Source organism: Elgaria multicarinata, chromosome 5 (assembly GCF_023053635.1).
Source record: "Elgaria multicarinata webbii isolate HBS135686 ecotype San Diego chromosome 5, rElgMul1.1.pri, whole genome shotgun sequence".
NCBI lineage: Eukaryota > Metazoa > Chordata > Lepidosauria > Squamata > Anguidae > Elgaria > Elgaria multicarinata.
This window is the reverse complement of record NC_086175.1, coordinates 14,667,373-14,739,461: the sequence shown is the minus strand read 5'-3', so window position 1 is coordinate 14,739,461 and position 72,089 is coordinate 14,667,373.

Here is a 72,089-nt window from a genome sequence, read left to right as displayed (position 1 = left end):
ACAAAATATTAATATGCCTAGTGCCAAAAAAATTAGGCCTCTTTTGGGAGGGTGTTCCATCGCTGGGGTGCCACCACTAAATAGGTCCTCTCTCTTGTCATTGATTACCATAGTTCTCATAAGGGAAGGACCTGGAAGAGAGCGTTGGCAAAATTTTCAGCACAGTATTACTAAATACTATTGCGTGCCAGCTATTGAATTTGATCAAAACTGAAAACAGCTATAATCGGATGTTAAATATCACTTTTGAATGCTGAGTGACTATTTGGTGAATATGTGGATATTTGAAGAATATCTAGTGAATATTTGAAATCAATATTTGCAGAGGATAATGTTGAATTGAATTTTTGAGAGCAAATTCACCTCTGCGCTACTTTCTAACTTTTTTAAGTTAGCTATTATGAGAGCCCACCTGTTCTTTTCCCTTTGATCAATGGCTAATCACTTCTGCTGATATGTGCTCAAAATATTGAAGTCCCATTAAAAAAATACACAAGCGATGGTCTTCCTGTACAGCCCTTTATAAGAACAGTCTGTCACTCATTCCCCAAACCACACTGATATATTGCAGATCATTAAGATAATCACTTTTCCTTCCAGTAGGGTTGCCGTGCCAACAAACCTGGAAAGAGATGGCTTGTCTGGGTTTTCTGTTTTGTACCTGTTAACAAACAAGGCTTCTCCCTATAACCCTGCTTTTTAATAGGCAGTACAGTGGGGTAACTCTGGGGAGTCTTCAATCTACCCATAGACTCCTTTCTTAATGTCTTCTGAGTTCCCTGCCATTTCTAATTTTTATTTTATTTCTGAAGATGTTGTTGCTGTTGTAATATTCAACTGGTATATTCATGGCTACCCTCCAGCGCCATTTTTATTTGGTGTCAAAAGAACCTTCCATTAGAGTTCTGGCTGGTTCTTACTGAAACCCAGACTGGATTCACAGCCCCACCGACATCAGAGCCACCAGCCTCCAGTGCCTAGGGATGAATAAGAATTTCATTTTTGTTCACAAATAATTGGAAAGCGTCCCGTTTGCAATCCCATTTCTCCATTCGAATGAACTGAAAAACAGGTTGGAAAAAAATGGGAGTGAGGAAACATGAGCTACAAGGTGATCTTTGGAGAATTTAGGGGAGGTCAAAAATTGCTGGTTCTCCCATCAGTAAATAAGCCTCCCATTGATATGTGGGGCACTCCCATGAACAGTACCTTGCAGCACCTGTAATTAATTAAAGGAATTAATTACAGATGCTGCAATAAAGCATGCCTGCTACACATTAGGTAGGGAGGTACATTAGGTAGGTAGTGGACTGTCCTACAATAGAGGCATTCAAGATGCAGCTGTCAGGTATGCTTTCATGTGGATTCCTGGTTGGACCCAATGGCCTTATAGGCCCCTTCCAACTCAACTATTCTATGATTCAGCAGGTGCATAATGACAACATTGGAGAACTCCATCAACAAGTCCTGCTGAAGGATGAGAAATTTTGATCCAGGTATTGGCAACCCTATTTCCTATATATGGCAGTAAGCCTATATATACCAGATGTTGGGGAACATGGGTGGGAGGGTGCTGCTGCTGCTGCCACATGTCCTGCTTGTAGATCCCTGGTTGACAGCTGGTTGGCCACCATGTGAACAGAATGCTGGACTAGATGGGCCCTTGGTCTGATCTGGCATGGCTCTTCTTATGTTCCTTTACCGGAAAGAGTATTCCCCATACAAAGCTGTGTAACATTCCGGTCTATTCCCTAAGTCTGGTGTATTTATATCCCTGCATAACCATTGAAAGTCAATAAACAGAATCAAGTTACAGGGATTTCTCATCTCACCTAGTGTCTCTTTCACTGAGCTTATGAATGTGTCTGTCTCTTATCTTTGGAAATTTGCATGAATCACATTTGCATGATAAGCTGTGTTCCACTGATAAGTCAAAAGCCCTCCAGATTTCCCAAATCTTATCAAACAAAGCAGCTTCGGAAATTGAATCTCATAACTGCTACCCAAAGAAGAAAAACTCAAGGCAGCTGCCCATTGTGTTTCTGATGATATATATCATCCTAAACAATTTCTAACTCTAAGGTTTTATTGTTAAAGCACCTCCATTTTCTATTTTCTTGCTTCAGTTATGTTATCCCAGTCCATCAGTCATAGGGAAATTTTCTATTACTTGCCGACCATTCATTAATGACCTGGAGTATGATAAATTACACTTTTATTTTGCAATGCCAGTCAAGTTTTGTTTCCAGTAAAAAAACAAAACAAAAGCACACACAGACACATACACACTTATACATGAGCACGACTTCAAAGCTCCTTTTTACCATAGTTTCACAATGCTATTTGGACTGACCAAAAACTTTACAGCTGCTGTTGTATTTCAGGAGGAATGGAGTATATCCTCTCAGGTTTTCCCTTCTTCATCTAGGGGTACAGATATAGGAGGTCCCATGTTGCCAACAAACCAATAAACCAGAAATAGAAAGCCAATACAGTTGACTATAGGATTTTACCATATTTGACCACTTCATGTGTGGGGAGGCACTTCCATAAAAACCCTATTAAAAACCTGAACTGTTATCAACCACAATGATGTGTGACATGTACAGATGTAAAAGGTGGTCTTTCCAAATTCTTCAGCCTACTAGCGGGCAAAGAAACTGGGGGACTCATTTTACCGAATTTAACTGAGGATATTTCCCAGAATTTCCTTTTTCTTACTCCTCTGGAAAAAGAAGGCTATATTGCAGATTTTCTTTGAATGCTTTCTACTATGGTTTTGTGGTCAACATTTCTCTCACCTCCCCACAATAAAATATTTCAGTGGCCAACTTTACCCCCACCCCAGGGTCCCCCCTCAATTGTAAAGAGGTGATTTTGCTATACTACCACTGTCCTAGAAAGTGAGGCAATTCTTTCTTGTCCAGCATAGAGTGATGAGATGGATTTTTTTTACCTCAACTCCAGCCCCTCCAAGGCAGAACATGTAGGTATAGACATGTGATAAGATTTTCTTCTTCACTTGATAGAATAGAAGTATCTTCCATACATTAATGGCCAAAATATGGCATAGAGACATATTCAAGAAAGCTCCATGCCCCTTATAGAACTCAAAGAGGGCAACTGTATTTATTGTTCTGCCAAACTGTGAAAAAGCAATCTTTTGATATTTCTGCACCTGATCAGTAGTCCAGGTATGTAAGGTAGTCATGGGCAACTTTTTCCATTGCGTTCATGGCTATCAAAACTGGAGTTAATAAAAATATGATCTAACACTGGTGCAAACAGAATAAAATAGTTGTTTCTAGACTCCCTAAGAAATGGCGGCATGAACAACTGAGAGGGGGTGGGGGGATGGATGAAGACCTGTGAGCAAATAATGAATCTATATTTAATCTCCATAAAGCATGCAGCCATGTTCAGTTTTCAGCCTAGCTTTAACCAACAAATTGAAAAATCCCACCTATCACAGGATAGGGAGATTATTAACAATGAGCACTCTTCATGATGGTTTGCTGTTATTTTAAAAACCATCTGTTTTCAAGGTAGCTAACAAACACTACTTACCCACTTTTGAGGAAGGTCTTCACAGAGTTTAGATTTCAACAGATGCCATCTGCTTACTTCAATGGTATTTATTTCACATTCCCATAAACCTCAGAGTCTGCATTTGTGGAAATGGTTTTATGGAGTTTCTAGTGCACTATTTTTTTGTACTGTCCACTCTATGGCTGTCCCACACAGTATTCTCTGTCATATCTTGTGTTGCAATATAGCAGGTAACCAGTTTAGAATATAATTAATACAACAACAAAACCTATGGTTTACAAAACAACGTTAAGGCTCTACAGTTTTCAACCAATCACCAAAAAGCAGGGAAATTGGGAGTTAAGTCTCTTAAAGAGGCAGAAAGTTCAAGTGAAATTCTCCTTCTCCCAAAGCAGATACACCATGAGGACAAGATGCAGAATATGGAAGGCAGAGGTGACTGTGGGTTGTGGAAAACTGATGATGAACAACATAGGACCACCTACTTCTCTCTTTTTTAGGCTTATATGTTTTGTTTTTACACAATATTTCATGAGACATGTTTTATTTATCTGAAAGACTAATGCCCTACCCTGCATTCAGTTTGCCTGACCACGGGGGCGGGGGGCATTGCAGGTGTGGGGGTAATAAGGAGATGCACCAGGAAACCCCGACATTGGTGAGGCTTGGCAACATCACCTGTGAGAGGAGGACTTATGGGGTGATATTAGCCCATTGGGCACTCCTCCCAGATGGTTTTGTCACAGAACTGAGATCTGAGCACCACATGAAGGACAGTTCCTTCCCTGCTTTTCAGCTACATAACCTCCAGATAGCACTGTGGTATAGTGAAACAGCACAATTAAAAAAGTTTTCTTCCACTTTCACAAATAATACTGCATGTGCCCTGCTCTTAAAAAAATGTGCTGAAAGTGCTGGTTAAAAACAGAAGTCAAACTGGACGGCCACAACTTTCTCTAAGAATCTGTAAACAACCATTTGACAAGTGCACAATAAATGCTTCATGTGGTAAAGCTCTTTGAAACCTTGTTTTCTCTCTCTGTTTTCCTAAGGAAATACTCTGCCTACATTAGGCACATGATCAGAGGCTTTTGTAGGGGAAGAAGAGATCTTATTAAGGTCAACAGATTTACAGAAAGATTAAAAAACCTTGTATATATTCAGTTTTAAACTACACACACACACAAAGCACTGCATTTTCAGTACATTTCTCACATTTTATAAACCATAACTATTAGAGAAATTGTTCCTCCTGAGGAATAATCTAGAATTATCAGAATCTAAGCATGAGGATATTGGTCACCCTATACTACTCAAATAATGCCTCAGTTCATAAATTACATAGTAATTAACATGTTTTTCCTCCCTGGAATTCATGTGCATTGTCGAGCAGCTCCTGTGTACACGTACCACTACCACACATATGCATTGTATGTATTTGGGAATGAATTTTACACCACACTCCTATCTATATTTACTCAGAAGTAAGTTCTACTGAGTTCAATTTGCCTTATTCCTAGGTAAGCATCCACAGGACTTCAGCCTTAAATATGTAATGTGTTCAGTGGTTCTCAGGCAAAAAGAACAAAGAAGTATACTATTAGAGAGTGTTGCTTTGCAGGATTGCAAAGAAATCCTTAACATTTTTTTCTTTTCTTTTTTGTCATTAATTTTTTTTTCTTTTGATAAACCTTTTGAAATATATATATATATACTTTTTGGGAATGTAATTACATGTTACAGCAAAAGCATTTTGCTTCTTCACTAAGGCTTTGTTGAAATTTTGAAACGAATATCTTCTGTCACAGTTTCAGCAGGTCTTCAATCTTTTTTTTATGACAAACTTTTTAAAAAGTTTGTACTGCCAAAAATATTTTCTTTGTTATTTGCTCTCATTCAGCGAATGGCAGGTTCTAACAACAATAATTAAAAAATCAGTGACATTTTCTTTTGATTATTGCACTATGCAAAAAGGTGTGTGCTTTTTAAAAAAAATAATAATAATCCAAAACTAGAGTTTCTATTATCCTGCAAATTTCAGTGCAAATGACCGCATATCACTGAAGTTTTTAATGTTTAAAGCATTTTTGAAGCTCAGAATTAAATTAATTTAGAAATGTATTGTAGTGGACTGATGTTTCACATTTACATCTTATTTGGAAGAGCTTTATTTAAATTTTGAAATGAATATAATTATTTCAATTATAATTTGAATCACGTGGGTCAGCATGCAGTTAACTTTTAAAATAAGCTCATGTCGGCAGCCACCTGCCCTCAATGCCAAAATTGTGCACTGCCCCCCCATTGTGTCAATGGTACACAATGTGCACATTATGTGCACAATGAAGGCTGTGGAACTTGTGTGGTTCCCCTCACTGTGTCAATTGCATCTGTAAAGATCCCATTTATGCAAAGGTAAAGGTGTAAATGGGACCTTTACGACCACCACCATTGACTCAGTGGGTGAAGAGCATAATCTCAGCAGTGAGGGCAGGCAGCTGTCAAATGCCAAAGTGAGCCTCAAAAGAAGATTGTGCGGCCTGACACTTGCAACAAATGTGTGTGACTGGATCTGGGGAAAGTAGACATGGGGGAGTCCATTGGATTGGGCATGTTTAGCCTGGAGAAGAGAAGGCTGAGGGGAGAGATGATAGCGCTGTGTGAACTTGAAAGGTTGTCACACAGAGGAGGGCCACAATCTCTTCTCGATCTTCCCAGAGTGCAGGACATGGAATAATGGGCTCAAGTTATAGGAAGCCAGATTTGGGCTGGATAGCAGGAAAAACATCCTGACTGTTAGAGCAGTACGACAATGGAACCAATGACCTAGGAAGGTAGTGGGCTCTCCCAAACTAGAGGCATTCAAGAGGCAGCTAGACAGCCATCTTTCAGGGATGCTTTATGGTAGATTCCTGCATTGAGCAGGTTTTTGGACTCAATGGCCTCATAGGCCCCTTTGAACTCTACTATTCTATGATTCTATGTGTCCTAGGCTCTGCTGGGCACTTGCAAAATCTCTAGTGCTAAAAATATAGGGACTAAACTCTGTCCCTCACAATCTAGATCCAGGAACTGGTGTTTCCTAGAAATTACTGAACCAATTTGAAAATACAAGGAGTCATTTCCCTGTCGGGCAGGAGGGCTGCGGGAGTTGCCTTTCCCTCCCCAGTTTGAACTGCTCAGAGAACAGAAATGTATAGAAATGTAATAAATAAAATAAAAAGGGACATACAAGGGTGAATGACCTTCAAGATTAAACACGGACACTGGCTTCTGAAGCAGGCCCATAACAGTTCTCCTTAAATTTAAAAATTCCCAATCAAGTAGTAGATCTGGTTTCACTTATTATATATCAGCTGTAACTTATACCTATTCATCAATATTTACTAACTTAATCGGCAATAGGGGTGGGTGGAGAAGAGAACTAAATGTGGAATAAGCCAAGAACAATGATTTGCAAGTGTGAGGTTCCATCAAGTAAGTACTGTCACTGGTAAATAGCTCTACTTGGAAGGTTTCCATTTGGTTGACCTTAAACAACATTCCTTTGTCTATATTTGATCAAACACAGTGAAAAAAAGGGGGGAACAAAGCTGAAATTTGAATGTTGTACATTTATCAAGTGTTGAGGGGAGTTAACTACATATAACAGTGCGCAAATGCCATATATCTATATCTATATCTAGATTTAGATATAGATATCACATGCATACAGTGGTGGCCAAAATTGTGGATACATTTTGAAATTTTATATTTCTTTACTTTCGATAAGTCTGTTTAGAGTATATTTGTGTTCATTCTTAAACTCTATACTATTTAATTTTTGTAGATAATCTTCAATTTAATGCTGAATTCAATACAAAAATTGAATGCAAATACCTGCAGTACAAAAAAAAAGTTATGTTTACTTTAGTCTAAAAACAAACACAGGTGTGATTGAGTGAATAAGTGGATTGGAATTGCAAACCTTACTGGCCAATCACAGTCCTTGTTCTGGGGATCAATCACATGGCAGTAGCAGCAATACATCATGTTTCAAGTTGGGGAAGGTCAGTTTTGCTGTTTGTTCTGTAACTGAAGCGCAATTGGAGATTGTGTGAATCATAGAATCATAGAATAGCAGAGTTGGAAGGGGCCTCCAAGGCCATCGAGTCCAACCCCCTGCTCAATGCAGGAATCCACCCTAAAGCATCCCTGACAGATGGTTGTCCAGCTGCCTCTTGAATGCCTCCAGTGTGGGAGAGCCCACAACCTCCCCAGGCAACTGATTCCATTGTCGCACTATAGAATATTTGAATATTTGAAGTGTTTCTCAAATTAAAAGTGTACGTACATACATCATAAATAGAGCAATGGCATCAAAGAAAAGAGTTGATTGGACACCCAGGAAAAGAAGCAGGATTGTTGTATTATGTAAATCAGGTCTTTCAATTGATATATAAACATTTGAATTTCATGGAACAGAACGTTTTCTATAGGCATGCAAAGTTGCAAAACATGAAAATTTCAAAAAAGCATCCACATTTTTGGCCACCACTGTATGCACTTTGGAAAGAAGAAATATAGAGCAGGGAAGTGGATATGAAAGGTTGCTTAACTCTTTCCCTGAACAGTTTTTCTTCACTAAATCACCATCCCTAACTGGCTTTGACCACTATGGGGTTAAAACACATATGTGTGTATACTTTGTTTAACCCCACTGGGGAGGGAAACAATTCAGAGTGGAGGAACAGTGTCACGTCCATGGTTAATCACCCATTCCCCTGGATGTGCTCTACTTTAAATTTCTCCAACTCTTTTGAAGCAGTTTCACATTTTAAAAAATGGGGCCGAGTTACATCTGCCAGTGTATAATGTGTAGTTTTCCGCTAAAAAGTTCCGTCAGCCCTATCAATCAAATTCCACATTGGTAAAATGAAAGAGGGCTGAGCTATAGTTATGATTCCCTTTAATATCAGAGTTGGCAGATAGAGAACTCAATATTTACATTTCGCGTTCTCAGACATCAGTTAAATTGAATCAGACAAATTGGATCAGTCTTTCCTTGGGAAATGGGACTAGATTAAAAATGATGAAAGCTTTGGATGACCATGTTGATGTTGTTTGATCTTTTCCAGTTATATTTTATTAGTAACATTCTGAGGATATTTTTTTTTTCTTTCCAAGCTCAAATTAAATTCTCACTGTCTCCTCAAATGGACCAGTATTACTATATATGAGAGATTATCTTTCTGGGGCCAAATGTAGGTCAAATAAGTACCAGTAGATCTTGTAACATTTAACTCCTAGTATAATACAATTAGTCTTGAGGACATTCATTTAAGTCCCAGCACATTAATAAACTGGAATTAGTTGTAGTATCCATAGTAACAAAGTAGTGATTAATGATAGATAACTTACCGTAGAAAAGAATTCAGTTTACATCATTTTATTTCTTCTAAAGTCAAGAACAGAGCTTAAAAATATATCTATCAGTAAATGGCTGAGTATAAATATCAGAAAGACAAAGGCTTCTGTCCCCGTAATATCAAATGATATGTTAATATATAGGATAGTTGAGCTTCTGAATTGAACTATTTTGTTAGCAATAAATGCAGCAAAGATATAATGTTGTATTATGGGGATAAAAAAACAATAATCTTCTCCACATTTCAGTCACTATTATAGGTCCTGTGAGAAATATGTAAGCTGCCTTCAACATCCCTAGAGGAAGAAAAGGGTTTTAAGTATGGTGATTACTATTTTTTTTTTTTAAAAAAAAATGTTTTACTATCAGGCATTGCCATCAATTACCGGCTCTTAAAGTGGATAATTAACCATTTTGTTTTGTAGCAGTAGCTGAAAGTTTAGAAAGCAGACGCCTTCATGCACCTGTTTTGGTGAGGGCTGTTGTAGCTCATGTCATATTTGCCACAGAGACTACAGCCCAAAAGGTAGTGTGTGTTTTTTACTCCCCCAGGCTCAGTTTAGAACAGATGGGGCTTAAATAAACTATGAGTGCAATCCTATTGACTACACCCTCACCACACAGAAGCCCCTGAACTTGGAAGCTTCTGAGTTTCCTATGCCATGCTGGGCTGAAGCTGAAAGGTGGGATGAGTGGCACAGGTGAGCTTCACCTCCCAACCTTTCATGTTTTCTGGTTTTTGCTAGATGGGCTTTTAGCCCATCTAGTGGGGGCATTTCAAAGGAGAGAGAAGGAGGCTGGAGGAGGCTCAGGATAACCCAGTTTATTTATTTATTTATTTATTACATTTTTATACCGCCCAATAGCCGAAGCTCTCTGGGCGGTTCACAAAACTCTGTGATACCTCCCCTCCCCACAACCAGAACACCCCCTTTCCTCCTCCTCCAAAGTCACTTTCCCAACCTTGGAGGGTAGCCAATGCAGTTGTTTCTGAACTAGCTGCAAGGGGTTGGGGTTAGGGTGAGGTGGTCAGTCCTCTGACTCCCCCTTCTGTGGTTGGAGCACTGTCAAAGTCTCCTCAGGAGGAGGGCATTTGAATGACTTTGATGAGTTGCAGCAGGGGCTGAGGGGAGTCAGAAGCCTCCAAGTTTAAAAAACCTTCCAGTAACTCTGTATCTTTGCTAGTGACAAAACACATATCTGGCTGTTGCCTGATTCCCTGACTCTTTTCTCCTGACTGAACTCCTGATTTCCGACCCTGACTGCTCACAACCCTGTTTATTGCCTGATCCCTGTCGATTTTCTGATGCTGTTATTTCCCTGACACCTGATTTTGGCACACTTTCGGCTACACACTTTTGGCAACACCCCTGGCTTGACATTTCAGATTCCACAGCAAGGATCCAGCTCCCCACTACAATGCTTATATTCTCTTCTGGCTTGGGCTAGCTGAACACCCACCACTGCTCTGCCACTGAGTAACATTCCAGAGCAGGACAGGTTCATATTTCCAAGGGATCCCAACTCTTTACTAGGGATCTAGAAATCCCAGGAATGACTTGAGTCTTGGTAGAGCATGAGTACAACAGCATCCTATCACTCATGCTTCCCAGAAACTGGTACTGAGAAGCATACTACCTCTGACAATGGATGGAATGCATTACCATCATGACTAGTAGCCATGGATAGCCTGATTCTCCATGAATTTGTCTAATGCCATTTTAAAGCCATCCATGTTGGTAGCAATCACTAATTCTTATGGTAGTGAATTCCATACTTTATGTGCTGTGTAAAAATGTACTTCCTTTTATGTGTCTTAAACCTCCCAATATTCAGCATCATTGGATGATGCAGCATTCTAGTTTTAGTAGAATGAGCTAAAAGCCTTTCTTTATCCAGTTTCACCACACCATGCAGAATTGTATATTCCTGCATCATGTTTGAGGAGTCCTAAGCCCTAGGCAAGGGCTCACCTGCAACCACAGTAGGGCTAGAGTGGAGATGGGATATATGTGCACATTCTGCGCTGAAGCACCTCTGGCTACGTCACTGATCTTTGCACATTCACCATGAAGATTTGAAAAGAGGCTTGTAAGCACATTCACCTGAACATCCTTCCAAAGCAGTGATTGAGAACCTGCCTTATCATCTTTCTAAGCCCTCTTTGAGAACTTTGCTCAAAGATCTTTGTTGTAGCTGGGTATATGCTTGAACCTATCTTATTCCCACTTTAGCTGTGCTCATGTTGCAGGTAAATGCCTGCATAGGGCTCTAATCAGTCCTCAGTGTGGGAGGGGGTGAAAGGAAGTGGGTGGTTTTGTTTTTAAATGAGACGAGATTCAATTGCATGTTTTGAAACGAAGTGGGATAGTTTTAGATCCAGAGCTCCATCCGACAATCGTTTTATTGCACACTCATTACTATGCACTCACGGAGTTTGCTCAGGTCCCTCACATGACGTCGTCTGCCACCCGCGTGCCCTCCACCCCTTCTGGCCTTCCTTGTGAGACAAAAAAATCCCTGGTTAAGTCCGATGTATTTTTATTTTATTTATTTATTTATTTATTACATTTATATACCACCCCACAGCCGAAGCTCACAGAATTGCTGCTCTCTCCTGCTGTGTGCAGGAAAAGCAGCGCCATTAGAATAATGGACCTCATGCTCATTGAGTACTTCCTCTTTTGAAAGAGGAAGTAACTGAGGAACAAAAACATGGGAAGAGAAGCAATGGTAGGGAGCGTGTTTCCCCCCGGTGTGATGGAGCTACCAGTCAAAAATAAGACAGATAGCCTTTCACCCTATTCCACCCCACTTTAGTGACTGGATAATAGCAGTTTAATGAAGAACTATGAGCAGCACTAGATAGACCAGATGGATTCATGTTAGTTAGTTGGTTTGTGATCAAAATGAGGAACTATGATGAAGACTAGCTAGAAATTTGAATTAATATTTGCACAATCAACCCCTTTCATTTGATAATCATGTGCAATTTAGCCAGGTCCCTGTGAATGGAGACTTAATCAGAGGCTGTCTCTGGCTTTCTGGCATATGTGCCTGTGCAAGTATCTAGCAAATATTTCATTCACATTCTGTATCATCACTGGAAATAGTAGGCATGCTGTTGAATCGTGGTGTTTGGTTTTCAGATATTAAAATACCAGCGTGGTGACAGAATGCATTTTAATTTTCAGACTGAGGAAATTGACATCAGAGCCATTAAATAGGGGGCTAAGCAAGACTGTCAAAATACTAATCTTTGTCCAGGGTCACTTTCCTGACCATAACTGCAGTACCTCTTCATCCTACTTTATACAAAATTAATTAAAATCTCCCACCGGCATCATTCACCCTTTATCACAAGTCTTTTTATTTCACATACCATTTGCTCAGTTCCATGTTCCTTTTGATGGGGTGCTTTATATAAAAAAAATGTTCCCAGCATAAATTCAGAGTTATTAAATATCCAATTTCCCACCAGATTGATTCCAACTTACCCACCATCTTGTATGCTATTCCCGTTTTGTACATTCTGAGAGTTCTCTACAAGGCATCTCATCTGGCTCAATGGTTTCTTTTCCTTGAAGAGCCTATGGTCCCATAAGCATTCCAAGTGATGTGGTGGATTGCTGTAGAACTATTTCATCTTCTTCCCAGCAATTGATAGAGATTCTCCATTAGTTTTTAAGCAGGAGAGACAAAAGAATGTAGTTTTCATAATAGAGGGCTATATCTAATGTTCTGCCAGTGGACTTCTGTATGTGCAATGGACTTCTATCATCTTCTCTCCATCCTACAATTCCCTTTAAGAGACTGTGGGTGGGGGGCACAGCTCCCCAAATCTGGAGTCGGGAGGGAGAAACTGCCCTGCTGGTGGATGCCATTCTGTCAGTCAGTGGACATAAATGGATTCCATCCAGTGTTTACTATTCTTTGAGCTTTATTACACCAGGGTTATACTGTGCAATCACTGTGAATTGAGTGCAAAGGACTCAGACGTTTTCCACCTTATAATCTGCTTTGAATGTGAAGTACTCCCATGCATCCTGCATCCTGTTTTAATTGTGCTATAAAGCCAAAAGAAGTGCAATATTTTGGTACTACTTTTCGAGCGTATCACTTGTTGTTTTCCGAGCAGCCACTGGGGTGCAGGAGCAGGATTTGAGAAAAATTAAACAAAAGCTTACCTCTGCAGAAGCTTTAAAGATAAAGACATCAAAATTGGCACAGTAATAGATATTAAGGAGAGCTTTAAGCATAACAAATTTGAATCAGATTGGGTCATCCGTTGATTTTTTATGATTTTTTTTTTTACATTTCCCCCCTTCAAACCCTTTGCAAAGTGCTGCCACCGGGGGTGTGATTAACTAACAACAACAATGCCGACAGCTTAGCGCTGTAGGGATAATTCGAGGGAAACAGGTATGTGGGATAAATCTTTTAAACTTTAGCATAAACCATCACCTTTTGGCTATTTCTTATAACCTTTTAAAAATGTGCAAGAAACAAAGGTGCACCATAATACTTGAGAGATCAAATACACTCATCATGATCTACAATTTATTTATTTAAAATATTTTTATCCCATTCCTCCACCAAAAAGTGTTCCTGGAGCAGCTTACAATCAGTCAGGAAAAAAGGCAGTCCTTGTCCACAGGCTTGCAATCTAAAAAGCCATGTCATACAAAGAAACAGGGAAAGGGAAGTTAGAGGAAAACCAATCTACAGCATCCTCCATGTAGTGGGTGAGATCCCTGTGGTAGCCCTGACAGTTTGGTGCATTTCAGGGGTGCAGAGCCTCAGACCTGGGGGCCAAATCCAGCCCTCTGGGAATCCAGAGAGAGGCCATAGCCCCTTTGACTGACCCCAATGCTTTTCTCCAGACTACTAATTGGGTCATGGGTTTTGAGCTTTCCCACATTTTAAAAGGCTGAAATGCCTCTCCTAAGACCTGGGCCAGATCTACACAACTGCTTTATAGCAGTAGTGGAGTGCACTGAGAACTCTTGGAACACATTACACATTCCATATACCAAGGGTGAACCTATGAAAAGGAGGACAGGGCTCCTGTATCTTTAACAGTTGTATTGAAAGGGGAATTTCAGCAGGTGTCATTTGTATACATGCAGCACCTGGCAAAATTCCCTTTTCATCACAACAATTAAAGCTGCAGGAGCCTTGACCTCTTTTGTATCTGGTCACTCTAGTATAGGTCCTGCAACAGAAGTATTTCCATCTTGAATTAACGGTAATTATTTGGTACATTCATTGTACAAATAGAATTGTTGCTGGAGCATATCTATCTATTGGTATTGTATATTTGAATGTATCTGTGCAGTAAAGAAATCCTTCTCTTTCATAAACAATTTAATCCACAGTTAATTGTGGGGGTTTCAGTTCATATTGGTTCTGATCTCTAGCCGTGGTACTAAGCTATAAATACACTCTGTAGATAGATAAATAGATTATATTGTATAATTTTATCTGTACGCCGCCCTGAGATCCCAGTGATATAGGATGGCATACAAATGTTTTAATAGATAGATAGATAGATAGATAGATAGATAGATAGATAGATAGATAGATATTCACAGGATAATACTAGTGCTGCCACCATCTCTTCCCAGACACCTTCTCCTTTCTATGTGGAATGCTCTCAATTCCAGTCTGGCTAGAGGATGCAAGGAGAATGAGCACCTTCTACAAAGCAACTACCAATGCAACCATGTACCACCAGCAAACACCCTCCTCCTCCAGTCACAACACCTGACCCACGCCTTTGGGTGCCTTCGTTCTACTCATCAAAAGTATGCATTTAAACCAATTAAGTTCAATGGCAGGGAGTTCAAGTAAGGGTCCATGAAAATGAAATCAATGGGACATAACGGATTGTGTCCTTATAAAATATTAAAAGGCTAAACCATATTTTCTCTTCTTTAAAATACAGCCAAATAAATGATAGTTTTCTTACGCTCTCCATTAGATAGGCTTTGCTCTTGTCATGAACCTTGATTTCAGAATGGTAATCATGTTTTACCTGTAATTCAGCTCCTTGAAGCACTGATGAGACCTAAGTCCATCATTCTCGTAACAAGGAGAAACAGGTACATTTCAGCATTGCCCCTCCTTCTGTAAAGTATTTTAATCATATGCTTCAGCAGTCATAATTACTTTTGTGACCTTCTTAATTTAACAGATTTGACTTCCTCTAGTTGTAATTTTGCACGAATAATTGGATAACTAGGCATTGCATGTACCTAAACAAATTAGTTTTTTTTAAAAAAAGCATGAGTATTCACAGTTCATTAGACAAAAGCTGCATTTCATTATGCATTGCAACCACTCCTGTAGAATGCCATTCAAAATTAGTATTATGATCAGTTTTGTTAAGATGATCTGAATGGTTGAGTGCTGTACACGTGTTAAAAAAATAATAATCTAAAGCATATGCAATGTTTTCGTCCAAACCTAATTAAGTCTAGAGATATCAATATCCTGATTCTTGTTTCATCATAATCAATGAGTGAATACAGATGACCGTTCATGAAGTGGTTACATTCCTGAGTGTGCATGTAAGCACTTGGTAAAGGTAGGGGGTGTCTCCACGGTGCTAGGTTGGCACCGCCTCCTTCTCAAACCCCGCCCAGCCATGCCTCTGCTGTGACTCTGGAGCATTGTGAGGCGCGGCCTTGCGTGTCCTCACTTCGCAGCTTTGGCAGAAAGCCCAGGGGTGGATGTGCTATTGCAGTGGCTTTCTGAGCATTTAGACTGCACCCTAGAAAACTGTCCTGTCCTGACAAATGGTGAGGAACCTCTTGCTACTCCCGTTTCCCTTGATTTTTTATCGGTTATAGAAACATGCTAAGTTTTTCCTCGGTAGTTGGCAGAACCATGAAGATGACCAGCTTACCAAGGGCTTAACATGAACACTATGGTAAGTTACCGGGGGAGGGGGGAATGGTTGTCAGGTTCACCCAAAGTTGTAACGCATTAATGTGCTTTGTAGTAATGATGATAACACCAGAAGGCACACCAAGGAGGGAGTAACAGAGAAGATGTCAGATCTTTTCTAGAAAAAAGGACAGGATTTTATTGGAAAGTACAATAAAAGGCAAAATGCAAGATAAGTTACTGAAGGCTTATCCCATAATGAAAGAAGGGAGCAGGGGAGGGGAGGGAGGGAGGGAGAGAGAGAGAGAAATATTACTTGAGGCAGCTTCACCATTTTACGGTGATCTACCTGTCATATTTGTGGCATCCTCCATGCACATAGGCAGAGGGGAAGGGGAATCTTCCTGTTTTCCCTGTTTACTACTCTTCCTGGATTATTGGAAGGTGCCAATGGAACATCTCCCACATGCATGTGCCTTTCCTAATCATGCCATAGGTGTCAAAACACATTCCCTTTGGTGGGGTGGGTGGGTAGAGGTTGCCCAGGCGCACATGATCACAACTGATGTGAATCTCTAAGTCTTCCAGCATCCCCCTTCCCTCTTTTCATGAGATCCAAACTGGGAACTATTCCGTATGGAAAAAAGACGAAGTCTTCTGAACACCTTCCTAGTTATGGCATCTAAGCTGGGGATGCCACTTAGATATTCTTCAGTCAAGGCTATTTAGAAAATAAACAGTTTTCTATCTACCCCCTTCTTCATTTATTATTTTTTCTTTGTTCTTAATAAAGCTTTTTAATTTAGATCCACTGGGAATTATGGGATGCTTTTACAAGCCACAGAACATACTTCCCCCTGAGCCAGAGCACTAGCTTATGGTATTTATTTATTAGAAATATTTATTCCCTGTCCTTCCACTTCATTAGCTGCACCTGTGGTGGCTTAGAACAGTTTAAAAAACAGTAAAGTCCAAGTGAAATTAATTAAATAAAACAGCAATAACAAAAGTTAACAGTAAAAACAATGACAGGTGCAGCAGTTAAAAAAAACAAAAACCTAAAGAACAAACTATCGGGTTAACCATGAAAGAATCCTCAACCTGGCAAATCAAATGCTTGCCAGGATAATCATTTAATAATTGGGACATGAAGAAGAACATTTTCAGAAGATGTTAGATTGGTATGGGAGGAGATGGTTCTTTAGATATCCTGGAACTCAGTCATTTAGGTGTTTGGGTTTTTTTTTTTTTTTAAGTAAAGAGTGGCCAGCATTTTGAAATTTTTTATTTTATTATTTTATTTATTACATTTATAACCAATGCTGTCTGGATGGTTTACAAAGGTTAAAACATTAAAAATAAATATTCAAAATTTAAAACCATAAAAAGCATAAGAACAAGACCATACCCGTTTAAAACAACCATTTGGGGGTCAGTTAAAATACTCAACATATGCTGTTAAATGCTTGGGAGAAAAGTTTTGACATGGCACCACAAAGGTAACAATGTTGGTGCCAGGTGAGCCTCATCAGGGAGATTGTTCCATAATTGGGGGGCCACCACTGAAAAGGCCCTCTTCGTTGTTGTCATTGTTCAAGCTTCCCTTGGAATTAGGCACTCAGAGGAGACCCTTAGATGTTGAGCATACAGTACAGGTAGGTTCATGTCGGGAGAGGCATTCCATCATGTATGTGATTCCAAGCCATTTAAGGCTTTATAGGTTAAAACCGGCTGTGGAATGAGCTCCTCAGAGAGGTCCGCCTGGCGCCTACACTGTACTCCTTTCGTCGCCAGCTGAAGACCTTTTTATTCACTCAGTATTTTAACACTTAATTTTAACTTAAATTTAAATTATACTGTTTTAACTCTGTATTTTAACCTTATATCAATTTTGCTGTGTGGTTTTATCCTGGTTGTGCTTTTTATATTGTATTTTGTATTTGTGTTTTTAACTTGTTGGTTGTTCTATGATGGTTTTAATTTTTGTGAACCGCCCAGAGAGCTTCAGCTATTGGGCGGTATAAAAATGTAATAAATAAATAAATAAATAAATAAATAAATAAATAAAAAACCAGCACCTTGAATCGGACTCAGAAACTCACAGGCAGCCAATGCAAGTGAGCCAGAGTTGGTATTATATGTTTGAACCTTCTGGTTCCAGTTATCAATCTGGCCGCTGCATTTTGCACCAGCTGCAGCTTCCAAAACATCTTCAAAGACAGCCCCACGTAGAGGGCATTGCAGTAATCTAACTTGTACCCAGAAATGAATTGGCAGGCAGTGCAGCTGTTGTAAATTGGGTGCAATACATTCTCATGAGTAAATCCCCACTAGCGTCCTTGCTGCTGCATTCTGGACCAACTTATGTTCTGGGCATTCATCAAAGGTAGTTCCGTTTACAGCACATTGTACTAATCAAATACTGAAGCATGTATCAACTGTAAATAGGCTGAATGCTGCCTCATGAGGACATGTGGATGTCTGTCACTTCTGTACTAGTATGAAAACGGTACTGGATTTGGCATGAGTTGGTTGTGCTTCCAGGGAGGAACCAGGAAGTGGTTGCGGTCAACACCCACTGCTTCTGGCCTGAGACAGAGAGAGGTTGCTGCCTGAGAGAGCTCAGTGCAAAGGCTTTGCTTAAATAAAACTTAGGGGTGTTTGAAAGGCAGCATCTTTGGGAGTCTGTGGGGTGAAGTACACCAACTTTGAACCAACTCTTGCCCTTGGTGGAAAACTCCAAAGAGTTGCAACTCCAAAGAGTTACAGATCAACTTTTGCTCAAGGCAAAAGGAAGAGGGTGCGTTTAGCCTGTCTTTCCCCAAAGGGAGGAGATAGGATTTCAACTGATTTGTCATTTCGGAGATGGAGAATCAGATACTGTATATAAATAAGAGAAGGACATCGCCTTTATGCTATTGTGAACTTTCAGAGATATCTGACTAACTTATCACAGACAAAATGTGGACTAGATCAATCCTGGGTTGGATTCAGCAGAGCAATGTTCTTATTTGAAAATGTTATTAATAGACTAAATGTCAAAAACAAGGCCTTTGTTTTTCCAAGGAATGTACCATGTCCTTTCTCCTATTCTGAGTAACTTACTACAGAATGACTAAAGAAAATACAACCAACAAGAGTTCTGCATGAAGACTATCTAATCATAGTCTACAAAGGTGAGAAAACTCTAAGACAAATTTTTGACAAGGTCAGTTCTCTATGCATATTCATCATTGTGAAGGTTAAAGATCATATGCATGGATGACAATATGTATCTGGTTTGCTGTAAACAACACATTTGAACAGCTGAAATGTAAGTGTGCGAAGCTTTTCTCTGACATAGAATTTTGATTTGACTGTGTGATTCCATTTGGTCACCAAGATGGCTTTTTGACAAATTATTACTAATATGTCAAGCAGATGCTTACATGAAGTGGCAATAATTACAATGCATGACTAATAAATTTGACCTGAAGCAGCAGCAGGCACTATCTCCTCCCCAGGCAGTGGGCCTCCCTCTCCTCCTCCAAGTCATTAATAAAAATGTTGAAGAGCACTGGGCCCAGGACTGAGCCTTGTGGTACCCTGCTCGTTACCTCCTCCTAGTTTGAGAAGGTACCATTGATAAGCACTCTTTCAGTCCGATTCTGTTTCTGTAGCCAACTGTGAATCCACCTAATAGATGTTCCATCTAGTCCACTTTTAGCTAGTTTGTTAATCAGAATATCATGGGGCACTTTGTCAAAAGCTTTGCTGAAGTCAAGATATATTACGTCCACAGCATTCCCCACAGTCCACAAGGGAGGTTACCCGATCAAAAAATTAGTTTGTTGGATTTATTCTTGACAAATCCATGCTGGCTTCTAGTAATCACTGCATTGTTTTCAAGGTGCTTACAGACTGACTTCTTTATAAACTGCTCCCAAAATTTTCCAGGGATTGATGTCAGACTAACTGGTCTGACGTTCCCAGGTTCCTCCTTTTTGAAGATAGGGACAACATTAGCCCTCCTCCAGTCATCTGGCGCTTCACCCGTCTCCCATGATTTTGCAAAGATAATGGACAGTGGTTCTGAGAGTTCTTCTGCAAGCTCCTTTATTACTCTAGAATGCAGTTAATCAGGCCCTGAAGATTTGAACTCGTCTAAAGAAATTAGGTGTTTGATAATGCCTCTCAGAACAAAGTGTGTCATGTCACAAGTGGCAGCCAATGAAATAAGTGTGGGCAAACTCATGGTGTGATATCAAGTAAAATACTTCATTTTATTAGATATCATGGTCAATGGTGAAGTGGAGCCAGGCCTTGCAGGGATGCAGTGCTGGCACTTTTTTTTATTAGCAGGGATGGTCACATCTTCTGCCACCCCCTCAGAATTCCTTGTTCCTTCTTAGGTCAGCTGCAATTCTCACAGTGGCTGGAGAGAAATGAACTTTCCCAACAGCAATGTATTCTTCTCTGTTATAATGCAAAGTCTTTCGGGATGGCTGGGTCTTGAATGGACAATTGAGTCTCATAAGCTTTACAAAACACCTGCTCCTGGTGAAGATAAACTTCTAGAACTGGTTTCTTCAGACGGATTAACACAGCTACCTGAATATTGGACACTCCTTGGACACTTGGCTATGGAGACTGTCCTTATCAGCACTGTCATTAAAAACCACTGATTATGGGGGGAAAGAAGAGAAGGAGACTTGGGCTTGATGCTTTCAGAAACTCCTGGAACATCTATTTCTAGTATAAGACTAAACTGGTACAGTAGAGCCCTTTCACTTTCAAACAATGGTATTGGTTAAGTGGCAGCTTGATTGAAGTGATGAGTTAAGAAGCTTTTCAAATAACATTAGAGCTCATCTTTCAGACAGGAGAGTCTGAACAATGTTGTAAATGTTTTATAAACTTTGCCACTCAAATAGTGCAAGGGCCATTGGCAACTCCAGGGACAGACTTTTAAAAGGAAGTTGAAAGCATCCATCACTTTCTGTTTATTTCACATAAGAGCAAAAGAAAATAAGCCAACCAACCATCCGACCCAAACCCAACCACAACTCCATACTTAAGCATTACCGTAATTCCTCCTGGAGTAAGTGTAATAGCTTTAATGGAAACGTTAGGCTTCAGTAAACTCCTAAATAAAGAACAAATATACAACCTTTCCAGTCTAAATTCCTTCTTTTCACAACTGGAAGCCAGCACTAAAAGCATAAGTGTACCTCACTTGTAAGTCAATTTGGATTTCTCGCAAGTAAAAAGAGCCCCGTGCTGGTGTTTTCCTATGACACTTGTGGGCTAAACTAGGGATGCTGAAAAAATCTGCTAAGGAACCAAATGGGTTTGGATATTTATGAAACTGACCCACAGATTCTGCAATAGACCCCCTGCAGGGGGAATTCCGTGGACTTGTGGACTGTTTTTCTAACCTTCAGGAATGTTGTACATATTTCATCATAGAAAATATGCACATACACCACCACCACTGTCTGGACTAGAGTGAGAGGCAGGTGAACAAGAAGGTTGCTGTTGTAAAGTGGAGGATCAACTCCAGGTTGCTCTTGCCAGTAAGTCCCTGCTGGGCTGTTGGGCTTTAGCAGGTGCCCAACCATGCCTACCCTTGATGCTGCTCCTAATGCATGGCCCTGCTACCTGCACATGTGTGGACGTAAGTGGGTTTAAGAATGCCCGAATAGGGCTACTGTGAATCCAGGATATTGGAAAAGTATGTGGATTAAACTGAAGGATACAGTTAAGTTGCTGAAGTATTCTGCCTTGAAGCATCAGTGTCCACCTAAACAAATCAGTGCCAAAACATTTTTAAAAAAAAACCAGCCAAAAAAAAAAAAGCAAAAAATAAATTTAAAACAGCTATGTTGCTGACATTACTGGATTCTATTCCCAGCATTCCAAGGTAATTCTGCTATAATTGTGCTCGTGACGGGCATTCTCACTCTAAATGTGCTGAACCATTCAACATTGAGCTAGTGCAGAAGTAGCTAATTACCAAAGGACAGCATGAAGTATCACAGAAAGGTTCGTCACCCTGAAAGTCTGTAGATAGCTGAAAGATAGGAGCTAATGTTCATGGGAAAACTTCAAAGACAAGTCAGTTGAAGCAAATATTAAAGGAATTAGGAGTTGAACCATGTTATACCCTGATATTAACTGATGGGGCCGAGTGCAACTGCTTACTAGGCATTGATTCATAGGTGACATGCATTGTTCATGAACACTCTAGAAACCAAATGACACATGAGAATTTGCACCCGGTGGAACAAGTATTTCAGGTAAGAGGAGTTGGTAGCCACATATCTCTTTATTAGACTTGAACTATCAACAGCCCCAGTGAGCATGGCCAAAGGTCAGGAGTGCGGAGAGTTGTAGTACAAAACATCTGGAGGGCAGCACGTTAAGAAAGGCTCTACTAGAGAGCCCCACTATTTTGGATTTAAGAGGTGGAAGCAGCTAACAATCCACTGAGTAAGAGTTACTTTATTATGGATTTGCAATCAGTGACAAAGGTGGGGTTGCTTAGATGTCCATCTAAGATTGGGTACAGGATGCCAGAGTACAAAGAGGGTCAGGACACTTTGAGGGGCTCCAGGATCCGTCACAAGGACACATTGTTGTCTCAACTGGATTTATGAAACAGGATTGTATAACACAGGGTATTCACAGATAGCCTTTGCACTAATATGCCCAGATAAAGATCCTCTAGCATCAGTACCAATTATTGTAGATAGAAATGTTCTCAGAATAGCCTAAAGTAGACTGTGATGAGAGAGCAGTCCAAAAGGCACAGAAACTGATTAAAAGGAAAGCCATGCAGATGGTGTGAAATGCAGAAATTAAGACAGTCACATTATCTTCTGGTGAAGAGAAAGAATTCACCGGAATAGAAAGCATACCACAAAAACAGAGGCAACTTGAAGTTATCTTAGAAGCTGCATGAAACAAGAGCTTTCCTGGGAGACTTGTGGTCAAAACAGTTTGCCAGAGCATCTCGTAACACAATTTCTGTGTGCATACAGAATGCAAGCATCTATAATGACAAGAAATGTATACTTGCCATAGAACAGATTATATTCCTCTTTGGATTTTGAAAATTCCTATGTAAGTTCTGAATACATCAAGAGTGCAAGTAGAGGGTGGTCTGTTTGACCAGATGCCCTTCAACAGCCCCAGTGAGCATGGCCAAAGCATGGACAAGGTCCCCCCACCTGCTGACTTCAAGGATTTAAAGCAGCACCTTCATGAGTTATTAGCAAGTGGCATTGCTGAGGACTCAAATCATTCCTATGCTTTTCGCACAAGTATTTGCAATTTATTTGTTAACGAAACTGTCGGGAGGTTTGTGAGGTCCCTCCCCTTGAGACTCCTTTATTTCTCTTATAAATTAAAGGATCCCAACGCTGGGGTGGGTTCTCAGAATGCTGCACTCTGACTCTGTGACTCGCCGCTCTTGTCTGGCCTCACAGCAGCTCAGCTCAGCATCCTCTCACCTTCCCTTCTGCTGCCACCATTAACCTGTACCCCACTTTAGGTACCTCACAAACCACACCAGCGTGAAACAAAAGAAGATTTATTAACAAGTAGTAAGGTATTGCAGTTGTAAAAGCGTAACGGTTCCCTCGGGCACAAAGTGTAATGGGTTCAGTACAGTTTCTTTAAATGGTTTCAAAAATGTTTCAACTCTGCCTACTCTACCCTCTACCCTCTAGGCCACACTATCACTCCTCCCTCTATCTACTCCCCCAAAACAACAACCTACATAGATCCTACAATATCCTAGACCCTTCCTATCTCTGACAGTCCCCAAACCTAACTCTCTCACACACAGCACTTCACACACAGACCCACTCATCTAACTCATCTCAGACTGTCACTCACTCACTCACTCACTCCCCCTCCCTCTAGCATTTAACACTTACCATCTTGGTTCCAGTATAAACACAGTAAGTCCATCTTTAAACAATAAACATTCTTAAAAACATTACACATCATTACATCTAGAACAGTCATATAACAGCAAAACAGCACAAGGTTGTCTCGAGTTTTGGGGTGCGGTGCCACCAGTATTCTGAGGTCACCCAACTCTACTACTCCTTTTCACCCAATTCCAAGGAAGCAGTTTGTTGGCAGTAATGGAATGGATGAGGGCAAACAAATTGAAGCTTAATCCAGACATTTTTTAAAAAAATGTTTTTAATTTTACTGTAGGTTTAATTCTATTTTAACTTTTGTAAATATATATATATATATATATATATATATATATATATATATATATATTGTACATGTTTTAATCTTGGAAACCGCCTTGAGTTCCAGTAATGGGGAAAAGGTGGGAAATAATAATAATAATAATAATAATAATACCAATAATAATAATAATAAGTATGACTCTTATGATTATTGTTCACAAAGGATTTTTTCTCTAGAACAGGGGGTGCAGAAACTCAAGGCGGGGGGATTTTTCTCTCCTGTGACCCCAATCCAGCTGGCTGAGGTCCCCCAAATTGCAACTCCCCCTTCCCCCGATTGTTTTGTGGTTACCTGGCTTTTGTGCCCTTCTTCCCCATTCTAAACAGTTGAAATTCCTCTCCTTAAGCTAAGTTACTGCACGTGACAGCTTTAAGCTAAAGTATACTGGTATTTTGGTTCTGCGCCTATTGGTTTTTTCTCCACCGCTTTTACCTTTGTTGCCAGCCACAGCTGGAAAGTGGTCCTGAGAGCTTTTGCAAAATGGAATTCATCCCTCAGGTTGAAAGTGGTTAAACAGCCCTGATGTTGTGGGTGAGGGAGGACGCATGAAAGAAGACACAGACACCAGAGCATTGGGTATAACTAGGGCCTCTTTATTGAATAATTCTGTTAATCCAACCCTCCCCGGATCTGAGTGTGACAGTGCGGGAATCTCACATCTGCTCAGGCCTACTGCCTGCCAAAGGGCGAGCCACTCTCCAGGCAAGAAGCCGTTTCACCGGCTCCCTGCCTGTACGACACTCTGAGAGTGTGGAGAGACCATCCCACTGCACCCCCCGCCCACTGCCATAAGGGACAGTGGGTAGATGCAGTCAGTATGGTCTCCAACTGCACGCCATAGCCTGACTCGCAAGCCGCACAACCCCGAGGAGCAGGTCCTCTGGCTATGCAGCTCACCGCCCAGGGTGCCAGTGGGCTCACCGTCCCTGTCTTAGGTTTAGATTCCCGCACCTTCCTGCTCACAAATTAACCTACTTATATCCCAAATCGCCCTAACGCTCCTAGTATGAAGTAGGCAAAAACCACATTGTGGGAAAAATTCCTACTTAACCCTCCTTCCAAAAGGAGCAGCTGGCTAATCCCAAACTAGGAACGGGCGGGAGGGAGGGAGCCGAAAAACCAAAAGAGGCCGAGCCTCGGGCGGTGCAGCTTTTATAGCCGCGGCGCCGCCCTAAGCACACGAGGCTCGCACCCGGAGCCACGTGAGTTCTTGCTCCTTTCCAGCCCCTCCCAACCCACAACCGTTGCTTTCCCGCCCAAACTTTCAGGTTGGGTGGGAAGCATATTTGTGGGTGAGGGAGGACGCATGAAAGAAGACACAGACACCAGAGCATTGGGTATAACTAGGGCCTCTTTATTGAATAATTCTGTTAATCCAACCCTCCCCGGATCTGAGTGTGACAGTGCGGGAATCTCACATCTGCTCAGGCCTACTGCCTGCCAAAGGGCGAGCCACTCTCCAGGCAAGAAGCCGTTTCACCGGCTCCCTGCCTGTACGACACTCTGAGAGTGTGGAGAGACCATCCCACTGCACCCCCCGCCCACTGCCATAAGGGACAGTGGGTAGATGCAGTCAGTATGGTCTCCAACTGCACGCCATAGCCTGACTCGCAAGCCGCACAACCCCGAGGAGCAGGTCCTCTGGCTATGCAGCTCACCGCCAAGGGTGCCAGTGGGCTCACCGTCCCTGTCTTAGGTTTAGATTCCCGCACCTTCCTGCCACAAAAGGGGACCAAGCCTCAGCTTAGGTCCTCTTTCCCCCACCAACCAGGGAAAAAATCCCGCAGTCCCACACTCAGATCCTGCAGGAAATTATCATTTCCTGCATCGGAAAGGTGGACTCCATCTGCCCTATAAAGCTCTGTTCTGTCCGGTGCAATATCGGGGTTCGGGATGACCCATCCCCACTTTCCCCACAAAACGCTCTAATTTCTCTGTTCACCTTGTGAACCGCCCTATTTAAACCTTTAATATTAAGTCCCTCACGCCAATGGCGCCGAGGCAACATGCAAGACCAGACGATCCACGACAGTGGCCATCGTCTCCAAATATATTCAAAATCCTCTTCAGCCTGTGTAATCAGGGCCTTTCCTTTTAGAAGGCCTAAATCATTGCCTCCCAGGTGAATCACAAACACCTGTAGAGAGCCAAACTTAACCTCAAACTGTGATAGAGTATGAAATAGACCTCCCCATCTCAAACCTCGCCGTCCAACCCAGTGAACGACGGCTGCCAGTCCAAGCCTCAGCAAAGACCCATGTCTGGCTGAGATGCTCTGCGACTGGCCCAGAACACCACACTGTGTTCACATTAGAATCAGGGGAGGTTCCAATCTTGTATGAAATAGACCTCCCCATCTCAACCTCGCCGTCCAACCCAGTGAACGACGGCTGCCAGTCCAAGCCTCAGCAAAGACCCATGTCTGGCTGAGATGCTCTGCGACTGGCCCAGAACACCACACTGTGTTCACATTAGAATCAGGGGAGGTTCCAATCTTGTATGAAATAGACCTCCCCATCTCAACCTCGCCGTCCAACCCAGTGAACGACGGCTGCCAGTCCAAGCCTCAGCAAAGACCCATGTCTGTCTGAGACGCTCTGCGACTGGCCCAGAACACCACACTGTGTTCACATTAGAATCAGGGGAGGTTCAAATCTTGACTCAAAATCTGGTGGAAATGAAAAACTATTAATTCCACATCCAATTAGTAACGCACATAGGTCTTGAAGGCTCTGGAACGCCATCTACCTATGGCCCCAATCTTTGTTTCAGGCATCCCGGCCACTGCCGCTGTAGTTGCCGCTCCAATTTGGAAGGAGTGTGTTCCAAATTGGCCATTATCCAGTCCCGTAGCCTGTAACGCCTTCTTGTCTACAGACCAAAACTGGAACTTGGTCACTGGGGACTTGTCTACCTGTCGGAATGGTAGCCCTGCCAAGTCTTCTAGTAAACAAGGCTCTCATTGCTGCTACTGGGCAAATTTCAAAACATCTAGCAGATGCTATTATACTAGAGCCTCTAGCTTTCTGATCCATCTTAGATTGCCTAAGGGCAATCCTAATCTTGTCCCCGAGAATTGAATGTCCTTAATTTGAAAAGCTTTGTTAGACACGTCCTTCATAGAGAATGCCAGTACCTCGCTAACTCGGAACACACTAAAAAACATTATCAAGGCACTGGCATGAAATAAATCCTGCTCATAAGGTGATGAACATATTGCTATCTACTGTTGACGTAGTCCCAACAGTATATCGAGGTTATTTGGCTTGCGTTTGCCGGAAGGGGCTGGAGCAATTCCAGCCCCAGCCCTCAAGCGTACGCTTGAGTCTAGTGTCCGAGTTGTGTGCCCTTGAACCGCATAGTCTTAGCCTCAAATGACAAAAAATGCCAATTTCCATTTCAAAGTCCCGATGGCTACGCCTCTACTGTGCGAAGCCACGCGGAACTGCATTATGTGGTCCATGGGAATAGGCCATTGAGTTGCTAAATCTGAGAAGATCAAAAAAGCGTGGAATTCTCTACCTGCGCGCTCATGTAGCGCTCTGGGACCTGGGGCTACAGACCTGTTCATGGCTTCCAACGCTTCGTCCCTCCAAGATCCCCCAAGTGTCTGGGCATGGGATCTGGAAACTATCCATCTGCTGGGGCCAATTCCGGGAACCCGGAAATCCGGTTGCGCGACAAGGCATCAGCGATTCTATTATCCAGCCCGGGAACATGCCTTGCATAAAATGTGATATTAAACTGGAGGTAAAGGAGCATAAAAGCTCTGACTAGTCTCCTTACTCGCTTGTTTGGAAAATAGAATTGACAACCTGCACTGTGGCTTGGTTATCACACCGAAGTGTATGGATGAATTGGAAAGGAGGTCAGCCCACTGCCAGACTGCTATAACAATAGGAAAAATTCCAGCAAGGTCTTCTTCTCTCTAACTCATTGGCCATTGTTGAGCGCACCAGCGTTCCTTAAGGATCACCCCGAAGCCATATGACCCCGACGCATCTGAGTGCACTTGTAACTGAACTTCTAGAAGAAAGTCAGCATTCGAAAAGGAATGCCATTGAATTGGTTCCAAAAAAGATGCCTATACCACCAGGTCAGCTCTCATTTCAACCAATACCTGTATGCGATGAAGGGGTCGCTTGACCCCTTTCATCGCATCGTACAATAGCCTGGACGATGCCTTTCAAGGTGCTATCACTCTGTAGGCAAAATTCAGGTAGCCTATCAGCTCCTGAAGTTGCCTCATAGTGATCTTATGGGCCTTGGATATGGTTTCTACGAGGTCTTTGAGATATTCTAGCTTATCTCTGGACAGACTGCAAGACTGCTTACTGAAATCCAGCAATTAATCGATATTCTCTCGGGGGATTTCTTGGGCACAATGCCCAGGTGAGAAAGCCTCGAACGAGGCAAGGGAGGTTGAGCAAAAGGGTCTAAAACCCTACCAGCAATCACTTCCTTTAGAATTCCTTCCCCTCGAACCAGATCCTCCATTGAATTAATGGAAGCCTGATTCTTAGAAACTGGGATCGGAGGACCCTGAAAAGGAATTCTAAAGCCAAACCTAAACTTCTCGAAAAGAAAAGACGCGACATCCTGAGGTATATAATCGCGTAAAGCTAAGGATAGTTCGGGGTCTTAATTGGGCTGGGGCCCTTTTGTAACAGGGCTGGATACATTGGGCTTGTTACTAGGGCATAATTCCCTTCCACCCTTGGAGTCTTTGATCTTGGGACATCCAGAGTATGGGTGATCCCCACCACAAATAGAGCATTCATACTTGAACTTGCACTGTGTCCGCGCACACGTGCCCTTGGAGTTAAACTCCCCGCACAATAATCGGGGTTAAACCGATTGCTCATCATGCCCTTTATGCTGAAAGGGCCCATCCGGGCGTGACAGAATATGCCCGCTATCCGTTCTTTCGCCAGAGATAGGTTTAGCTGGGGTCATAAATTGTAGCCATAAATCTGGCTCTTACATGTCCCATTTAACTTCTGGGTTAAACTGGGCTTTCAATCTGAAAAGCCTCATCCTACCCCAGCCATGCTGGGCATACATATTCAGTATAACATCTAAATTATATCCAAACATTTAATTAACACTGTTGCCTTTTCGTGGTGCTTCAATAAAGCCACTCTTATGAATATTATATATCCGGCCAACTAATTGGCCTAGGTTCTCTCAACTTTTCTCTTCTTACTGCGCTCCTGATTTCTCTCATTGTTATTAACTTTGTCTTTCTGTTCTTCCTCTCTAATTAAGAGAGAGACAGATCAAAAAAAAAAAAATCACCCTTCCAAATCTTTCTTTGGTGGCATGTAATAGATGACATCCGATAGGTGTAGAAATGGCTCTATAAGGGATATTATACCCTTTGCAGAGGAATAAGGATCAAACTTTGGCTCCTCTTTATAGATTTCCAAATCAGTTTGTATAGTTTACAAAGCTCTAATTGGCACAGGAGCAGCGCATTCAATAATAGGGGTTGCAGATGTCTGGGTCTCAGAAACTGCTTGCCTGGTAGAAGTGGGTGTGGGTTGCCAAACAGACACACATGCTTCTGGGGTTGCCTGCAGAGGGGTTTCAAATTCCTGTGTATCTCCTAACTCAATGTGTCTAGAAAAGGCCAGAATGGGCTCATGGCCCACAGAGGCGTTCCCCCAAGTGCAACTGGTGGACGTGTATGACCTGCTGTGGTGCACTGATACTCACTACGTGAGGACTTGCAGATGATGCCAAGGTGGACATGGCCACCGCTGCAGGTTCTGTAACTTGGGAAGCCTCAAAAGCTTGCACTGAAGTTGACTCGTCTTGTGTGACGTCTACTGCTTGCACCACAGAAGATTGTTCTGAAAAAGTAACTACAGATAAATCACTAGCTCTTTTACTCTTCTGCTTATTACTCCTGTATTTCGTATACCTTGCTTTCAGTTGTTGTTTGAGGGCTGCATTGTCTTGCTTCCAAAACAGCAATGCGTTGTAAAACCAAGGACCAAGAATGTAAGCCTATGCGGCAGGGTCTTGCTATTTACTGTTTTACTCTGTACAGCACCCTGTACATTGATGGTGCTATAAATGAATAATAATAATAATAATAATAATAATAATAATAATAATAATAAAAAGATTCTTCATCGTCAGATGACGATGACAATGGTACTAGGATAGGGCGCTTTGCAGGCAAACTAGGTGCCTTGCCCTTTCCACTACTCCCCCCGCAACCTTACTTGGGAGGCATGGTAACAGCAAAATAATAATAATAATAATAATAATAATAAATTAAATTTAATCCTAATTTAAACCAAGTAAAATTTAATGAGATAGCCAATAATAACCAGTTTAAAATATCAATCCACAGACTTAAAATTGCCAACCAAGAAGTGCAACTAAAAGAATACAATTATAATTCATAATTTTAGCTGCATGTAATTAATTCCAGGCAGTAAAAGTTAAGCTAAAATTTACTAGCCTAAAATCAGGCTAAAATGGAAACCCAAGCAGAAATACGCTAGTAAAACAAGCAAAGAATACAAAAGGAACCAAAAGTGAAACTAAACTTTCTAATTATCTACTACTAAACAACGATAAACCCTGCCATACTTAGCTTCAGCAAAATTGATGATTCTAAACATTCAAACAAATGCCCAATACTGCAGGGCAGATGCGCTTCGCTGCTCTTTTACTCTTCTGTGAATTTATGGGCCACGTGGGCCACGCACGAGGTAAAAGGCCAGAAGTAGGGAGTTAAATGAACCCTGGACATAAGGGAAAGGAGTGGTAAACAATAGGGGGGGTGTTGGAAGAAAAACGGGGCTGGGACCGGAAAGAAAGGGACGAGTGACTTTGGCAAGTTCGCCCCCAAAGGATGGGAAAAACATTGGTGTTACAGGGTAGCCCAGGCTAGTAAGGGCCGGGCGAAGAGCTCGCCCAATCCCCTGCGCCCTTCAAGCCTCCCCCCTTTGCTCCAAACCGCTTTGTTTCTGAGTAAACGCTGCTGCCGCCCACTTAAGCCGTGCTGGGATGAGAGGAGCCTCCGTGCTGCAGCCAAGCCTCCGATTTCGCTCCAAACTGCTTTGTTTTTGGCTGCAAAGAAGAGCCTCCTCGTCTGTGCTGCCTGATAGGCAGCCGAAAAACCAAAAGAGGCCGAGCCTCGGGCGGTGCAGCTTTTATAGCCGCGGCGCCGCCCTAAGCACACGAGGCTCGCACCCGGAGCCACGTGAGTTCTTGCTCCTTTCCAGCCCCTCCCAACCCACAACCGTTGCTTTCCCGCCCAAACTTTCAGGTTGGGTGGGAAGCATATATTGCTGCTGTTGTTTTTCCTACAGCCTATTCTGATGTTACCTTCCTGGTTTGGGAGCTTTTCCAGCATGCCTGGTTCTAACTTATTTAGGCAATATCAGAAGACCCAGATCACAAAAGAGGAGATTGTAACAGGAGATGTCAGAGAAATCAGTATCAGAATCAAATGAATTTGGATTTTTATGAATCGGTCCCATGGATTCTGCAGCAGACCTGCTTTTCCCAAGTTGCACAGATTCTGTAGACTTGCAGGCAGTTTTTTAAAATATATATATATTGGAATTTTACACAAAGTTAGTTGTAGAAAAATATGTAAAATAAACAAAACACCACATTTTCCTATAGGCTAAAGCAAGAAAATGTATATCTGTTTTTCGTTTGTTTGTTTGTAATTTTGTGGAGGGTTTGCAAATTTGTGCAAATTTGGAGAACTGGAAACAATTCGGTTCCGCCAATGAGCCAACAATGGAACAAAAGTTGTGTGACAATCCACAAAATGAAGATGGAAAGAATTTTACAAAATCCATACATTCCTAATAGTAATACGTATCCTTCCTACACCAGCATAACCCTTCTCCAAAATGAGACTTGTGTAGGAAAGGGCCTTCTCAACTTTTTTCACATGGCTCTAGATTTTCTGACATTACTCAAATGTGAGGACTCAATATTCTGGAACAGTGTCTGTGCCATGAAGTCAAGATGCAAATAGGGTTGCAGGGGGGGGGGGGGTCCATCAACTTTTTATCAATGCACAATTTCCAGAGTCACATTTTGGAATGTTATCACTTTTAACTCCTGAAAAGTATTCAAATGGTTAACTATATTGTTTTCAGCTATATCTGAAAATAAAACATGCAATTCTCTCTCTCTCTCTCTCTCTCTCTCTCTCTCTCTCTCTCTCTCTCTCTCTCAGGGCTTTGTGGTCTTATTTCCTTGTTTACTTCAATACAATTGCATATGAATATTAATATGTGCAGAGTTTTTATTGGTGACCTCTTCAAGTTAATAAAAGCTGACAGTTTAATAGGATAAACAAATGTTTTATTTGTACATTGTGGAATATTTTACCAATGATTGGATGTGTGTTTCTTAACTGCTTGTGCAGGACATACTCTAAGTAGAACGTATGTTTGTTAGGTGACCTATTAGTCTGTTGATTCATTGGCTGTGTATTATAATTGAAAGGTCAGGCCTATCCATTAAACTTATCAACATGGCACAAGATATTTTAAATCAAAAGCATTTCTGCTGGAGCTTCATTAATTCTATGGCATTCGTGTTAGAACAACAGCACACAAAAAAAGTTAATTCTTCCAAGTTGAGAAATTAAAGGCAGAGAATTTTCAATACACACAAGACAGCCTACAAATAATAGATGTTCAAGGCTGTGGGTTTACCCCTCCCTCTCCATTTTCTTCCTTGGTAACAGTGGTTCTTGCTACTACAACAGCGGTTCTTACTGCAACAACTATTGTTCTTCCTTCTCCTAGAATCTATTTAGAATGAAAGTTTTCCATATATAAACTGTATGCTAATATTAAAGGTTCTGTAAAAGAACCTCACTCGTGTGTGTGTGTGTGTGAATTTATACCACTCATGGAATGAATCTTTCCTCTCCCTCTGCATGCCACCCAATCTTCTCTGGAGAGCTTGAGGACCCTCTGAAGCAGATTTAGAGGGGCATGGAAGTCCCATTGTATAAGTGGAAGGCTGTGTGCATTATATTGGAGATGCCAGGGATCCCAAAGCAGAGGTTTTGACAGCAGGACTCAGCTTTTGTACACTCTAGCATGATGGAGGAGGTAGCTGCTTGCCTGATCTTGGCTGGGCTACAGCATTATCACTGCAGATGGTCAGAAGTAGGTGGGGGCCAGAGACATAAACGGCTAATAGTGTTCTTCCTTGTCCTATCAAGCTTCTGACTGTAGGATTGCTTTTCAATCAGGTTAATTAATTATTTACAAAAAGACTGAATTGCTCTAAGATTCCCTTCCCCTCAAAACACAATCTAAGGCCTTAGCTAGACCTAAGGTTTATCCTGGGATCATCCCAGGGTCATCCCTGTTCATGTAAATGACACACAGGATATCCCAGGAGCAGGCAGGAATGACCCTGGGACAATCAATGGATAAACCTTAGGTTTAGCTAAGGCCTAAATCACACCTCCCCTGTGAAGTGTGTCAAATATCACATATAGTTTGACCCTTTAGCTAACAAAGATTTAGACTTACTTCTTTGTGAGGGCCAATGTATAAGCAGGTATCCCTCTTTTTATCTAAACAGAAACACAAGTCGTTACTGATAAGAGTGACAACACTGAAAGTTTGGGAGGCCTCTTACTCTTGTGATGGATTCTTCTCCTAGCCTCAGACCTTTAAGTCTCCTCTCAGCACCACTTTATCTTTTCTTCAACTTATTATTACATTTACTTCTAAGTTATATGATCCATCTTGCCAGTCAAGTGGTCACTTTTTGCTAATTAAGAACATCTCACCTTGGAATCAAATGGTGCCACCATCTCTTTTATGTGTATGTGTGTGTGTTTTCCAAGTTGCATATCAAAGAAACTAGAGTACTAGGGAACTGGCACAGAACAGCCAAGGAAGGAGGATGAGACTTTCCTTGATAAACTGGACATCTGGATATTGACATGTGGGGACTGAGATGCATCAATAGCCTTGGCTCCGTGATTGTGAAAAATACCCAAGGGCAATTATTTGGAGCACCAAAGACCTGGGCATCCAGATGGTAGTGAAGGCATTTTTCTGTCCATTTCAAAAGAATCATATAACACAGTGACAGCAACAAAGTTCGGTCTCAGGTTTTGCTTTTCTTTTTAAGCACCAAACATACTTTGGGTGTATTTTAGTTTTGTTTAAACTGATTTGGTCATACTTCTTCACTGAATTGTAGTTCTAAATTGGCTATTCTTTAATACCAAATGAATAGAACCCATGAACTAATAAAACAAGCCAGTGTTCCGTAATAGTTTTAGATCTTTGCATGTACAAAGAATAAGCAGTGAAATTCATCCCAAACATTTGCATTTCATTATTAGCTTATCCTTTATCTGAATTTCATATTTTCCCCAATTAATTATATGACTACTCAGTTTATTTCCAAACGTGAAATATTAGATAATTTAAATATCATTATTCAAAGAAGTTAGTGTCTTGTTTCAGTGGAGTTTAGTCTTTAGGTATTCTTTCACTTCTGAGATTTTGGTCATCCTTTGCCCTTATTGTGTGTGTGTTTTTTTACAGTTTTACACTTCCCTGTGCCTGTTTGCATTCTCCTTCCCTCTTTATTGTTTACTACAACTTATTAGATTGTAAGCCTATGCGGCAGGGCTATTTACTGTGTTATCTGTACAGCACCATGTACATTGATGGTGCTATATAAATAAATATTAATAATAATAATAATAATAATAATAATAATAATAATAATAATAGTGTGCTATTGTTTTGTTTTGATTATTCTATTTTATTTTATGTTTTTATTTGTAAACTGCTTGAAAATAATGCTAAAAAAATAAGTAATGAGATAAGCCCAGCTCAGATAGCAAAAATGAGCTAGGCTGGGGATAAAAAGTGTGTAAACCTGAGTAAAATTGGTCACAATTCAGACAAGTATTAAAATTGCAATCCTATACATATACTTCCCTGTGAACTGAATCAGACCTACTTCTGAGTAGACATGCAAAGGGACTGTAAAGGTAGAAGAGCCCTTGTCAAATAGCAGCTTTGACTACCATTTCAAACTTTGTTATTAAATATATGTTTTCCTGAGGGGTGGTGATGGTTAACAATGGGACCTCAGGTCACAGGGATGTGAGGTTTAATAAGGCTGACCATATGAAAAGGAGAACAGGGCTCCTGTATCTTTAACAGTTGCATAGAAAAGGGAATTAAGCCTACCTACTCTACATATGCCCATCTCTCTAGTAACCACGATGAGCTGGGCAAATGCACAACCACCCATCCTATAAAATGCACTCCCGCCAAGTACATAAAATGGAAAATGCCAAATATGTAATACTACTGCTACTGGAGAACACATACTGGACCTTTCCACTGACCTAACATAACAAAGAGTTCACACCAAATGCAGTAAAAACAGAAAAATTGGACAATAAACGTAACCCCAGCAAAGTCTATTGAAAAATAAGATTACCTATCAAACTGCTAGAGGTCATTATCAAACTTTAAAGTTCTACAACTGGGTGATTTCTTACCCCTTTTGCCTCAATATTAGCACATCCCATCTTCAAACCGACCTTTCCTACATTACCAAGTTTCAGATCAATCATCTCAACTATTTTTGGAGTATAAACCACAGAACTTAATGCTCTTTAGGTTTCTGGTGATGATGGTGCAATGCAACTTGTCCAACTCACCCTTAACATGATGACATCAATCCATTAAAATACAAAGAGTAGGGGCATATTCCTGCCCAAATTAAGCACATTTCCATCCCATTGATTTCAATGGAAAATTACAGATATGTGTAACCTTCTCCCATTGAAACCATTGAAGAAAGGACTGTAGCTCAGGGATGGAGCATATATATGCTTTGTACGCTAAGAGTCCTGGGTTCAATCCCTGGCATTTCCAAATTGTCTGAATGAAACCCAATCTGCCGAATGAATCTCCAGAAAGAAACCCGGGCAAACTACTGCTCATCAAACCCAATTTTGGTTCCAACCTGATGGAAACAAGATTACTAAAGTTTAGTACTGTAGGGAACAAATGATGATGCGATCACACCAAAGTTAAGTACTTTTAAAGCTGATTGTTCTCAACAGGAAAGATTTCAGTCTATTCTTAGCAGTCCCACTGAAATAAATGGGTCTCATACAAGTGCTTATATCTGGTTGTATTGTGGCCCTTCTTTAAATCTTTGCTGTTGTACTGAAAAGGAAAGGGTCCTTATAACCCTTCTGTGCAATACTTAGTGATTTTTCACTACATGGGCTAGAGTGTGACTATCCTGAAAGTGTTGGTTGGCATCCGGTTTGCTGGCAAATGACAGAAGCAGGTTGATCCTTGCAAACACTTTGCCAAAGCCTATCCTGAGTAACCTTTAGGAAATGTCTCCAGCCTTCAACATACGCATGTGATTTATGCTAATTCCCTTAATGCTTCAGTGCAAATGAGTTTATCCTTGACATCACCTTCAGCTTCCAGACCTTGCTTCCCCTAGTACTCGTTTTTACATTGCTTTAATCTGTTATAAATAGTGCAATTCTCTCCCATAAAAATAGGCTTAAATAGAAAAATTATGCCCCCTTCCAGAAACAAGATTTTTAGGAGACATCCTAAAGGTAAATGACTATGCAAATGAACCAATTAATGACTATATACTTTGATAAGAAGGTCCCTGTGGAACCTCAGAGAAAGCAGTGGTTCGAATGAAAAGAAATTCAGACAAACACTATATATGTCAATGTTATTTCAATACTGCTGTCCAATATCAGTAATAGCCAGTGGTTGTGATGTTGTATAGTACATACATAGCTATAAAGGAGTGGAGTGTCATGTTATTCCTGAGAAGAGATCAGGCTAAAATGGCTGCTGGGGAAAAAAAGTATTGTTCAGAACAAAGTAAAATAACAACATACTGACATCACTGTCTGTCTAGCTCAAGACACAGTGCCACCTATTGCCACGGAAGCATTTTTATTCAGTTAAAACTTCCCATACAGAGAATGTGCTCACCACATTACAGAGTGCAAATACTGCAAATACTTAAGGACTTGCATTAAACACATGGTGCGTTTTTATATAAGTATATAAAAATAGAGCCCTTGAGTTGGATCTAGACTATTTAGAGCTGACCTAATGAAATTAATTGGGCTCATGGCTAATGTAGGTACCATTGATTTCAATGGCTCTACTCTAAGTATGACTCAGTTTGAATCCAACCCCTTTTGTCAACAATACCATGAAAGTTTGTTAGCACTACTACAACAAGTGTTTGGAATTAGAAAAGAAGTCATGAAGGAACACCATTTCAGTTTGAAGAAGGAAGGAAAGTTATGAATGGATGCCATTCGCTCCTATGGGAAGAAATATAAAGTGCTGTACTTGTGGGCACTTGAATGAACATTCTCTCCTCCTTCCCTGAGTTTGGTTGTTCCAACTCTTACTGCTTGGATAGTGTATTGTCTCTCTGGGCACACAACTTTTGCCATATACAAGCCCTCTCTTCATATACACAAACCATTGTATATATATTTTTCTGGTGACTTATAAAGAAAACTCATAAGAAGATGAAGATACTATTGCATTACCATCAAGGAGTGCAATATTTTCATTGCTGTATTTTCAATTCCAGGGGCAGGGGGGGTGTTATCATGCTGTTCCTATCCACATGCAAAACACCTAACTCTCATTAGTATTAATTGGAGCTTTGCATGTTTGTGCCAGTAGAGATTACTATGAAAATATTATGGGATTGGAGATTTGCATGTAAAAACAGAGTAAACATACCCTACCACTAGTCATTATTAACGGAAGCTTAAATAAGAATACACTTTATGCATAATGAATATCCATTTCCACCGCCTTCCACTACTTACCCACAATGAAAGGTAATTTTTAATGCTACAAGTTATGAAATCTCCATGTTCCCATTGCCTGTTCACTTCCTACTAGAGCACATTTTACCAAACCTCTTCAGGCTAACTACTATATTCAGGAAAATCTAACCTCAAAGTAAAATTTTACTTGCCTGCAAGGAACTGAAGTTGCTCTCAACTGAAGTCCCCCACAATGCTTACAGTTCACAAAATGGTGGGAATATGCTCCAGCCAAAAGAAAAGCATTGTGTTATCCTGATACCTGTTTCTAGAGACAGACCTAGGGAGGGTCCGTGCCCAGTGTGCAAGAACACTAATTTCCACACACAGGATGAGAATCTAAAACAGCAAGGCTTTTTTTTTTCTGCACAGAAAAGAGAGAACTTGGGCTTTACAGCAAAAACAAGAACTCTGCCTAGTTTAGTTTCCTGGCAGCTTTTATAGGCAGGTCATACATATAGTTATTGTGGTGGCTCCAAAACCCACCAATCATCACTCAAATACAACAAAAACACCAATCATTACTCAGATCCAAAAAGCCACCAATCATAAGTCTTAGGTTAATGTCCAATCACAGCACTCATACAAACTCAAAATCAGATGTAAGCTGATGCAATGGGTTGTTTGTGTCCACTTGTGGGGTATAAACACCTTATACAACTTCTTGTCTATAGAATACATATGGTTCTGGCAGGGTGGGGTACAAGGCAGAAGCTAGTAAAACAGATTTTATTTTGCAAAGTCATGGTGTTTTAACAGTTTAAAGTACAAATAGTATTGCTCTGTCTTGGCCTTAAAAGTCAAGGTACTTCTACAATTATTATTATTATTATTATTATTATTAGTAGTAGTAGTAGTAGTAGTAGTAGTAGTATACCACCCAATAGCTGTAGCTCCCTGGGCGGTTCACAAAAACTAAAACAATTCAAAGTGTAAAACAAACAGTATAAAAACAAGATATAAAATACACATTAAAAAGAATTAAATATACCATACATGATTAAAACATCCTGAAAACATTCTAAAATTTCACTGGGTATGCCTGCTGGAATAGATCAGTCTTTATTGCTTTTTTAAATTCTAAAAGACTGTCAAGTTGACAAATCTTCTCTGGCAGGCCATTCCACAGTCTGGGAGCAGCGGAAGAGAAGGTCCTCTGGGTAACAGTTGTTAATCTAGTTTTTGCTAGCTGAAGTGGATTTTTCCCAGATAACCTGAGTGTGCGGGGCAGATTGTATGGGAGAAGGCGATCCCGCAGGTAGCCTGGACTCAAACCATGTAGGGCTTTAAAGGTAATAACCAACACTTTGTACTTTGCCCGGAAACTAATCAGCAGCCAGAGAAGAGATTTTAATACTGGTGTAATGTGTACCAGTGTACTAGGTGTACCAGTGACCAGCCTGGCTGCGATATTTTGGACTAATTGAAGTTTCCGAACTAGGCACAGAGGTAGCCCCATGTAGAGCGCATTACAGAAGTCGAGCCTCGAGGTTACCAGTGCGTGCACTACCGTCTTTAGGTCTTCTGACTCTAAGAAGGGGTGCAGCTGACGTATCAGCCGAAGCTGATAGTAGGCACTCCTGGCAGTCACATCTATCTGGGCTGTCATTTGGAGCAACGGATCCAGAAGCACCCCCAAGCTGCGAACACAGTCTTTCAGGGGGAGTGTAACCCCATCCAGAACCGGTTGACACACCTACAAACCCAGGTTGTGGCCTTTGACAGCGAGCACCTCCATCTTGTCTGGATTCAGCTTGAGTTTGTTTTTCCTCATCCAGCCCATTACCACCTCCAAGCATTCATTCAGAGGAGACACACTATCCTTAGCTGATGCTGTTGTTGAAGGAATAGAGAAATATATTTGGGTGTCATCAGCATACAGATAGCACCCCATCCCATGCCTCCGGATAATCTCTCCCAGCAGTTTCATGTAAATATTAAAAAGCATTGAGGAAAGGATGGCACCTTGCGGTACACCACACAACAGCTCCTTTTTTGAGGAGCAGCTATTCCCAAGCATCACCATCTGGAACCTGCTCAAGAGGTAAGACCAGAACCACCGAAGAACAGTGCCCCCGATTCCCCATCCCCTCAGGCGATCCAGAAAGATACCATGATCAATGGTATCGAAAGCCGCTGAGAGGTCCAAGAGTACCAGCAGGGACACACTCCCCCTGTCAATACTCAGGCGTAGATCAATTGTCCCACTGCTGTTCACAACCAGGAATTTTAACTGTATCAATCCTATACATGTTTTCTCAGAAGTAAGTCCCTCTGTGTTCAATGTGTGTCTAGGATTCTCATTGATTTCAGACGAAGATTTCAGCATGTGCAGTGCACCTTAAAAATGTTTAACCTTCATTAGGCCATGGCCTTGATTTGCAGATTGGTCATCTTCTGAGGTCCTAATGTGTTTCTTATTACAATACACCTGCATTTGGATAGGGCTATTACAGCAGATTCAAATGTAAATTTGCCTGAATTACTTACATGAAGCCCGAACAACTCTTGCTTGCCTATCAAGAAAACATAGCAATGCTGTTATATCTATAGGCACCTGGGTGGATCATCACCAGGTGCTTTAGGGACCTACAGAATTGCATCTCTATGAAATTGTCTAAGGACATCTGCAGCTCAATCCATGATGCTGTGAGGCCCAAGTAGTTTAAATCTAAATATAACTCAAAATACTTTGAATTAATTTTGGGGCAGGGCGGCATAATGTGTTTTTGGTAAGAACTTTTTTTTTTTTTTAAGCCTTTCTTCCAAGAAAATTTGAAAAAATGCAGAGAACTATAGACTATGGCCACATCAATTCACATATTATTTCTGACATGTTCCAATTCTCAGGATATACTTGGGTGAGCTGAATTGTGTTTGGTTTTCAAGGCCAATCTTGGAGGCAGTCACTTGAATTCTGAGAAACAAACAGGGATGCAGAAGTAAATTGCAGCAATATTTTTTCTAACCTTGTGAAGTCTTTTCATGGTGTTTATATGTGCACATCCAAATATGCAGCGAGCAAACAAATAATTATGAATCTGTTTTGCCCAGGCCTGCACAGGAGGGAAGGAGACACGAAGTCAAAAAGTCAATTTATGTTGCCTATTGGGAAAAATATATCCAAATTCTGTAACGTGCTGGAAATCTGGGATACCGTTAATATTTCCCAGTCACCATAGTCACCCTATCCTGCACACACCAGTTCAGCTCCCTGCACCTTTTATCAGCATAGGCTGATATACCAACTCCGCCCTTATCTAGACAGAGATAGCCTAGCTACAGGGATCCATGCTCTGATAACCACTTCTGGTTGTTGTGCACAAGTCCCCCCCTTCATGGTGGCACCACAGCAGTGAGAAGGGAAGCTTTTACGCACAACGCCAGGCAGCGGGCAATACCAGCATCCAGACGTGGTGCAGAAAAGTCTTCCTTCTTCCCTGTCAGTGCCTCAGCAGGGAGCAGAAGGGAGACTTTTATACACAATGACCGGCACTGAAAATGCTTCTGCTGGTCATTGTGTGTAAGTCCCCCTTGTTCCTGCTGGAGCCCCGCAGGGAGAAAAGAGACGTGAGCACTGGCAAACAGGTCCGGGGAGTGGTGGTGGCTTAGCGTGTGGACTCCTGCGACATCCCTATCTGTTCCTGAGAGAACAAAGAATCTGTGCAGTGGGTCAGCCTGACTGAAATGGAAAGCAGGACAAGGAGAAGCGAGCAAAGTGGCAAGGAGAAAAGAGACTTGCAGAGCCTGAAAAAATTCCCAGCGCCAACATTTTTATACAAAATGGTGGCTCGCTAAGGGGATGGGTGCTGCCAGGCCATCCAGCCACTTCACCTGTGTTTCCCCCCCCCCTCTGATGAAGACTTTCTTTACCTTCCCTCTCAGTCAGCCATGACTTGCATCTTTTTTTGCTCCTTCTTTCCTCCCTTCACATCAACTTACCACATTCTTTTTTCTATTACTTGACAATTTCCTCACTTCCTCCGCCCCTGCTGTAGCAATCTGATACTTTCCGGTTCTTCTACAGGAATTGGGGCTAAGCCACTTAAAGGTCCAATCCTATTCATGTTTGTTCTTATGTGACCCACCCAGAGAGCTTCGGCTATGGGGTGGTAAACAAATGCAAGAAATAATAATAATGTTTAGATAGAGACAATTAGATAGAAGAGCCTCGTGTGGCGCAGAGCGGTAAACCAGCAGTTTCTGCTGCTGAAACTCTCCCCGCGGCCTGAGTTCGATCCCAGCGGAAGCTGGTTTCAGGCAGCCGGCTCGGGTCGACTCAGCCTTCCATCCTCCCGAGGTCGGTAAAATGAGTACCCAGTTAGCTGGGGGAAGGGTAATCACGGCCGGGGAAGGCAACGGCAAACCACCCCGCTATAAGGCCTGCCAAGAAAACATCAGCGAAAGCTGGCGCCCCTCCAAGAGTCAGTAATGACTCAGTGCTTGCACGAGAGGTTCCTTTCCTTTCCTTAGATAGAAAACAGCATCCTGAGTAAATGTTTGTTTCTCCTCCTCTGAAATTCCTGGGTAACATCTTCATCTTCTGCTATTAATATTATAATTCAGACATTCTGTACTTGTGAGACAATTTTCATTTTCAAGGTGCTTGTAACTCTAAGGAATCCCTGTTGCTTGATTTGTTCTTGTCTGAAGATAATGTGAATTTCACCCTTAGCAATTCAGTCATTTGCAATCAGATCTTAATTTGCCCTAGCCCACCCGACCGTTGCTTTCTTCAGTTTTATAATTTATTTATTTATTTTAAAAAAAGGTTATGCAATGTCCTCAAAGCTGTTGCAATTATTTATGGTCAGTCTTAGCCTCCCCACTTCCCCCACCACACTATGACAATTTCCCATTTTAGTCATTGCTATAACATGAGATGATAAATCACTTCTCCAAACAATAAAAAAATAAACCAAGTTTACTACAATTCTGTGTTTTAATTAATGTGCTTGAGAAAATCCTTGTCTTCTAAACAATAAATAATTCATAGCAACAGCAAATAAGTTGTTTGCTTTTGTTTTTGAAGTTTAGCTTGCCATTTATTAAATTTCAACACACAGTGTTTGTTTTAAAGTGCTTCCCCCATCCCCACCCCCTAGCTCTTATTACCTGACTGGTTTCCAAAGACAAAGATCTTACTATATAAATTCTGATTATTATCAACATCTTTCCACAATCTGCAATTGCCTCTAGAGCAAACAAGCAGAAATATGACTTGCAGCTCAATTTTAACATGTTTACTTGAAAGTAAGTTCTAATGAGTTCAACTGGGCTTATGTCTGAGCAAATACATTTAGGATTGCAATGGAGGTCTCCATTAAGGATCTTTAAAGGAGACAAAGAAGAAGAAAAGTTGAAAACTTTTGATTCCAGTTTTTATGCGGCAGACAAAGGGCAGAACATTCCCATTGATTTTCAAAGTCTGCCGTTTGCAAAGTAATGTTTGGAGGGCAAAGTTTCAAGCTGAGATGCAACTGGTGGGAAGAGGTGACTCCCCATTTTAGTCATTGCTACAACAGGAGTTGATGAATCATTCCCACTGGATGAACTCCACAACAACTTCCACCCAAAAGGTTTCAGTACAGTGTTTGTGATGGAACCAATGGGTGGGGAATCCCTGCTGGGGAAATGTAGATTAAAACCAATAGGTATGTCAAGATGAGTGCTGGTCTCCCTAGTGTAGATTCTGAATCAGACTTGGAGGTTGAAGAAGGAGAAAACCAGCTGAGATGGGAAGTGAGGGAGGAAATTCTCCAAGTCTCTCCAGGAGTCAAGGAGGAATCTTCCAAAGACCTTATTGAATAGGAGGCCTAGGCTCAGGGTTTGTCTTCCCCCTCTCCCACAGGAACTCAGTCTTTGTTGGAGGGGGGGCATCAAAATTCAGATATCCCAGAGGCTGAAGGTCAAGTGGGTAGAGTTGAGGGGAGGTGGTAGGTGGTCCACTAGGCTAGCCACAAGGCAGAGGTTGCAGCTTGAAGAACTTCTCTGAAGCCTGTCAGACCCGGCAGGAAACCATTCATTTAGTTGAAAGGCAACTGCCTTGTTTTGTTAGGCTAATTCAGCTTAGAAGATAGCGCCTAGCATTCATACTTCCTTCAGGTGTGAAGAGGTGTCTGTTTACTGAATAATGGTTTTGTGGATTGCACAGCAGGCCTCTTTATTGCCTCACATCTCGGTGGGATGGCTTGGAAGCATGGCAAGGTGGATAGCATATAATGTTTCTTGCCTAAGGATGAAATCTAACACCACACTAGTGAATGTCCCATAGCATGATGGGAGTTTCTCCATCTCTCCTCCTCCCTCCCCTGCAAAGTTCCAGTGAGGAGAGAGGCCACCTGAAAAGCTGCTGCAGGGGGCTTCCTAGTCCGACCAGAGCATATTTTGAAAGTGTACAGGGGGAGGCAGGGGGGAGGGGAAGTGACCTCCTCCTCGTTCCATTGACAGAACTGCTTCCTGAGTGCTATGAGAACACACAACAGACTTATCTTGAACAATATATGTTATGACTTCTGGGACTTTGTCTCCATGCATTTCATTGTGGTCCACCAAATACTTACAGTAAATCACTTATAAAACACAGGCAAAGAAGAATCCATTTAAAAAAAAAACCCAACAACAACTAAAAAATGAACTAACTCAAGACTAGTTAAACCCTCTCCTCCCCATGGCTCACCTTGTAATCCTAGGCTTAACCCAAGTCTTGTATCCACCAATACTAAATTCCATCAATCAGAGGCTTGATAAATCACCTCAATGCTGCCCATCTAGAACTGCAGAATCAAGGTCATATCAAACAAGCCACAATTCATGGTTCAGATATTAAAGAGACCTGGGGTAACATGATGATCCCATCCAATAAATAAATAGTGTGGGATTATTGTCCAGTAGAATCAAGCTCAAAATTAAAATGTTAAGGAGAGAATCCCTAGTCCTGCCTTTCAAAATAAAATAAAATAAAATAAAACATGTACTGGAGAAATCCTTAAGTTATGCTGAACTGGTAAAGGCTATTTATATCCCTGTCAATTTCTTCAGCTGATGTAGCTAACTGATTTATCACAGTTGAATCAGGGAAGACTTGCAAGGCTGGGTGGATCTTTATGACAAAAGTCAGTGTTTGTATACTATATAGCATTTGTAATGAATGTGTTCGGATTCTCATTCAAAGCACCACTCTACAGCTGCAAAAAATCAGAATATATTTCATATGAATCAGGTGCAAACAGAAGTGTTGTTTGTATATAAACTAGCAAATTACCAAAGTCTCGCAGCCTGGGATTCCTTCTCCCTTACAAACATTGTATGAGATTCTCTGTGTGTTTTACTAAAGTACTTTTTTTGCAGCAAAATTGGGGGCATAACTCATTTTAATCTAGCTGAATAGTGGCATAATTTGTTCAACATCACTGCAAGGCTGTTGCCTTATTGAGTATATTGGAAAGAATCAATGAGTGAGGGGTTTTTTTTGCCTCTAATGTTTATTTTTAAAATGGTGTTTTTATTGTATTTTTTTCAAAGAAATAATATTGCTAAACCAAACAAAATGAAAATATAAATCCAAAGAAGAGGAGACAATGTAATACACAGATAACCAAAACTGAACATTGTCGTTAAGACAGGTCTTCATAGAATTAACAATCATACAACATTCACAGAGTAATCAAGTCCACTCAAAAAGATCTGTATTGACTTGAGAAATACTGTACTGAAGAATTATTGTTTACATATATAAGAAACATAAACTATCAATACATAGTGATGGTGATCATCCATCAGACAACCAAACGTGTTCAGTTAATGCGTCCATCAAGGATAAATCTCATACCCTTGTGTATCCCTGGGCAAGCAGAAGCAGATTATTACTTTTCCATTTATGAGCCATTTCCACACAAGCTGCCAAAAACAAAAGAATGATTACGTCCTTGTGAAGCGAGTGACAAAGACACCCATCAAAAAACCAAAGTATGGTTTATGTTAGGTTTTGGAATTAATAACATTTATTTTTACTTATTTCAGAATAAACCTGCGTCAAAACTTCACATTTCCAACACTTATGATAATATTGCCCAGTACGTTTATGGCTTCTCCTATAATGATTTTTTGGGGTGGTGGTGGTGGTGGAATGGGGCTCTTGGGGCCACATTTCAGTAGTGAGCAGGTCAAAGACAAAACATTGCCTTTTCTTTTCTTTTTTAAGTTTTTTATTAACACAAATTAAATTACATCAACTTCACATTAAAACAATCAATCAAAAAGAAAGAAAGAAAAATTACATAAAATTTGCTCAACTGTTAACATTTGTAATTTATCAATATTCATAATCAAACAATACAATACAATACAATTGCCTTTTCAATACAACTGTTAAAGATACCGGAGCCCTGTCCTCCTTTTCATATGGACACCCTACCTTACATCCTCAGTCAAAATAGCATTGGGGCAAAAAAACACCTGGGACCACGAGGACAGTGGACACCCCCACAACCAGCCCTCACGGGCCCAGGCAGATGTACCCAGCACCTGCCTGTGAGTTTTCAAGAACAGTCAGTAACAGTTTCACCCTGATCTGTGATCCCTTTGTTCTTTTCCCCTGCTGTGTTAACACAGCGGGGTGAAATATGCAATTTGAGGAAATTGGCCGGGGGGGGGGGAATGGTGGTCTTCCTAGAGTGTGTTGGTGGTGTCTGTGCCTTTAATTAATCACTCTAAGGTGTCTGACGGTACTGCCTATATATTTTTTTCTGTTACACCTCTTACCATTGCTCTACAGTCTCCCAGGCTGCCTGCAATTCCTGAGTTGAAAAGGCCCTATGAGAGGAATAAAATTCATGAAGTCTTCCCCTAGGCAGGACGTGCAGGAAGCCAAAGAGGGTATGGGCCATCAGTGAGATGATTGTACAATGAAAGACAGGACACTCCCACATACTCCTCAGCCATCTCATAAGTAAGTCAAGGGCAAGAACCCGGAACCAAACCCATGAGAATTTCTCCAAAATTTCTTTTCCTTTGAATTTCTTTTCGAAAGCAATTTCTTTTCTATCAAACTGAATGAGAATGGTCAAAATCTGCGTAGGAGACATTTTCAGCACAGCACTAGTTTACTTCTTCCATAACTGCCCTCAACAGGCAGTTTTAAGGGTCCCTTGGGCAAGATGTGTAGGTGAATGTCATTGCCAGTTGCTCACCACTGCTCAGTTGCTCACCTTGTCCCTCTGCACCTAACGTGTGCTACTGCCCAGAAGGAAAGTGCATTGGTAAGTGGCTCTTTTTGGCTCTGGTCTCTGCTAGGGTGATCTTATGCCCTATTGTACAGATGACTGTTTTCTATTTGAAGAGTTGGCAGAGGACTGCCCTCTTTTTAAGGCATGCTCTATTTGAAGGATTGTGCAGCCTAAATCTACTTTAAATATAAAGAACCGTAAGAAAGGAGAGTTGGACCTTGGACCTGCCCACCTACAGCATTTCAATAGCAGACGGAGCAAAGCACACACACCACCTGGTCACCATCTTCCCCAGTATGGTGAGATGTATTATATATCCATTTCAATGAAACTAATTATTTATTTCTATATTTTCCAATATTTGCATAAATCAGCACACACAAAGTCCATGCAAACCTGTACCCTCTTCTCCCCTCTTTTGTGGTGATGTGTTTCCTCTATTTTGTCAATGTACAAGTGAGGCTGCCCAGTCTCTGCTTGCATACTCGGAGAATAGGGTTGCCATACATCCCAGAAAACTGGGAATGTCCCGATTTCCAGGAGATTCTGAAATGTCTCGACCGGCTGGCAAGAATCCCAGATTCCTGGTCTAGCTGGCTGGAGAAATTCTGACCTCCAAAATGGTGCCTTGAGCCTGTTTAGCAAAGTGGCGGCAGCAGAGAAAAAGACACATCAATACAGCACTTTTTCCAGAGCATCGCCACTCCTCCACAGGCTCATCTGAATCACTTACCGTGACTCACCTTATTGCGCCTGCAGCTGCGTAGAAGAAGAACAACAGCTAGGAAAGGCGCACGTGCTCTCCTCAGGCTACCTGAGTCCCATGCCATGCAAAGGAGTTTGGTGAGTTTGGCTGGTTGTGGCCAGACCTTTAGGGTAAGCGTGGGGCAGAGCTGCTGGGTTATTTGAGGGGGAAGAAAGAGAGTTTTGTGGGGGACAGGAGGGAGGGAGCAAGTGGGGGACGAGGGGGTGAAGGACAGGAAAGGAGAGAGGGGAGAAAGGAAAGAAAAGTCACTCCCCCAAAAATCGCCCTTCAAAAATTCACCTCCTTGGATTTGGGTTGCAAGCTGCAAATCTGTTACTTGGAAGTAAGTTGCAGTGAATTTAAGATGTCTGGTTTTACGGTAGTTGATGTTTTAAATGAAAAATTGGGCTTTGCAAAAATTGGGCTTTCCCTAGACCTTTACATTAGGGGTGTGCACGGACCCCCCGATCCGCTTCTCTTCCAGATCCACAATTTGCGGATTGGGCTGCTTCGCTCCGCCCTGTTCCGCCTATAGTCCGTTCCGCTCCGCTGCGGAGCTCCGGATCCGGATTGGAGCTCTGCTTTTCCCCCCATAGGCTTGCATTGAAATCCAAAAAAGTCTATAACTTTTTTTTCTGTTAAAGTTAGAAACCTCAAGTTTGGCACCATGACACCTCATGGATGTATACACACGTATGCCAAGACTCAAGCCAATCCCATCATCCCCTGATTTTTGGGGAATTTATGAAAATCGGACACCCCATTTGCAGACATGGACTGTTCTCCGATATTTTGACAGATAAAAAAAATTGAAGTGGGCACCCTCACAGATGCCATCTAGATCCACATTCATGGCAAGACTCAAGCAAATCCCATCGTCCCCTGATTGTTGGCGGGGCTCTAACCTCTAATGCACCACCCATAACCCCAATTCACACCCCTTTCGATATCTCCATCAATTTTCACGTTAGAAACCTCAAACACGGCACCATGACAGCTTATCCAGGGATACACATGCATGCCAAGACTCAAGCCAATCCCATCATCCCCTGATTTTTGGGGAATTTATGAAAATTGGACACCCCATTTTCAGACATGGACTGTTCTCTGACATTTTAACAGATAAATTTTTTTGAAGTGGACACCCCCACAGAAGCCATCTAGATCCACATTCTTGCCAAGTTTCAAGCAAATCCCATCATCCCCTGATTTTTGGTGGGGCTTAAATCTTTTAACTCACCCCAAATCAAGTCCCATGCTACAACTACGTCAATTTGCATGTCAGAAACCTCACGTTCGGTCCCATGACAGCTTATCCATGTGTCCATATGGACGCCAAGTTTCAAGCCAATTCCATCATCCCCTGATTTTTGGGGAATTTATGAAAATCGGACACGCCATTTTCAGACTGGACTGTTCTCCGACATTTTGACAGATAAAAAAACTTGAAAGCAGGCACATCCGCATTCAAGCTTTGTGATCCTTGCTTCAGAGTTGATTGACTGCACTGTGATCATAGCCATTACTAAACAACAAAATAATAATGTTAATAGTAGCAGTACTAATTAATATTAATAGCAATAATAATAACAACAACAACAACAATAAGGAGTTGAACCACAATGAAAGCCTGCCTGACTTCACTAAAGTGGAAAAGCCAGGAGAGCTTGGGCTATGGGGTGTAAAATGGAATAAATAAATAAATAAATAAATAAATAAATAAATAAAGGAGGGGTGGAATTAAAAGCAGCAGTGCTGCTGAATAAACAACAAGAAGATTTTTTTTTTTAAAAAAAGGCTATGTCTGTCTTTTACCAGTAAGAGGGAAGTGGACATGCCCAGGGGGAGGGAGATTAAGAAGTAACCTTTCACTTCAACTCATAAAAGGCATTAGCTCAGCTGCTTCTATGCCAAGAAGCTACTTGTTACTTCAACTCATGACAGGCATTAGCTTCAGCACAGGGCACGTCCACATGCCCCAGGGGACCTCATCCCCTTGCACCACATCTATTCAGTTGTTCCCCAAGGTTATGGTGGGTAGCAGTGCTGTGTTTCCTATCTGTTATTTATTTGCTTAGTATATGATTTCAGGTTGTGTTTGTGCATTTGGTGGGGCTACTGTTTTAAAAAAACACTGGGAAAAGTCCGTTCAGACTAAGAAAGAGAAGTTTCCCAGGATCCCAAGTTACCCATTTTGCCTATCCCCTCCTCCAACTTTGGGATCATGTAATCATGACTGGGAGTTGACTCTGCCCCTCAGCACTTCGAAAAGGTACCTTTCCCCGGTTTTTTTTACATATTTTTTCAAAAAAAAAAATATAGCAAGCGAACCGCACCACGCAGAGAGCTGAGAGTAGGCTCAAAATGACCCCCAGCCACAACTCTCTAAGTACAAGAAGTTTCAGAAAGATAGCTTAAAAAACAACACAGTTATTCCCTTTTCTTTTCCGCAATGCAATCCTATGGGCGAAATTTTTCAAAATGGCGATCGGATTGCGCTGCGAAAATAGAATCGCTCCGCCTATGGGCGCTTCTCTTCGCCGTGCTTCTACGGGTCCCCGGTCCGCTTCTACTCTGCCTCTGGGCAAGGCAGAGCAGGCCAATTCGCTTCTGATTCTCCGATCTAATCAGAGCGGAGCACACCTCTACTTTACATATTGCTCAGTTTTTAAAAAAATCCTAACCGACCCCCCCCCCCAAAAAAAATGGTCCTGGTTTTGTGGATTCAGAATAGAACCTATGCAAAAGCACATCACATCATACCTACTAGCAGCAGAAACAAAACAGAAGGGTCCATCCTTTTGCCTTACCTGGGGACCAGTTCTTCACTGGATGGGTATCACAGTTTTAAGTTATATCAGGTGTGCATCTCTGTTCAAAGAACTGTGGTTCCACCATGCCTTTGTATCAAAAGTTAAACCAAGAAGTAGATTTTCTATGGAGTTATCAAGTGTGGTTCCAGTGCTTTCGCTTACAACCTCAAAAATATCAAAGAACATTCAAGATAGCCCTTGGCAATAGAAATCCTTGTTCTCATGTACCTGTAGAACTAAATAATCAGCCAAGTGATATTGGCATGTAAAGATGCCACTGTGATGTGCCTTTGAAATGTTCTAATTTAGCCTGAGCATATTTTCCAGAAATTCCTCAATTCTTCTTTTGTCATTGGACCTCATAGTTCATAAATCTTGTTGTTTCTTGTTCAGTGAGAAGTCAGTCTAGCTGCCAGGAGGAGGATGACCTCATCATTACAGGTGAACACTCTGATAAAGTTGCACAGTCTATCTCACACTTTACAATCCAATTTCCCATTTCCCTCACCACCAGGATCTAATCAATCTTTCAGCAGGATCTAAGGCTTGTGACATGATAGGTATACATTTGCTTGGGAGAGATTTTTTTCCCCTTTCCAAGAATGTCTCTTATCTCACCCAAGCTTATTTGTTGATGTCACCTTTGTTACAAGACTCTGGGCTCCTATTTTATATCAAGGTGACTTAAGGCAATTAAAATCTGTATTTTGACCAGATCTCCAGGCATATCCTGTTAGGTTAGCACAACAATTTCTGTTCTTTAGCTGTGACCACAGGTCCTGAAACCAGCACCGAGAAAGATTTAGCTGTTCCTTGGTCTCCTATCTTTGGGACCACATTTCTAAAGCAAAATTCATATTCCAGTTATCTCATTTTTTTAACATGGGTGTCTGTAGGGTGTTTGTGACCCTTCTCCCTTTATTAACACACAGCAAAAGAGAGACGTCAGCTGGATGGATCAACCACAGCTACATCAGGTAATGGAAGAAACAGATAAGCAGCACCATTGTTGGGAGGAATTCTTCCCTGCAAGTAAAAATTGGGTGAGCTACACCCTTCTGGGACCCACCTGCAGTATCTTGGGCAGGGAGGTGATGAAGTGAGATATTCACAGAGGCACTGGAGTCAGAAAGTATATAAAGGACTGTGACAATAATAATAATAATAATAATAATAATAATAATAATAATAATAATAATAATTCTTACCCGCCTCTCCATTTTGATCGAGGCGAGGAACAGCAGTTAGTATAAAATACTGATTGAAAACATAGTATACATGGTTAAAACATCATAAAAAACATCCTAAAAGCATCCTAAAATTCCACTGGATAGGGCTGCCAGAAGAGATCACTCTTTACGGCTTTCTTAAATGCTAAGAGACTGTTAGGTTGACGAATCTCCTCCAGCAGGCCATTCCACAGTCAGGGAGGAGCAAAAAAGAAGGTCCTCTGGGTCATGAAGAAGCAAAAGAGATTCTCCTTCAGCCAAGAAGCAAATCATTATCATTTCCTCAATTTCCAATGGTCAGTCTGTGAGTGCCGCTGCTGATAAACCCAAAATGATACTACCCTTACAGAAGAGGGAGGTTGCAGCTGGCTTGGGGCAACCCCAAGTTTTGCGAATGTACAACAAATCTTTAGAAAAGAAACCCTATGGATGGAAAGCCCAATGAAGACTGAGCATGGGTTGCTGACTGACTGTTGGGAGCAGGAAGAATGGAATAGATAGCAGATAGGGACAGGAGGAATCCTATTCACCCATTTATGCATGTCACTAATTGGATGACAAGGCAACACTGGCTTCATCCCTTCTCACTGCCAACATGTGGCCCTTGACGATTACCCACAAGGGAATGCAGCCCTTGACCCCGTGGCATTACTCCACAATTGAGTATCCTGTATGCATCTAGATTAGTATGTCTGGTGAGTGTGAAGGGTAGGGGTGCAAATCTGTGCCTTTAACTTGCTGTTGCTATGGGGTTGTAAGATCTGCCCTTAGGTAAGATCAATGGTCTATTGTTCAAACTGGCTGTGTCAGGCTTTGGTGGCTGCCAGCCAAGGTCATTCCTGTCTTGAGCCAGTCTAACTCCCACCAGCAACTGGAGACTATCAAGGCGGTGGACAAACTAACTGGATTCAGCTGTGGGATAAAGAGGTGGCTTGGCCCCTATGGGACAGGGGTGAGCTATAGCCCGGGAAGGGCACTGGTTGGTTTACTCAGGTCATGGGACCGGGGGTCCCAAAAAGAGATAAAAAGCTCTATGATGAAGATCCTCCATCTTCCTTGGTGGTGAGTGCGTATGTCAAGTGGGAAGGTCAGGTCCGTGGCAACCACGGAGGTTGCCCGGTGTTAGAAAGGGGGTTATTTTTATGTTTTAATGTGTGGGGGTATTCTGGAGAAGGCCAGTCAGATTTCGGCTGGGTGTGGGATCGGATGAATGTTCTTGGGGTAATGGCTAAGTATTAGATCTTTTCCTCACTTTCTTTCCTCACTCTTCCTTGTCCACATCCCCTCTTCCTCCCCTTTTCCCTATTCTCCCCCTTCCTATTTTAAAAGGGGCTGTTTTACGACCAAGGCATTATGTGTTAGTTTTAGTGATTGCAATAAAGTTGCTTTGGTCCCTAAATGTGTGTCTGTGGTTTTTCCCCGTGAACATCTGGCTCATCCCAGTTGTGGACAGGGCAGGGAGGTGGGTTACTTGGGAGTTCAGGATGTTTGGTCCAGGAGCTTACCTTGCAGGGTTTTCAGGTGAACCCTGACTTCCTTTACAGTGAGTATAGAATGTTAGAACTGAGTGAGTGTAGTTTGTGATGTAATAGGTAGGGTGGGGGAAGGAGTATATAAAGAGTAACTGAGGGGAGCAATGGGTTGGTATGTTAGGTTGGTTAGGTTTTTGTTTGGAGTGGAGATTGAAATTGTTTGTGGAGTGAGAGATTAATTGCTAGAGATTTAGGATTGGTGTGAGAAGAGAGAGAGAGAGAGAGGTGGTTGTTGGTGAGTGGAGGTTTAGATTAGGCAGGATTAGAAGCATCATATTTTCATTTGAAGCTTTTAACATTACAACAAACGTATTATTATTTTGTTAGCTACCAATTACCACGTGTCAGTTTAGCATTATTTACCTGCCTCACAGTTATCAAACACCCTCACCAGAATATACCCACAGTACATTTAAAAACAGATCCTATAAATAACCTGTTTCCCTCTTAGGTAGAGCAAAGGTTTTGTTTAACCCTCCCTCAGGTTTTCAAGTGGTGGCGCTTGGCCTGAGAAGAATTTATGCAGTGGGCCTAGTATTAGTGTAATGTCACAAACCCTCTCCCCCCAAAAAAAGTTTCTCTGCCCCTGCTTTAATGTCCTAACTCACTTAGGACCTGGCTATCAAAAGTACTGTCTATCTCATTATGAACTTGTGCAGGTATTAGCATCTGCAGAAGAGGCCCTTTTGAGGGCACCATTACTTACAGAGGCCCATTTGTCAGAAATGCAAGAAAGGCCTTTCTCCTGTGTCACTTCCAAACTGTGGAGTGCAATCGCTCAAGCACTACGAATTACCCCCGTTCTCTTGGCCTTTAGAATGGATGTGTAAACACATTGTTTTAAACTTGTGCCTTTTCACTTGTGGACGTGTTTTAAAGTTCTAATGTTTTGCTGTTTTTAATGCTCTTATTTTGTTGTTTTAAGATGATATTGTTTTAAATTGCTGTGCATTGCTTCCTGACAGTTAGAGCAGTATGGCAATGGAACCGGTTAACCTAGGGAGGTCATAGGCTCTCCCCCACTAGAGACCTTCAAGAGGCAGCTGGACAACCTTCTATCAGGGATGCTTTAAGGTGGATTCCTGCATTGAGCAGGGGGTTGGACTCGATGGCCTTGTAGACCCTTTCCAACTCTGCTATTCTATGATTCTATGATCTATGAACATAACACCAGAATGTAAGAGGAGCCATGCTGGCTCAGGCCAAGGCTCCATCTAGTCCTGCATTCTGTTCACACAGTGGCCAAACATCTATTGACCAAGAACCCACAAGCAGGACACATAGACATCAGAACTGGTAGCCATTGATAGCCTTCTCCTTCAGAAATTTATTTAACCCCATTTTAAAGCCATCCAAATTCGTGGTCATCACTAGGGGTGTGATCCGCTCCGATTAGGAGCGTAGAAGCAGTAGCGGATTGGCCTGCTCCGCCTTACCCAGAGGCGGAGTAGGAGCGGACCGCGGACCCCCTAGAAGCAAGGCGAAGAGAAGCAGCCATTTTTCGGAGCTCCTAGTTCAGGCGGAGCGCTCCGGTCGCCATCTTGAAAACATTTCGCCATAGGATTGCATTGCGGCAAATAATCGCGCATAACTACGTTGTTTTTGAAGCTATCGTTCTAGAAATTCTTGTGCTCAGGGATTCGTGGATGGGGGTCATTTTGAGACCACTCTCACCTCTCTGCGTTGTCTGGGTCGCGTGCTATATTTTTGTGAAAATCGGGTCAACCGCGCGGCTCAAACGGCGTTTTCGGCTTTTCGCCCATAGGATTGCATTGAGGGAAAGAATCGGGGATAACTGGGGGGGGTTTAAGCTATCATTCTGAAAATTCTTGTGCACAGAGAGTCGTGGATGGGGGTCATTTTGAGACTACTCTCAACTTTCTGCATCGTACGGGTCGCGCGCTAGAAGTTTTTAAAAAATCGGCGGGAAAAATACCTTTTTCAAAGGGCTGAGGGGCAGAGTCAGCTCCCGGTCATGATGATCCCAAAGTTGGAGGAGGGCATAGGCAAAATGGGTAACTTGGGATTCTGGGAAACTTCTCTTTCTTCATCTGAACGGGCTTTTCCCCGTGTTTTTTAACACAGTAGCCCCACCAAATGCACAAACACAACCTGAAATCATATACTAAGCCAAGAATAAGAGATAGAAACACAGCACTGCTCCCCACCCTAACCTTGGGGAACAACTGAATCGATGTGGTGCAAGGGGATGAGCTCCCCTAGGGCATCTCATCGTGGACGTGCCCCCACTCTCTCCTGCACTGGAAGGCCATTAGAGCCTTCCAAAGAGAGTAAAACGGTGGAGCAATGCCTATCATGAGTTGAAGTGAATGCTCACTTTTCAGTGGTGGAGCAATGCCTGTTATGAGTTGAAGTGAGCGTTCTACTTCTTCTCAGAGCTGTTGGTGGCTGTCTTGAACTGGCAGCTACTTCCCCCTCCCCCGGGCACGTCCCCCTATTGCTGGTAAAAGACAGATATAGCCTTTTTTAAAAAATTCTTCTTGCTGTTTATTGAGCAACACTGCTGCTTTTAATTCCACCCCTCCTTTGTTTATTTATTGATTTATTCCATTTTATATGCATTACTGGCTTATCCTTGGCTCACTTCCTTATGCCCCCAGAAATGCCAGCTGCATGCCTGCCTGCCTTCCCTCCCTCCTCCCCTGCCCACCTCGCAGGGATGTTGTGTGTGGGGTGCCCGATTTTCAAAAATTCGCCAAAAATCAGGGGATGATGGGATTGCTTTGAAACTTGGCGTGCGTGTGTATATCCCCATGAGGTGTCATGGTGCCAAACATGAGGTTTCTAGCTTGAACAGAAAAAAAGTTGTATAATTTTTTAGCTTTCAATGCAAGCCTATGGGGGGGGGAACGGAGCTCCGGATCCGGAGCTCCGAGCGGAGCGGAGCGGAAGTGGGCGGAGCGGGGGCGGGGCGGAGCGGCCCGATCCGGAAAATGGCAGATCTGCAAGTGAAGCGGAGCGGGGGGTCCGTGCACACCCCTAGTCATCACTACATCTTGTGGTAGAGAATTGCACAGTAACTATGCACTGTGTGAAGAAGCATTTTTTAGCAAATAATGCAGAATATAAATAATATAAATAGATAGATAGATATGCCTACTCAGAGGTAAGTCCCACTGAGCTCAAGGGACATACTCCTAGGTAAGTGGGTATAGGATTGCAGACTCAACATGATATTTCAATAATCACGAAATCAGGAACAGTAGGAAGAAACATTTTCCTGTGCAATGCTCAGCGCTTAAGGGAATTTGTAGGCATCCTTTAATATTTGGCACATTAAAAAATTATTTATCAAACATAGAATAACTAATCAGATAAGGGTCGAGGCACCTGATTATTTATTTGAAGCTTTCATCCTAAATATGTACTGCTAATGGAAGTTTATTTATATATTTCAGCTTTGCACAGCCCCAGGGACCCTTAGACACATTATTATTATGTTAACAAGTGCTGTTCCCCACTTCCAGTCTTTGTAAAGATGATATTTCAAAAGATTCAAATCCAAAAAAACCTCTTTAAAGTTTGAGCACTGTTCCTACTCAGAAATCATAGACTCAGTGGGAGGATTCATACAAAACAGCAACCCATTTTTTAAAAAACTCTTGAGTTCCCCGTTTATCCTGGGGCTTGGCTTGCAGTGATGTGTGAACTGTGCCATTATAGTATGACTTTACTTGATAACAAGGGCTGGATCTACACTACTGTTTTAAAGCGCTTTAAAGTGCTTTATAACAGTTTTGACAACTGTTGGGGCCCAGGACAAACTCCATATACAGTTGTCAAAACTGTTATAAAGCGCTTTAAAGCAGTAGTGTAGTTTGGAGTCAAAGGAAAGTTTCAGTTTGCAATGAATGTTTATTTATTTTTATTAACATGTATATAGTACCTTATCTGCTAAAAATACTAAAACAGGGGACACCTTCAAACAGTGAACTGGCCTTTAACAGTGCTTCAAATAGAAAACTGCCCTCTGTAAAGTAGGACACGTAGGTAACCATGTTAGCTGTTGTTTCAGTCTGTATCTTCCCTCTGTGCTACTGAGTTGCTGTCCCTGTGTGTTGCTCCAACTTTCCTTCCTAGTTCCTCAAATGCTGATATATCTTTTCTTTTACACCTTTAACAAAGAGAACTATATTTTTCCCTTTTGCTTTTAATAAAACAAAATAGGTGTGTGTGTGGGGGGGGTCTGTTCAGATGCTATGCTAAGCCACAGTGGATAAGCATTTTAAGCTAAACATTATAGCTTAGTATATCATGTGAACCATCACTTAGTATGTCATGTGAACAATTCCTAACCATGGTTGCTACGTAACCACTGTTTAAACATGCTTACTAACCATTTACTGCAAAAGGTTTAGTGGACTAACCATGGCTTAGAGTATTGTTTGAACAGGCCCTGTGTTTAAACATTGTGTTGGATCTAGGGCTGTGCTCCGCTTCGTTCTGGATCCCCAGTTCCAGAGCGGATTGAGCCGATCCAGACCCCCTAAATTTGGATCTGAGTCAGGTTGGGGGAGGTTTGGATCAGTTCAGATCAATCCAGATCGATCCAAACTGATCTGGAGATCTGGACGCCATTTTGGGTCAAACTTTAAAAATTCCCAAAAAATCAGGGGATGATCCCATTTTGTTCCAAGTGGGCTTGCCTAAGGTCCTGTGTGGAAGCTATCATGGTGCCCAGTTACATGTGTGTATCTTGAAAAATGATGGAGATAAATGCATTTCTGTAAATGGGGGGAAATTTAAATTTTCCCCCAAAATCAGGAAATGATCCCATTTCCTTCAAAGTAGCCATGACTAAGGATATATTTAGAAGCCATCATGGTGCCCATTTTCATGTTTCTATCTTGAAAACTAAAAAACTTATAGGCATTTTTCTTTTCCAATGTAAGTCTATGGGGGGAAATCCGGACCTCCAGATCTCGCTCCGGATCGGGATCGGGATCAGTTCGGGGGGTCCCTGCACAGCCCTAGTTGGATCCAGAGTTTCCCAATGCTGGTGAGAGCAGTCCCTGAGTGAAAGTCCAGCCATGATGTTCCAGCCAGTAGGAAGGGTGGGAAAGCAATTTTTGACAATTCCCCTCTCCCTTTGCAGCCCTCAGCACCTCTATGCTATTCCAGAATGTCTTCCAACCCTCTGAAGCAGATGTTCAGGGTGCATAGGTGTCTGCGGGAGGAGTGGGGGATCAGCCAAGGTCACTTCCTTGTTGTTCCAACAGTAGAAATTCCCATTTGACCAGAAGCCTTCCATTTAAGGAAGGGGCCCTTCTGTCCACAGAAGGCAGACTCTAGATCCAAGCCATAGGCTTTTAGGTAGTGGGATGTCTGCACCAGTTAACCCGCCTAGCTTCAGATACATTGATACAACATGCAACATGTTGGATGTTCACCAGACGTTTGAGGGATTGTCAGAATTTCCTTCTGTTTGTTTCCATATTGGGGTACTTCTTGAAGCATATCCAGAATATTGGAAGGAAGCCAATATCATTTTACATAAAGTAAGGGGAGTTCAGTTTTTCTACTCTATCCATACTAAATTCTCATGCTGAATGTGGCTTGGATGACAGATTGAAAGGTACCTCCACTACACCCTGCCTACCATAGAATTTAATTATGAGGAAGGCATGTGTTCTGTCTTGATGATCAACAGCCTTGGAGCTTTCCTTGCAAGTGGTTCTACTTCAGGAAGAATACTGTATTTTTATGTGTGTGAAATAAGGCTTGAATATATAAATGAGGTGTTGTGTTGGTAGGTATGAATGAAAACAAAAGCAATCCAAATGTATCCATCCACCTCGAATATGGGTAGTTGACCAGTGTATAGTCATATCTGTATACAAAATCCGCACAGTTGTTGACCAAGAAAGCCAAATGCTTTTACTGTGGCTTCTGAGGGACCTAACACACCCCTTCACCTCAGGTTATGCACTATTAGGCTACCAGTGAAAAGATATACATAGTCGGCGGTCTGATTCAGGATAGGTTGTGGAGGCCTGGTGTACACACACATTTGCACATGTGTGTTTATTCATTAAGCCATGAGTGATACTTGATAACTTGAGAATAAATATGAATGAATGAATGAATGAATGAATGAATGAATGAATATGGATAAATATGAAGGAAAATATGCCTCTGGAGGACAGCTTCAGAGAGGTAGGCTGGCATGGAATGATTTGGAATAAAAGATCTAAGAAGTAAGGTTAGAGGAACTGGGCATCGTTAGCCTGTACAGATGTCTGCAAATATAAGATATTTCTGAGATGAAAAGGGCCAGAAGAACCAAAAAGGTTGCCTATGGTCACTAGGAGCAAGGTGAAAAGTAAGGAAGAAACTTTTCCCATCTGTGCTAGTATTAGTTATTCTCTCTCTCTCTCTCTCTCTCTTTAAACTGGAAGACATGTGCTCCTTGATGAAAACATAGAGGAGGGTAGAGGTCTAGAAAGTGGAGTGAGGTTTATCCTCTAAATTATCTTCTGCTTCAACTTTTGGAGATTTTGCAGAGGGAAAGATGAACCTGGGGTCATCCAATGAAGCTAAATGGTGGGAGATTCAGGACAGATAAAAGGAAGTACTTCTTCACACAGTGCATAGTTAAGCTATAGCATTTGCTACCACAAGATGTAGAGATAGTCTTAAATACTGGATGACTTTAAAAGGGATCAAAGACGTTCCTGGAGCATAAGGTTATCAATGGCAAACAGTCCTGATGGCTGTTTAGCACATCCAATGTCCGAGACAGTATGCTGCTGAATACTGGTTTCTTGGGAACATGAGAAAGAGGTTGCTTTTGTACCCATATCCTGCTTGTGGGCTTCCCATAGGCATCTGGTTGGCCACTGTGGGAATGGAATGCTGGACTAGACAGGCCTTTAGTCTAATCCAGCACAGCTCTTTTTATGTTATGTTCTTTACAAATCTTGCATGCTTTCCCATCTCTTGGTCATATCCAACATGGCAAAAAGATGAAATCTAGTTTTACATGGTGCCCAAGTGAACCCCACCCACCTCTCTCTCTCTCTCTCTCTCTCTCTCTCACACACACACACACACACACACACACACACATACTAAGGAAGTACATCAGTTTCAGATGGAGCCCCAGCAGAATCGGTCCATTTTGATCCAGTTCTTTTGATTTCCTAGTTGAGGTAGGCTTCCCCCATGAAGGCAACAGGACCAAACCCACTCCAGAATGAGGTTTCATTAACTGACTTGTGTTTCACAGGCATGAGAGCTGTGGAGACTTTCTTTGTCTCAATAATAATAATAATAATAATAATAATAATAAGCAAAGGGGAATAAGCATAACCTCTTTTGGGGACTCTCAAAATGTCAATGCTGCTATTGCACAGAACCATCTGCAGTTATCATTCTGAAATTTGGTCAACTTGATCCCCTCAGAAGGGGCAACTATCCCTGCAATATTCATCCAATTACACCCAACAATAAAATGGTTATAGGCAGTTTCATTAAAAAAAAATCAAAATACTTGTCAGACATCTTTTTTTCTATTTAATTATTCATTTATTTGATTTATACCATGCCTTTCTAACCAAAAATGGCACTCAAGGCAGCTACCAGGCCTGCAAATAATATCTAATTCTGAACAAGATAATAGATGGATGGATAGATAGATAGATAGATTGATAGATAGATAGATAGATAGATAGATAGATAGATAGATAGATAGATAGATTCTATCATCAATGGGAAACACAAAGCCTTGGATTTTGTGAACCACCCAGAGAGCTTCGCCTATTGGGTGATATAGAAATGCAGTAAATAAATAAATTGGATTCCAAACTTCAACACAACCAAGTCAAAGTGGATGGACTCTGAATTGGTCCAAGAAGCATCGGTCTATTTTCCAAAGCACTGCATTGGGGTTCAGATTGAACCTGGGGACCAGTGCACATCCCTGTTTCACGCACACATGCACACACAGTCCTATTTATCTTTTATTCATCTAAACTACCTCTCTGACCCTTCCTGTCAGTATATCCTTATACTGTAGCAGAACACATGGCTACCTATTAACATGAAACTCCTGTTGCATTAATGTTCTTTGAAAACTAATGCAAGGATATTGTTTCTCAAACACATGCTAGGAACTGGGAAGGAAAGTGCTAAAAGCCCTGAAGCGGTCTTGAGGCAATAGAGAGTGTGAGGTGGAGGCAGCGGGGGAATCTCTTCTCTCTCTGCAGTGCATCTTCTTGGCGCTAAATAATAAATTCATGCATCAGCATTAAGTATTATAATACCTATTGACATGATATATAGCTAGTCTTGATATTATTGAATTTGCCTTATAAATATTTGAATAAATACTGTCTCCCGTTTTAGTCATCTACCTGCAATTCACTTTGGTTTGACACAGAATTGACAATCCACCTCTCCATTATTCACAGTATGTAAATGATGCAATAATCACCTCTGCAGGAAATCTCACCACACACACACACACACACACACACACACACTTGACTTTTACTGTGGAAAGAGAACCAGTCAAATCTTAAATTGAATGCAAAAGTAAACTATTCAATCAGTGTGGTATATTGAAATAAACAGGAAACCTAATCCAGAAGCTAATTTCTTTTTTATTTGTGGAGTGATAACATGAGGAACATGGGTCTGCTGTTCCCTGAGCATGATGCTTCGCGTAGATGGAATGTGGTTCTATGGTGCAATGTGATCACCAGGGAAATCATTACTAACGGGCGATTCCAGCTGGCCCAAGGACATAGGCTAATGTTCAATCTGCTGAGGAGTTTAGCGCTTAACAGCTTTTGTCAGACTGCAGGGTTTCATCAGTGTAACTCAACCTGACTTGAGTATTGGCCTGATGTTGCAATCTGATGAGCGTTTTAAATGAAAGGATTAAGAATTCCAGAATGGTCTCTTTCTAGAGGTGCTGCAATATCTGTGATTTTGCATTCCCGACAGAGGTGGGGACTATACTTATTTGTTAAAGCTGTGAAGTGTCCCACGCCAGTGGCAGGTTTGAAAATACTTGCAACAAACTGTGGTGCCTGGGCTGTTGCTCAGTTAGGACAACGCTAGATGTGATGTGCAACAATGCTGCCGATTTGTATTGAAAGAGGGGTCTGCGCTGTTGAATGGGGAACAGAATGCACAGCTCTGCAGATTGCAAATATTAAAGGCACCGATGGTGTACCACAAAGGTACAAATCCCCATTGCAAAATGCTATATACTGTACACTGTTTCAGTTAAGTGTCTCCAAAATGCAGTGCCAATAGCCACAGAAATAGAGGGACAAATTTCATACTTCCCTGCCTCTTTGGAAGAAAAGCAAGCTATAGATAGGATGGGGAGGGGGTGGAGAGAGAGGAGTGTCTGAGGAGCTCCATACTGTGTCCTTGAAAGAGCAACCAAACCTTTCATTAACTTCAAATATTATTAACCCAATTCCTTACAAACTCCATGTATCATTTGCCATTATACTTTAACTCGAAAGTAGGCATGTTGTAGAAATCCATTTGACATAGATCCCTGTGGCGTTACACCCCACAAGTCAGTTCCCTAATGTATATCTAGGATTTGTACGTCCATTGTGTTTAGAATGTTGACCTGAGAGGGTGGAGATTGAATATCTTAGGAGGGGGGAGGAGGATATATAAGGGAATGACTGAGGTGATGGAGGAGTGTTTTTTTAAAAAAGTACTTTGGTTCGAGGGAGCATTAGAGGATCAGGGTAAAGAGGGTTGTCTTTTGAGTGTAGTGTGCAGATAGTCAGTCAGTGTATATTAAACAATCCTGATAATAAAGAAAGTTCAAGAGTGAAGCTGTGAGAGAAAGGAAAGTGTGTATGAGAAGAGAGAAAGGATTGGATGAGAGGTTTTAACAAGAGTCTGAAAAGTTTTATTATGAAACAAAGTTTGTGAACATTGAAATAAATTTTTATTCAGTTTGTTTTACTACCACAAAAATCCCACGTGTCTCCTTGGCATTTATCATCTGCAGTTATATACATATAACACCCGTTCTGACATTAATTCACCATCAGCACATATAATTCACAGCACATTATTTTATTCCTGAAATCATTCCTGTTTAACCCCTTTCTCCACATAGTTTGTAGAAAGGTGGTGTTTGTCCCTCACCTCAGGCTCATAAAGTGGTGGCGCTTGGCTTGAGCAGGGAGTGTCCATGGACAGGCCTGTTGTAAAGTGCCTGAGTAACTATGCAGGGAAAAATAGCACCATGTAACGAAAGCTCTGAAAAGAGGCAAGCTCTGGTGCTTCAGAAATCATATAAAAGTTGTTTTATTGGTTAATATCCAAACGTGTTCTGCTCAACGTTTCGGACTGATTGTCCTTGGTCAGGAGCTATAACAATTTTTAAAATATACAAGTTAAAATAGAAACAGGAACAACACTCGAAAATTAAATTACATTCCCTATCACAGAAATTCCACAGGATTAATTTCCATTGTTCATAGTTAATACACTGTTCAATGGTGAGCTTATGTCCCATTAATTTCAATGGATCTACTCAAAATATGACTAAGTTTGGATCCAACCCATTGAGTATTGCAAATCTGTTTTATTTTCTACCACTGCTTTGAACTTCCTGTTTTAAAAATTATATGAAATTGAATTGCTCAAAATCTACCCCTCACTTTGGTAAATGTCAAAACTGAATCTCAGCCTAACCTACCTCAAAGGGTTGCTGTGAGGAAAAAATGGAGAGGAGGAGGAGGAGACTCATGTAAGCTGCCTTGGAGGGGGAAAAGTGGGGTATAAATGTAAACGTTACTTGGAGGGAAGAAGTGGGATATAAATTTAATAATAACAAAGATAAAAACAAAAATCATATTTGCTTTTTTTTAAAATGTACATTACAAAGAGTATGCCATTTTTAAACATGGGTGTAAATTTTGACACGTGCAAACATTTCTCAAACGAATATGCTCCCTTTCATGTTCAGGATTGCAAACAGGGCAAGTTCGGATGATTTGTAAACTGAACAGAAATTCTTGTACATCCCTATTATATACTACTACAGCTAATAGTTTTCTTATCTATCACATTTCTCTCACACTGTGGTGCTGCACAGTGAGACATTTCCCACTAGCCCTTGTTGACGTGTTTATAGAACAGCAATACATTTTCTCCTTTTGCGTATGGTTTCTGGATCGAAGCCATGAATTCAAGTATATATATTTGTTGATCCATTCTCTCCCCATCTCTTCTTTCAAGGATCTCAGAGTGACCCTGTTCAAACAATATAGTAAGCCATAGTTAGGCCACTAACCCTTTTGCAGCAGATGGCTAGTGAGCATGTTAAAAATGTGGTTATGTAGCCACCAGAGTTAGAAATGATTCAGGGCTCATCTACACCAAGCAGGATATTCCACTATGAAAGTGGTATGTAAAAGGCAGGAGCCACACTACTGCTTTATAGTGATACTGAATTGCACTGACAACTGTTGGGGGCCTTTGAGGCATACTATATGCTGCTTCCATACTACTATATGCTGCTTGGTGTGGCTCCTGCCTTTTATGTACCACTTTCATAGTGGAATATCCTGCTTGGCTCCAATGTGGAAAAACATCCTCTAAGTGGACAGCTAATAAACCAATCAGAAACCTAAGTTATAACTTTTATAGCTGGTCATAGAATCATAGAATAGTAGAGTTGGAAGGGGCCTATAAGGCCATTGAGTAGAGTTGGAAGGAGCCTATAAGGCCATTGAGTAGAGTTGGAAGGAGCCTATAAGGTAGATTCAATGCATGAATCTACCTTAAAGCATGATGTGCTATGTGTCCATTTTCAGGGAATTCTTCAAAGACTGACAAGATATTCTACCTGCATTTTAAAATGGTCCAGTCCCTGGAGGCTAATTGTGTATGTGTGTGTGTGTGTGTGTGTGTGTGTGTGTTTGTCTGAATATTTGAATGGAACAATCAGGCTCCTTATATTCTTTTTCATTCCTGTATGTCACGCTGGTATTTATGCATCTTTCCAGTATTAAATAATATATTATAAAAGTTAGACTTAAAGAAGATACCACTATTCTAAAATTATCCTGGTAGGAACACTAGATAGGATTGCTAATTATGAAATTTAATTATAGCATCCATCTTTCATTTTATTCCTTGAGTTTTAAGTGACAATTTCAAATAAGCTCATCCATCATATCAAGCTAGGTCATCCTTCTTCCTAGTTACTGCATGAGGTGGGATTAAAAAAAAAGAAAGTATGAACAGATACAATTTAGACATGGCTGGGCACTCTGTTGGAAGAATAACTTTAGAGCTAAAACCCAACAGAGAAATGTTTAGATCTTAGGAAATGGTGCAGAACATGGAATGCAATACTGTACCCATTTATGAATGCAATACTGTACCCATTTAGGTGGCAGTAAACCACATTGACAGCAATGGGACTTACTTCTGAGTAGACATACATAGGGCTATATTGTTAAATAATGCAGGAACTTTGGGCCAAACTAAACTTTCGTTAAATGTGTAATTTATTTTAGTGTAAGCCTATGAGGCTCCAATTTAGATCAGAACTAAATTGATAGTCAGGATTTCAGTTCCCCTTTATTTACAATAAAGTAAATAATCCAATCACTCACAGCACTATGATGCATGTTTAGAAGAACATATAGTTTGACTCTTTTTGATTATTTTAGTTTACTGTGTTGTGTGGTCTAGCTAAAGAGAAACCCTTTTGATGTTAACAGGAGAGTTGGACATGTGCTCAAGTTCTATGCATTGAAATCAGAGAAACTTACAACTGCTTCATTTTGGTTCAGTTATGGCCTTAGTGAGAGCAGCTGTCCTACCAGCAACCAGGGTTCCAAACCAGTTGGTATTTTCAGTGACAGGCAAACACTGCAACATGCCCATCAGAGCTGCTTGGTAGGGATGGGAGAACCAGCCATTACTGAGCTTACCAAAATTCTCTCAAATTCACTAAGAAGTTCATTTCGACCTTGTTCCCATTTTCGCTTTCAACCTGCTTTTCGGCCCTCTTGAGTGGGAAACCCATGCATATTGAACAGTAAAAGTGTGAATTCCTGTATGTATTTTACAGAAGTGCTCCCTCCCCTCCATTGAATGAATGAGAAAATGCTTTTTAAAAATAAATTTTAAAATGCACATTTCAATGCATTTTCAGAAAAAACAACAACACCCGCCTTTCTTTGAATATGACCACAAATTCAGGAATTTGCTAACGTTGAACATTTTGCTGCTTCACACAGCACGTAGTCAAACTATGGAATTTTCCACCAATGATGGCGACCAATTTGGATGGCTTTAAAAGGGGGTTAGAAAAAATCCTGGGGGAGAAGTCTATCAATGGCTGCTAGACCTGATGGCTATGTGCTACCTGCAGTATCACAGACAGTGAGCCTATGTACACCAGAGGAACATGGGCAGGAGGGTGCTGTTGCACTTGTGTCCTGCGTGTGGGTTCCAGCCGATAGCTTGTCAGCCATTGTGTGAACAGAATGCTGGATTTCATAGATGCCTGGTCTGAACCAGCATGTCTCCTCTTATGTTCTTATGCTGTGATTCCTCACTCTGAATATCCCCAAATGAGTGCTACTCTCCTGAAGCTGTTTTCCTGACCTTTCCATTTCTCTCCTCCTCTTCTGACTTATGGAGTTAGATGTAAGCACCGCTGAGCTCGATGGAGGTTACTCCTAGGGTTGCAGTTGTGCAGTTGATCCTAATAAACTGGGTATACTTCTGCTGTTGTTTTACTATTGCACCTCTTCTGTGACCGCCACAGCTGCTGCTTTCTACAAAAATGAAAGAAAGCAACCCTTCAAGAAAAGCATTGCACAGATCTACAGTTTCACCTGTAGTTTGGCCCTGAGATCTGAATTATTTTGTAGTAACTGGGAAAAAATTATATAACAGCCATCGAGTCACCCATGGAAATATCAGTTAGCTACTAGATGGTTCGGTTTTTTGTCCCTCCACACTTACTATTTATTTTAATGATAATTTATATTATGGCTTGATATAAAATATGACTCCACTTTTATGGCACCTTGTACTTTCACCTACAATTATAATATGTGATTTTTCTGTACTCTGCAACTACCCTCTTCAATTTCCCCCGCATTTCCGACATGCATAAACTTTAAATGATTGTATGCCATATTCATTTCTATTTGTCTCATTTTTTATTCATGCTGAAAACAATATCCTCTGGATTTGTTGCATAGTTTCAAATCTCCAGTATAACTTAATTTAGTGCCACCTCCAGTTATGGTTGAGTTAACATAAGCGAGGCATAAGGAAAATAAAAAATATTAATGTTGTCACATGGCAGAAAATAAGAATAATGTGAAATAAAAAGAAAGTGCTGTTTAAATGCATTGTTTAAAAACAGGGGTGGGAAGTGATAGATGGCCTCTCAACTCTAGAAGGCAGGCAAACATTTGGAATTTCCCCTAGCTATTCTGCAATTAATTAGCATATAAATATTAGCATTTGCCTATTTAGCAGGTAGAAGAGTCTTATATGGAAAACATCACACGTAACAGTGTGTGCATTTCATGACTTATGATAGATGACTGAAAAATAAATGTTCGTTCCATTTGGTGATAGACTAATGCACCGAAGTGGTAAAGTATACAATATTTCACTTTCTGATTAAATGCAGCAAGTACAGGGCTGATTGTAAAATGTCACATATTTAACACCGATACAGCACTCCATTTTATTACACTATGCCACTTCCCACTAGTTTGGGGAGGAACGACAACTGGGGATTTCATGCAGCACAGGAACACCTTCTATGCCAGCTGCTGTCACTCAGACTCTCTTTCACATCCACACTTTTCTTGTCTGACAGACATTGCAGTTGCTGCTAAAATCTCACTTCGAGAGAAAGGCAAAACAAATTTGGTGTTTCCACCCTTAGGAGAAGTGTTTAAAAGATGTCTATGAAAGCTAAGAGGGTTTTGATAAGGGTAACATTTTTTTGGGGGGGGGGGGAATAGAGGCTCTGCAGAAGCCTAGGTTGCCTCTGCTATGTTGCTGTACTAGCCACACCTTTTGCAACCCACATAGTGTGACATTGATTCTCATGTTGTCTCCACTTTGAAACAAGTTTTAGCACCACCACTCCTCTCCCTCCTCTTCCTCCTCCTCCTCTCTGAACAGCCAGCACTTCTTCCCACTTTGGCTCCACTTTTAGGAAAACTATGTTACAAGGTAGCTTCTGGGAGCAGTACTGACTCCATTTTGAAGCAACCCAAACCCCCACCTACAGACTGAGAGCATTCACAAAAGGCCTGGGTCAAGTAACCATTTCCTGATAGACTTCTTCAAATGCATTCCCCAGAGACAAAGGTAGGGGTAAAACTAAGCAGAATATGAATGCTGGATGGCAAGAGTCATACCTGGTCATACACATGCTAAAGCAGCCCTGTTGCTGAACTCCAGGCTGCATCAAGTACAGCCATCATCCCAAATCACCCTCTTTTGTTCCCATAGCAAGTAGATCTTTAGATAAGATCAGACAAAAAACTCTCAGGTTTGGGGGAAGATGGGGGCTAGCTCTCTCTCTCTCTCTCTTGAACCAGAAACACAGAGCATACTACAGATTCCAGCTTGTGCAAGCAAGCTGCCATGAGTGAGTGCTTTGCCTCCCTGTATTCTTTTCCTCTTCACCTAAGACCAGGAGTTGCAACGCTCCCCAGTTCCGGTCTACAGGAAAGGGCTGCAGCCCAGGGAAAGGTATATTGCCTTTAAAGACTCCCTCTACTCTTTCCCCTGCTGTGTCTGTGTGTATGCTCTTAAGTCTCAAAAAGGCTATTTTTCAGTCTTGAAACTGCTTCTAAGCCTCCACTTGCTCAGCTAATTTCCCCCAAACTAGCTTGTGCCTTTGTATTTGTTTCAACCTCAATAAATGTGCCATTGTGGCGTTATCCCCTTCAGTGCTGTAAGTTTCTTGAGTAAGAATCGCCTTACTTAGCCACAGACACTCTATTGCCAATGTCAAACGATTCCTTATAAGCGGGTGCAAGTCCCATTAGAACATGTGCAAGTTTGTACACAGGTCTAATGAGAGCACATCACGTAACAACTATACCATCATCTCCTCCTCCTCTCAGAAGCACCGACCTGGCATCACCACACTGCTTGCCTCTGCCACAGCGCAAGTGGGAAAAGCCAGAAGGCTCCAGCTCCTCTTCCTCCTCTAGCTCCCATGATGGCTCACAACCCAGCAAGAGACGCCACTTGCACAGTGAAAGAGGAGGAGGCAAGGCAAGAACGAGGAGTTCATGGGGACATTGGAACCTTCAGCGATGGCAGAAGGAAGGGAGGGAGGAGGATCTCAGATAGGAGGAGGGGCGTAAAAGGCCTGGTGGGTGCAGGCGTACCCATGGGTGCCACATTGCTGACTCCTGATGTAGACAGTCGACAGGCACCTTGACTTGAACCATGAGCACATGAGTTCAAAATCCTGCTCATTCACAGGGCCCAAGTACATCTGGGTAGCCTTGACTATGAGATATAAAAGGGGCAGCAGCAACAAATGTACAGCTTTGCACAATCAGGTTAAATAAGTGCAACAGCAAGCTATTGTACCTTCGAATGACACTGTGATGTTCAGCTACTTATTGTGCATTAAATATAAATATTTGTCAAGTTATGGTTTATATTATGCATAAAGTTAGAGGAACTAAGTAGGCCTCAATGTACTTACAATTTGTAGTGTTGTTTTTTTTGTGTTTTTTTTTTTTTTGAATGCCTGAGTGCTGATTGGATAGTGGCAGGGAAGTGCTTGGATTGGCTGTGTGAGAGGGGGAGGAGCTGGAGAAACATACCTCACTCTATATATAGTCTGTGCAGAGAGTTAAGTGTGTGGGTATAGGTTATGATTCTGTGAAGTGAAGGGTAGAATTGGGGTGGAGAGAGTGAAGGAGTGATTAAGGAATGTGTATATGATTCTGTGAAGAGAACAGAGGTATATGGGAGAAATATAGGATTATATGAGAGAAGTGGATGATTTTATGAGAGTAAAGATAGTTGAGTATATAGACAGTAGTATTCTATAGTGGAACCTTGTAAGAAAGAACTGACAAAAACCAATATGCTTAGCACCTTGTCACCATACCCATTTCAGCATAGGAAAGCAATAAGCTTCTGTGCACGCACTTACTTATGTTAATAAATTCTAATTACTTTCAAACAACTGGTGTGGTCTGTGCAGGAGTGACTGGGGAGAGAACAGTTAATGGTGGCAGCGGAATGGGAAACTGAGGGCTAGGTTGCTGGGCTGTGGAGCCTAAAGAATAAAAGCGAGACAGGAGAAGCAGCAGTAGGCTTAAACCCTCACACACGTCATCAGCACAGGGGGGATTAAGTGGTCCTGAGTGCTAGTGGTGTGGATAGTCCTGTCAGGTAGCTTGTGGGCATCTCAGGTGAAGCCAAGACGTCGCAGCTGGGCAGGATATCACCGACACCTCTGTCAAAAGCTGATAGGGCACCCCGGTTTCAACACAGCCACCTCTTGGAAAGGAAGCCATGGAAGAATAAAGAAATGTAATCTAGCCATTTTAAAACTCAGAGTGGTATGTTTCCTCACTTTCAATAACAAATTGTTACATATGGGATAATTAGAGCCTTCCTTGACTATTGCAATAAAATCCACATGGGAGTGCCTGGGAAGGCTATTAGCTTTTATCCTAGGGGGGTAGTGTTGGTTACAACATTAACTAATTGACTAACAATATCCCACTTTGTCAGAAATGAGCAAACATAAATTAAGCATGATGTTTCAAAATATAAATTGTTAATGAATATTAATTGTATATTTTTAAGACCTTATTTGAAAACACTTCCTTCCATGCTTCGTTAGTTCCAACTCTTACTTCATTAACTTTGGTAGTTTCCTTTCCACTGAATAAAATTAACTTTATTCATGTAATCTGTTCCATTAAGCCTTTTGTAAACCTCAACTCTGTGCTCCCTGATCTAACTTTAATCTATGGAAATGAGATATTTTTAAGTATGCAGAGCAGTTCATCAATTACAGTCTGATGTCATCCGTTTAATCTTCTCTTTCTGTATTTTTACCTTACGCATTGTCCTTCACAAATTAAGAAAGACGCTACATTGAATAAAGTTAAGAACAAGGAGCTCCAGCAGAGAAGTTAATCCAGCAAAAGTCTAAGAGAAGACTGGGGGAGGGGATTATATGCTTGCTGTCCCCAATTCAGTAGTTGTTGCTTGGTCTCTTTCTTAATGGGCTACATTTGGGTCCCATGTAGACCCTTCCTCCTAAATAAGTCCTGGATGAAAGTGTCTCCTGGCAGCCAGGCAAGCACTTTGGTGATGACGTCGTTATTGTAGTGGTTCCCAAATTCTCCATCATCAATGTTGCTCTGAAGAGCTGTGAGAGGGATGAGAGTGGAGAGTTGGGAAGCATGGCAAAGTTCAGGATGTTGTTGAAGGAGTAATTTGGGATCCCAGGTGAGGAACCTCTACAATGGGACTCCTCAGGTTGCTCCTCATGCGTAGTGGCTA